The sequence below is a fragment of the Sciurus carolinensis genome, chromosome 5 (assembly GCF_902686445.1).
Source record: "Sciurus carolinensis chromosome 5, mSciCar1.2, whole genome shotgun sequence".
NCBI lineage: Eukaryota > Metazoa > Chordata > Mammalia > Rodentia > Sciuridae > Sciurus > Sciurus carolinensis.
Window position 1 is genome coordinate 21,499,819 of NC_062217.1, and position 72,089 is coordinate 21,571,907.

The 72,089-nt window shown below is 34.3% G+C and overlaps 1 long non-coding RNA gene across 1 annotated transcript; it reads right to left on the reverse strand.

Annotated features, from left to right (window-relative positions):
• Window positions 1-23,046: 23,046 nt before the first annotated feature.
• On the reverse strand, window positions 23,047-55,731 carry LOC124984485 (uncharacterized). Its single transcript, XR_007108689.1, has 2 exons — window positions 55,622-55,731; window positions 23,047-23,139 (listed from the first exon to the last, which is right to left on the reverse strand). It is a non-coding gene; the product is annotated as an uncharacterized LOC124984485 (long non-coding RNA).
• Window positions 55,732-72,089: the final 16,358 nt, after the last annotated feature.

A 72,089-nucleotide genomic window follows, 5' to 3' on the forward strand; every position in this document is an offset into this window, starting at 1 on the left:
AAGAACATGCACACAGGAGTGAACCAATGCACTATACAAAACTCTGCCTGACTTATTCTAGTAGATGACCAAAGATGTAATGAATAATCTACAAATTCTTAATGTTAGCACTTAAATGTATCAATGGAAGAGAGGATTTATCTCTCATTCTAAGTAGCAATGTATCTATCTATAACTTGGCAGCTTGTTAAGTAGCATGCATCAAGATTTTCTTCCTCAATCAATTATTAATGCAGTATTCATTTTTAGTAGGAAATTCAAATGCAGAATGATGATTAATTGTAAATGTTAACTTGACTGAGCCAGGTAGTGTCCAGATATTGAGTCAGAGATTATTCTGGGCATGTCTGAAGGGTGACTGAGAATAAGATTAACACTCAATTAGTCAAATAAGGAAAGTAGATCCCATCCCTAATGAGAGTGCACCTCTTCCAATCAACTCAAGGCTTGAAGCGTTCAAAAAGGCTGATCCTGCTCCAAGTAAAAGAGACTGCTCCTGCCGATTGCCTTCAAACTAAGATAGTAGCTTTTTTCTGCATTCAGATTCAAATAGAAGCAATGGTACTTCCTGGTCTCCAGTCTGCCAGCCTTTGAATAGAAACTTCACCACTGCAGCATCTGGCTTTAGAGCCTCCAGACTTTTGACTGAAAATACACCATAGCTTTCTCCAATTCACCCTGCAGAATTTAGGACTTTTCAACCTCCAATAATTGTGAACTAATTTCATGTACACATACACACACAGACACACAGACACACAGACACACACACACACACACACACCCTCACTCACTCAGTATTAGTTCCTCTTTGCTGGAGAACATTGACTAATCTATATAATGTACTTTTTAACTTCCTGAATATTTTCGCAAATTATAGGGTTTAGTGTTCAGCTGTGAATCAGTCCACATCAATGTATAGAACTATTCACAATACAGTCATTCCTAGTTACTGGCTAATTCAAATGATTAAGTATTATTTTTAAATTGTTATTTTTTTTTTCCAAAAATGACCCTGATAAAATACACGAAAGAGACAAAAGCAAACATACAATGTGGTTTGTGTATGGAGTCAATTTTGAAGAAAATGAGTTTCATTGCCAAGAGCTAGTTGATCAAAAACCCAATAATTATATAAAATACAAGGTACCAACAGAAATATTATATGTAAATTGAATGCTACAACATTTATATAAAAATAATAATTATTGTCATCCTTATTATTTTAAGTCACAAATAACATAGACACCTAAAATGACAAAAAATTACACAAGGTCTTTCAATGTAATGCTCTGCCCTAAAGTAGACACAGCTGTCCGCCACCAACTAGCATGGAAAAGGAATGTGGAAATAGTCAAACCAATGCAAACTGGAAAAATCAACTGTGAAACACTCACCAGTTCTGTTCTTGGAGGTTTCTGTTCTTCATCTTTGATTTAAAAGAACTGTCTTAAATGTTTTTGATTTTGAAATGAAGAAAGGCAATTATCAGAGTTGAGTAGAGAACTTTTCTGCATAGAGTATGATGTAAATGTTGGGAATAGAGATGATCCTTCTCAAAATATAGTAGGGATCATTTTTTAATTGGTCAATTATTGAATCTTGGTTCAATATATGAGGATTTGATGGAGATTTTTTTCATTCCCAGGTTGGGTAATGACCTCTGATAGCTCACTCTTTACTATGCAATTGATGCTCATGTTTTTTATTCACAATTCTTCTTTCACTCATTCTCCCCATCCTTTTCATCCTATCCTATCTGGAAAGTTCTGTTTCTTTCTCTCATGTCAGTACATTATAATTGGTATTATGTGAAAGTCTTCCCTAATATGGAATGATATTGAAAACCTACCCTTTTCCTTGCCTATCACACCCCTGTTAGTGATTCACTCTTGAGGAACCAACTTTAATTTCATCACCTCCTAGAACATTTCTTAAAGACTATCTTTTATTATATTATCTCATTCTTCTAAATTACGATCACATTAAATAATAATCAAAGTAGCCTTTTTAAAAATAGAACTGTGGTGGGAGAGATAATGGAGGGAAAATAATAGGTACAGCTTTGTGTATGTTTAAGAACAACAAAGACACTAAGCTAAAATACAATACAGTTTTGAAAGGTCTTGAGATCTGTTGTTAGAAGGAGAAGATGAAATGGGTATCAGAAAGTTTAATGACTAAATCAGTGCACTGCTAGGATTTGGTACTGGGTCATGATAAAGAGAGCTAAGATTATATATCTATGCACAAAGTAAAGAGGGTCAAGGTCTTATTACTATACATTTGCCAGCATAATGCTGCTCCATTTAGCTTTTTCACACTCTTTGTATTTACTGAAGGCACTTTCTGCCTAAGGAAACCATTTCTTTTGTTGGACTATTTTATTAAAGATTATTCCATTTTCTGGGGTTAGCAAAACCATCCTGATTTGGAACCTAATTAATTCCAATTCTTTATTTAACTTGAGCATACAACAGGAGTAAAAGCTCACAAACAAAAATTCCACCAAATACCCTAAAATCGACTACTATGAATGGATGGACACATTTTATGTATGTAAACACACACACACACACACACACACACACACACACACACACACACAGAGTGAAATAACTTCCATCAATAAAAAGGAGTGAACTCTTAACCCATAAAGAAATGTGATGAATCGAGCAAATGAACCTGATAAAGCAAGACTAAACGTGTACTTTCATTCCTTGCCAATTCTAACACATTATTTAGTAAAGAAATAGGATGTAGTGAAATAAAAATCTGAGAGCAGAAAAAAAAAGCAATTCTCATACCCTAAGTAATAAAACACATGTGAATGTCCAAGAATACTATGATCTTCATACAACTGTTGAAAAAAATAGCACATTACTGATGATATTCAGAATGGACAAATGGTGAGGATAAATGTATTTAATTACTTATTAAGTATAATGAAGGACATAGAATAAGCAATAAAATGCTGTAGGCATTAGAACAGTGTATCACTTACTTTTGCTCACATATGCTGTATAATCCTGTAGGTCAGGTAAGAAAATATCTTGTTTTTATTGCAACCATTATAAAAACAACTTTCCTTTTTTATCTGATCATACCAAAATCCCTAATTAAATTAATAAATCCCTCATATAATCCACTGATATTGAAATCCGTCTCTTTTGCAAAAACAATTAAATATCTTTGTAAAGATGGAAATGGGTCATGGCACACATAAAAGAAATAATGGTGGTTAAGTTTCCCACAGCATGAAAGAAAAACAGGTGCTGATTTTAATTCAATGGAAAGTCTCAGTTATAAGTACATCAACATTAAGAGAGCTGAGAAGTGAGGAGCAAAGGAGATAAAAGCAGTAGGCAGCAGCAGGATAAAACCAAGGAAGTTCAGGATGCTGAAATTCTGAGGAAGAAAGTTTCAAGAAGTGAATGGGTACTCTGTCAAATACCACCAAATGATCAAGTTGGATGAAAACTGAGAATTGACAACTGTTTTCGTCCACAAGCATTTCTGACTGAAGTAAGAACAATGAAGAATGGATCATCAGAAACATGACTATAGTAGATGCAAAAGAGAAGTGGGTGTATGATTTGAAGTTGCGCTAATGTTTATAAATTTATAAATGTTTTAGTGGCATGGATGAATACTTGGGAAGGAATTGATTTAGAGTATATATATATATATATATATATATATATACACACACACACACACACACATTTATACATATATAGAGACATATTCATAAGCATATACGTATATATATATTTTTGGGGGGTGAGTATTGGGAATTAAACCCAGTGGTGCTTAAACATTGAGTCACATCCCCATTCCCTTTTATTTTTTATTTTGAGACAGAGTTGTCTCACTAGGTTGCTCAGAGCTTTTCTAAGTTGCTGAGGCTGGCTTCGAACCTATGGTCCTCCTGCCTCAGTCTCTGTAGCCGCTGGGATCATAGGCATGCTCCACTGTGCCTGGTCATTTGAAGTATTTTCAATGATCAAAGAAGAGTATAAATTATTAAATTAGGATAACAACCTGAATAACAGAATGGAAGGACAAAACAAGAGACTGTGGCACTAAAACACACAAAACTATTTGAACAGAGAGGCCAAGTGTAGAAATGGGGTCCAGATGACAAGAACTATGTGCCTGAAGGACTGTGGTCATGGCAGAAAAGAAACAGAAAAGTACAACACAAAAGAGAAACTCGGGTTTAGTCAAACAGAATAAAAGTAGCGACAACAAGAGGAGACAAGTAGGAGAAAATTGAAAATGTACATTTCACACTGAAAATTATATAAAGTTGATGCCAATCAACTAAGGCCACCATAGGCACTTTGGACTGATGCTTGTTTTCATAAGAGTTTTTTGGGGACCTGGTCATACACACATTTATATGTTGTCTGTGACTGCTTTCACAGCACAGTAGCAGAGGTGAGTATTTGTGACAGAGAGCATACAACTCAAAAAGTTCAAAATGTTTACTATCTAAGCCTTTGCAGGAAAAATGAGCCAACCCTGGTGTTGACTAGTTCTGTTATGAATGTAACAAGTGACTGCTACCATCATTAGTAACTTGATAATAACTAAAAACTATAATATGTATGTATGAGCAAAATTCTTCATTTGTTTGTTTGCAAGTAGTCAAATGGCTAATTTCAAATGTACTTGTCCTGGAACCTTTTAAATCTAGAGGAGAATTCCAAAGTCACTTGAAAACCAACTTCTAAATATAAAGCTACCTCTGATACTGAAAGTTGGAGTAGATGAATTAAATAACTCCTAAGTTATTAAATACAAAGAACTGAACATTTAAGGCTTTGACTTAAAAAAAATGAGGATTGCAAAACTAGCACATACAACTATTATTTTTAAAAAAACTTTACAATCAGAATAATACAGAATATTACAGAAAATATATGATATTTTACATTTTATATGGCTGGGAGAGGAACTGATTGCTTCAATCACAACACATGGAATTCATAATTAGGTTAAGGTTTTATGACAGCAATGATCATAATGCATCAAGCACTGTTAAATTTAAAATTTAAGACCACAGTAAATACCTGTAATGAGAAACAGTATTTACACATGAAATGGGAAATAAATTTAGACATTAGTTGGAATCTTCTTAACATTACTATAAAAGTTTGTAACCATTTACAAATATATAGGTCATATATTTTTTCTTATTTTCCTGAATCAAGTTAAGTATGTTAATATCTTATAAGTGAATATGCAGATTTATCATAGGATAAATTCCCACCAGTAATTCTCAAAGGTCATTCATGTAAACAGTTATCCAAATATTTAATATAATAATATCCCCATTTATTTACTTTTTTACACACTTGTATTTCTTATATTTATTGAACAAAGAGTATCTGTTGTATTTAGGCTAGCACCCTAATTAGAATGACATCTCTCACTCTGAAAAGTGTAAGTACAATTTATACAAAAAATAAGAATGATACTAAGACAAAAGATTAATGTTGAAGCAGAAATTTATCACAGTTAAGGTTAGTGCGATAAGACACATTTAATTAGACTCTTCACAGCAGAGGTTGAACGAATAAAAACTCCCAAGGCCTTTGCCAAATTAACACTTAACTGCGTTAGCATTTTACAAAATCTTTGCCTGCAAAATACTTGACATTAGAGGTAATGTCTATCAACTTCCAAGACTTAACTTTCTGTGATAAGCGTGTAGGGAATGTAGGCAAAGTATTTCAAAATTATGCTTGTAGAGTAGAAAGGATGGTCCCTTTAAATTTCCTAAAAGTCCTTCAGAGAAAAAGATGAGAACCTTCAATCCAGACGTAGATTGCCTTGGTCCACAATCCTTAAAACTGACACACCATAAGAGTTACCAAATCTTTTAGACACACCCTATCAGCTAGAGAAATCACTGATGCTTCCTAGAAATTTATCCCTGAGTCATAAAAAAATTCCTCAAAATACTATAAAAATCTATTCTAGAAGGAATTTTCCTCTCACTCATGGTCTTCCACCCAAAGGCTATTCCTTGATCTAAAATTGTCTGGAACTGTGTATTATATATTCTCAGTGTAACCTTGTCTACACGTTTAATTTGGAAAAAAAAAAAAAAATTTGGTTATAACTGCAACGTGTATCTTTGAAGGCACTTGGCAAGGAAAGTCTTAAATTTATCAAGCAAATCACACTGTAGATCAACATGATAATAAAATAACTTGACATTCAATGATGCCAGATACTTTAAACATTATTTTTTATGTTTATTTTTGAATATTCGACTGTGGTATATATTTTAAACCTTTCTATTTTGTTCTATATTTGCTTTAAATGTCTCATTAAAATCAGTTATATTTCATGCTCAGTTTATAAGTTCTTGACATTTTGACTCCTGGTGCAAATTCCTTCTACATACCTAATTCACACAGGCATGCAATGAATATGGTGCCTCCTAAAACAATATTTCTCTCAGGTTTTACCAAAGAGCCCTGTTCCTGAGTAGGTTTGTTTCACTGGATGCTTAATATCTTCACTTTTTTTTTAGTTTTTTTAATTAGTATTTTTGTTCTAATCAGTGATACATGACACTAGAATGCATTTATGTATTTTGATAAATCATACATAAATGGAGCATAAGTCCTCATTTTTCTTATTGTACATGTTGTAGAATCACATCAGTCATGCAGTCACATAAGTACATGAGGTAGAGTGAAACAGACAATATCTTCATTTTTTACCCCAACCTTGGAAAATTTCTTGCTGGAAAACATCTAGCTCTACATTTTATCAGTCAATACACTCATTAGACATTTTCCTTTGCAATACTGTAACTGTCAAACCCATCAACATATAATTCCTTATTACCTTTCTCTTCTAGTGCTAGCTAATAGAATTCTAGTGCTGAGTTTCAAAGATAACACATTCTATCTCCTAACAGGTGAAGGGCCTACATGATAGAGTAACATGATTCTTTTAACCTAGAGTTATACAAAGGTTCCCATTATTCTGAATCAAATAGTACCTGCATATGTTATTTCTTAAAAAGAAGTACCGTAAAACAGACAGACTTAATTATTACAGTGTACGGGTTTCTTCCAGTGCTGTAGTCCCTTGGTGGTGCCCTGGCCCTGTGGATCCAAGGAAGACAGGAGACAGACCCCGACTCACTTTGAGATCATTCTTTCCTTTTCTTGAAGGACACACATCCATAGATGAATAGCTCTACTGATCCATTTTGGTTATAGAATCCCAGAGTCCAGCAACTTCTGCACCTCATCCTGTCTGTCCCCTTCAGATCAAGCTACAATGGTGTATGTTGAGATGCAGCAAATTGTCTAGCCTCAATCTTGGAACTCTCTCCAAAGCACAATTTTTTTTTTTTATTTTATATTCAATATGGATAAGCTGATAATTTTTGAGAATTCTGGTTCCTTTTTGCTTAACAGTTTCTTTTATATTTTCTTTCCTCTCTCATTTTACTATAAACAGAAAGGAGAACACCATTCATAACCCATAAGCTCCACTTTCTGCAAAACAGAGAACACTTCAGTCAGTTTCTCTTCTACTTTACAGCAAGGATTACCTTTCCACTGGTTTCCGAGAACATGCTCAACATTTCTAAGACCTCGCAAGATACGCTTTTAATAGCCTCAATTCTAGAATCTCTTCAAGCCAATCTAGTTTTCCTCTATCATGTACCTTGAAGTCTTCCAGCATCTACCCTGGCTGAGTCACAACCACCTACACTTTCAGGTATTTATTAAAGAAGCACCACATTCTCTGGCACCAAAGTCTGCTAGGCTTGAGGTAACAAAGACCCACAAACTGGGTGGCTTAAACAACAGAAATGCACCAATATGCAGTTCTGAAGGCCAGAAGTCCCAAACCAAAGTGTGAGTGGGACCACTCCCCACCCTGGCTCTCTAGGGAATGAATAATTAGTCCTGATCTTCTCTCCTAGCTCCTAGGGGTTCCTTAACTTGAGGCAATGTTCTCCTGCTGCTCTCCTCTGTTTTAAATTTCCCTTTTCATAAGAAAAGCAGTCATATTGGATCAAAAGCCAATTCACGCCATTGACATCATCTTCATTATATCCACAATGAGTCAATGTCCAGATAGAATGTGTTGTAACATTCTTGGTACTAGGAGTTGGGTCTTCCAACCTATGAACCTGGGGTTGAAGGGGAAGAGCATAATTCAACTAATGACATGTTATCTGAATTAGTAACATTTACCTTAGAAAAGATATCACTATACATGGAATTACTAAACAATTATAGTTTTTATTTTCTGTGTATGTATATTCTTTCTCTCCTGGAGACTGTTTATTTTTTTAATGAAATAGACATAATAAAATTAGAACTGGAATGGAGGGAAAAAAAAAAAAAAAAAACACTTAAGGCTATCTTTAGTCTACCTGACTGAAATTACAAACAAAAAGTTAAAGTGGTTTGTGTGCCTAAAGATTTTAATTCAGCATTATTGATTTGGAAGTCACACATTATTTTCACAAAATGTGTCAAAGCTAAGAGGTACATACTAAGTTCAAATGTCCTTCATGTTATTGGCAGTATTTCTTCAAATTTTACTTTCAATGGGTAATTATATTCATAAAAACTAACATTTAAATATATTTCAAGATGGGGAAAATTAAAAAGTACAGTACTCCATAATAGTGTTTCAGTTACCTTAATGTGGGCAGAAAATATATTTGAATTTATTAAATAACTGATGAAATTTCTTGTGGTAAAAATCACTTGTAATTTTCTATTGTCAACTTTGTTATATATCCTTGGGTAAATATAATTTGCTTACTAAGAACTCAGAGATTAATTGCCTTCCTTTAATACTATATTATCCATTGTAGATAATACATTCATCTCTTATCCATATGAGAGGATTTACACTGGTTTGAACTCAATTCTTATATGGACACAAGGAGTATGAAAAATTAGCTTTTATAATGATTTCCATTTTCCACATTATTTTAACTAATTTTATCCATGGCTTTACAGTAAATTGGGTCCAAGATAAGTGACTCTGCACATTTAAAATATATTAAGTACTTCCTTTTAACCTAATCTAAGGTTTTCTTATCCCTGAGAAGAACTGCATATTTCAGAAAACACAATAAGGACTTCAGATAAAATTTCATGTGCTTATTCATCTAAGATACATTTACTCAGATTCAGCTACATGAGAAATCTTAAAAGATATAATTTTAACTTAATGCAATTAAAGAAATATCAATTGTAGGATTACTTCAAAATTATTTAGGTTGTATAATTTCTAACAAAAAAAAAAACAAAGAAAGTCTTTCTAAATAACTAGAAAATATCTGAGTAGAGAAATTGTCTTAAATGAAGTTTCATGTTAAAGATGATGGTCTAAAGTAGTAGAATAGATGTAACTCATAGTTTTTCTCCATCCTATATTTCTATAATGAGCAATATTATTCCACAATCTAATAAAAGCCATAAAAGTAAAACTACATTTACATGGTTTAAAGAAATCAATGAATAATATAAAAGCAGCTAAGAAGATTGATGTAGAACGATTTGCATCTTAGGGAAATACAATAATGATTAAATTTGTCCTGGAAAATATATTATTTCCTTAGAGGAGAAAATAACAAAAATGTATCAGAAATTAAAGGGAAATTTGTTTAATCCTCTATTAATCTAAAAATATACTTAAATACAAGGAACATTTTACCATAATCTTGTGCCCATGAATTTATTTTGCTCTTTGGTCAGTCCTCAATGAATTTATAAATTAAGTAGTGTGGTGTTTAAATTCAGTTATTTATTTTAGAATCAACAAATAATTTATAAAATCTACATTATGAGATAGGGTCAAGGAATAGCCGTGTAAATTTTTAAATAGAAGGCAAAGAGTGATGATGTGAACCAACAATTTATTGCAACAGTCTAAGACCACTGCTTTGAAAACAGTTCAGTCTTGGCTTAGAGATAAACAATTTCCTGGAACCAAATAGAGAGCTCAAGGAAAAATATATGATAGGAACTAATGAAAATTACTAAGATTACAAATGTATATAATAGTTTTGGGAATAGTAGTTCACTTCATGACCAAAAATAAAGCAAGATCCTGCTTTGTACCACGTTATGAAAGTGAGCCTGAGATTAATTAAATCCTCAAACACAAAAGTACATATTGTAAACCTAACAAGCAAGAATGAAAAATATCTTTGCATTAGAGTGAACTTCTTTTCAAAACTACAAAAGATTAAGTTTTTTTCTGCTAGATTTGACTATACTAAATTAAAGATTTCTATGAAGCAAAAGATGATGTAAAATGGATAATAAGGTATTTGCCATATATTAAAACAATAAAAATTGATATTTAGAGTATATAAAAGAAATTCTCAAAGCAAGAAAAAATATGAAAAAACTTGCACAAAAAACATATTGACTAATATACATATATGAAGAGATACTTAAAATCACTAGTAATCCTACAAGTACAAATTAACATTTACTACTCTAAATGTATTGTAATCATCAAAAAAGTTATATTTGATATCATGAATTCAAGGGTATTTCATAAGAAGGAAGTACCATTTGCTTGTGGTGAGACTGAAGATTATTTTAACTATTCTGAAAATTAATTATATTCATTTAATAAACTTAAATAAAATAGATTTGCCTAATTCAACATTTTTATATGATCTTTGATTTTATACACCAGAGATGTTTTCACCAATATCAGCATAAAGTTTCTTATAAATATATTTACTTAGCAACTTTCATGCTCTATTTAGGGGAATAGTTAAATGAAGTATAGTGGATTCAAGATTAAGAACAAAATGTAGCATTTAGAAGCTATGCATTAAACAGATATGACAAAAAGCTAATGGATCATTAAAACAGTTCTGAAAAAAATGAAATCTAACTCGCATATGTTTTAAGTAAATTTAACTAAGGGCAACACAAACCTATATCAAGTCATACTAATGTGGTTGCATTTAGGGAAGCTCTGTATGGGAATAAATGAATTAAAGAAATCTAAGAAAAAGCCTGGTCTATGTTGATGATGATTACAACTAGTTGGGCATTGCTATAGGAATTGCTATAGTTGTGTGTTATGCAGTAATAATGAGTTGTATCTGGTATTCGCCTGGACTTGTAAAACTAAAATAAACGCGCATGGTGACAAACATGCTCTGTGGCAGGGTGACACTCCTGAACAATGCCGATATGAACCTTTATCTATGATTTGAGTGGTGGCTCCTAGTATAGTCGTGTTCTGGTCTTTATCAATGAAGACCAGAGCATGACTGGGTTGAAAATCACTATTTAAACCCCTGGACTTTTGGAGCAAACTGTCAGCAGCACCCCGACCAGAGGACTTGACGTTGCTCTGTCTCTTGACTGCCCCAGCTGCTGTCCCTCAGTCTTACTGACTGACTTCTTGGCTAAGAGAAGTTGCATTGAGTAAGTCCATGGGGATTGGACTCAAGGTGAACAAGGGAGTGAATCTTCAATATATTTGTGACTTGCTATTACTAGGAATGTTAAGTTGAGTGTGCATCGCATGAATAAAATCCACTTGTTGGAACCAAACTTGATTCCTCTCTTACTGCTCTCGACAAAGGAAGGGTTTTGTTTGTTTGTTTGTTTGTTTGTTTGTTTGTTTTAATCTCCAATGTTTTACAGGAGTCCAGGGCTCATGGAAGAGTAAACACTGTCACTAAATATCTACACCATCCTAGTTTTCAAAAATTGTGTTTTCTGCCTGGCTGTAATTTCTCTCCTTCTACTAGGAACCCCTAACATCACCTATCTCATTGTTTATTCTTTTTTAAAAGAAAGGCAAGGAAGTTAACATTAGTCTGCTTCTGCCTTTTATCTTTAGAAATTCCCTGAATTAAATAATTGAAAAATCTTGCTATAATTTAGAAAATAGAGGAAGAAATATACTCACAGATAACTCAATTTCATATTTGTCTTGCCTCACAAACATGCATGCTGATCACAAATTTCTAACCAACTTACTCCCAGAAAAGCAGTTCTGAGGCCAAATTGTACCTAAACTGATCATTTTTAATGGTTTCACTGTGCCATTGTTTCACCTCTTAGTTGGTCAACAATTCAGAGATTGTGCTTAGATTTAAATTGTCCAGTACTTTCAACCTGGTACAAGTCCACAGTTGCATAAAACTCTCTTGAATTATTTCCATATCTACACCCAAACAGCTAGAGAATGGTGTAGACATTCAGATGAATTCATTAAATGTGTGAATCCAATTAAATCCTGCCCAGTCAGTGGACACTGATAGATTACTTTTCTTTTCTTTCCTTAGAAGGATTATTCAAAATCTCCTGCTCTCCAGAATTCCTGCTTTTCCTTGCAAACCCATTTCTAAGATAACTTATAACCTCATATTTCATTGAGAAGATAGGTTTAATCAGAATAGAATGCATTTACCTCCCCCCCAATTAATCTGCAAATAAAATTTTATGGGGTCATTTTTATCTACTATCTGTGTTTTACAATGAGGAAATGTCCCTCCACAATCAAAGCAAAATCTCTCTCTTTTTGCAAAAATGTGAACACCTCCTATTTTCTCACAATTCCTCAAGCATACAGCCATGACCTACGGTTTCTTTTAAGAGATTCTTTTTCCCATATATTATTCAGAATTTTCACATCCCCTTTGATCTTGTTGACATTAAAATCATACCAAATAATTATATATAAAATGTTTCATTTCCTTATGCTTAGTTTTTCCAACCTACATGAATTTGGTTTCAGTTGCCCCTGTTCCAGTGAAATTATTTTGACCAGGCCACCAAAACTAAGTGTTCTGTAATTTAATATGCCTATCTCTATCTACATCAGTCTCAATTTCTCAACATGATTTAACACATGAAAAAATTCTCTTTCTGAAAACACTTGACACTATCCACTCCTGAATTCCTCCCTATCACATTGGCCATTGAATTTCAATCCACTTTACTGACTCCTGTCCTCAATTTCAGATGGTAAGTTTGACCAGACCCTGGTCATGAACCCTTGTCTCCTTTTTAGTTACCCTTTCTCCCTGAATTTCATGGGATTACTTGTGATCGATCCACAGATAACTCCTAAACTTTTCTTTCCAATATCTTTCAATTAAGCATGAAAAATCTGAAATCCTGTTACTTGTTTTTCTTTAGTAGTTAATTTGGAATTTTTCTCCTGCAAACCTTTAAGATTTTCTCTTTCTGTGAAGTGGCACCACATTCTACCTGGTTTTATATCTTTTTCATTTATTCTCTTCAAGGTTCTCCTGGGAACTGCCATTCGAAGATTTATGATTTTCTTCAGCTCAGTTTTTCCCTTTTATTATTTTATTACTTTCTGTACCTCATTCCCTCTGCCTCCCGAATCTCTCCTAAAAGATAGGAGCACTACCAAACAATATCCTCTCTCTGCTTCAAATTCATCCAGTTCAGCACATCTTTTTCTGATTCTTTTGTCATGACACCTAGGAAAATATTCTAGCTTCATCAATTTGATTTTGAGAAAAAAATATTAAGCTAACCAGTCCAACTATTACTTTTAGAGAATACATTTTACATTTCAAATATCACTAATTGCCTTTTTTCGTTTACGATCTGTCTTTGGTTTATGGTTTTCAATTCATTCCTATGAATTTATGATTAGTATTTGATATGCTATACTTATTTTAATTTTTATGTGCACCACCTTAATTCCACTTCTTGAAATAATAATCCTTCCTTTTATAAAGCTTATTGGCCTTTTGCCACAACAATCTTTAGTTGATTCTCAGTTCTCTGCTTGTTTTGTGTATTTTATGCTGAATTCACCTCTTGGTAAATACTAGTTCTGATATAATAGTTTTGTTGTGAGTTAAATGATTAATCAAATAGCAGTCTGTGGTGGAATAAGAGGTGGCTTTTTGCCTTTGTCACCCCTACTTTTTTTTTACTGGTGTCTACTTGTTTTTTATAGCATCAGCTGAAAATGCTAACATGGGCTCCCATACTGGTTCTCACTGGTTTTCAAAGTAAATGTAGCCAGCAATTCTGTCAATCTAACTGCCTAACATTCAGATTCCTCATTATGCCTTTTGGAATCAGTTACCCCTGAGCTTAATACCAACTCTTGGATATTTTTATTAGATGATGGAGACATGAATTCTACCCTCTTTGAAAAAAATTCTAATCTACAGGTTTTGTGTTGTTCCTGCTAATCTTCTTGTTTTTTTTCAATCTAAATACATCTGTTCTCTAATCTTAAGAAAATTTTGCATACACATTATTTGTACTTGTTTATATTATACAGCTGTATTGGAAATTTTGGGGTACTTTCTGTGGGAAGTTGGCTCAACAACAAATATGAGCCAGGATATCTTTTTCATTGGACAGTTTGCTAGTAATTGAAGACAAGGGAAAATGTAAATATGCATGATCAGACAATCACCTTAAACCAAATTACAACCTGATTCCTGAGACCACTGAGAAACATTACTGATTACTTTGTACAGTTAAAACCCATTCCCTTCTCCTTTCTCTCCCTAACACTTCCTCCCTCCCCATGAGGCCAGGTAGGATTATTCTAGTAGCTAAGACAGACGTAAAATTTCCATCAGTTTAAGTATATTTTAAAAAGACTTCTTACTACCTCTAGGTCTCTTGTCCTTGGATTCTTCTCACTTTTGCAGAATTCAGATGGCCTAACCATAAAAATCTCTCTTCTACAATTTTTTACAGCATTTTCTAGAAAACTTCTAACCGTGAATTCTTTTTAGGCCCCTCTGAGATGTAAATCTCTACAAAAGTTTCCCATTAATTGTATAACCTAGAACTTTCTCAAGGACCTGGAAGGCATCCCTCTGAAAAGTAATCAAGGAATATAGCACTCCTTGTTCCCCTGTCTCTGTGGGAGGGTAGCAGCTAACTGTGGCAGGCACCTTCACTTCACCAAGTTTTAAAATTACCTCCAGTCTTAAAGATAGAAGAAAGTCTATTTTTTCCTGGGTAAGGCCAATTAGCACAGATGGCTTAAGATTCCCCCACCTCCGCCCTACCCCTTAAAATTTCCCCTGCCTTTTATTTCAGGGGAGTTGAGTTCACAGTGCTTCTTCCTTATGTCTTTATTTTAACCAGTCCAGTTTTCATTCTGACACCAAATCAACTCAAATCATTCTTTCATCAATACTTGGATAGAAAAATGCTTACAAAGAGATTAAAATGCTACAAGATACTCATCAGAAATCTATTTTTTCCTTTTAACATTGGCTATTCTTTGTGAGAAACCATTTGATTATTTGGGGATTGATGTAATTTCCAGGATAACTTTTCTTATCACGGTTTGTTTTTCTGTACAGGAGGTTTGTTTTGCAAAAAAGTAATTTCTTGTTATATTTATTTCAGAACAATTGTTATTTTGCTTATCATTAACCCAGTAATAATGGTTGGTCCAAATATGGGATAAAGAAATAAGAGAGATGAATTCAATTTATGAGACTACGCCTTCATTTTCATGACTAAAAACTAATAATTATGCATAATCTATGTTCCAGGTAATTTTAGTTGAACTTCCAGTACATGTACATATAAAGATATTACAAATAACTTATTTTCTACAATACAGGTTGGTCATGAACACATCCAGCTCTAAATTAACATGTATAATATGCATGATAGCAAGTGAAATGCTGGTGATAAAAGAACTAATAGGATTTTAGGGATATATAACACTCTACACAAGTTCTGGTACAAAGGCTGAAGTTTCCACTCAAAGACATGATGAATTTAATTAGTTTAAGGTAAGTCTTTGCGTGAGGGGAAGATTTAGTTTATACATATGAAGCACTGTTGTCTATAAGAACATTTTGCAGGAGCTAGAGATGTAGCTCCTTGGTAGAACATTTTTCTCCCATGTATGAGGCCTTGGTTTGATCCTCAGCACCAAAAAAAGAAAAAGAAAAAAATTGAGGCAATGTTGGGCTGAATAGGAAAGACACAACACACAGAACCATTGAGGGTCAAAACACATCTCTGACCCTCACTAAGATGAATTTAAGTATTATGAGTTTGTGATTATCACTTTATTAATTTGCAAACTAGTTCAGGACAACACTCATTTTTCTGAATTTTTTCAAGGACAAAATAATATTTTATATTTTGAAATTTTGTATAATTAACATGCAGTTTAAATAAGGAGAAACTCAATGCATATCAGTTTATTTTCTACCAACCAAATTAAGGACTTATGTAAATTTCTTTACAATAGTACTGGTCTGTAATGCAATATACCTGAAAGATAGGATATATAAAGTGAGAATAATGGAAAAATAGGCTAGTTTTAAGGACTTCTATCACCAGGAAAATATATTTGGAAGTTACCATTACACAGGTAATAGACAACACAATATTTTTTGTTGTTTATATTTCTTAACTTGTTTTATATTTCTATTACAGAATAATATTAATCTACCAGAAATAAATATTTCTAAATATTATATATTGTACATATCTCTATGATTGATATAGTATTTATTAAGAGTATGTTCCGCCATACCAAAACAAGTATTTTTACTGCAATTTATACCATGAATCAACTGAAATAACTTTGAAATTAAATTTAGAACTGTAAAACAAACCTTGCCAAACACAATTATTACTGGTAGTATTATAAGGATGGCACAAACGCACAGAAGTTTTTCTTTTGACTATATTAAAATTTCCTCTTCTCCCAAACTGGGCAACTATGGTATTTTTGATGCTTTTCACATTCTTAAATTACTTGAAATCACCACTTTATAATAATTCTGAGTAAGATGACAACATCTTACTTAGAAATACTAGTACACATATTTAGCCTGATTGGTATGGGAATGTTAGTAAACCTAACATATTAACAGGTACTGTTTCACCAGATTGCACAGATGGACCTTTAACCTTTTTTGGATCAACTGTGTTTTGCAAGATTATTTTCCATCAAGCCCTGTCATAAGCTCTTCACAAGCACTTATAGCTCAGGATTCACAACAATCCTGAGAATACAAATGTATCATAATTTCTATATTGAAGATCAGAAGATCAAGCTTGTCGATATTCAGTAAGGTTATCTAAGTTCACACAAATAATTAGTTTCTCTGGAGTTCATAATTACAAGCCCAATGGCATACTAGAGCTTAGTATGTCTAAGGGGCTTACAGAAAGTTGAATAATAGATACGGTGAAAAAGCAAGTTGAAATAACCAAGAGGAGTTACTTTTCAATAATCAGTTGAAATGGATTCTGTATGGTGACCAAAATAAAAAAAAGTTTTAATCAAAGAGGCAGTGCAGAGCTCACTAAAACCACAAAAGAAAATTGTATCAATTTTTATCAAATATTTATTAATTCCTTTTTTATCAATTCCTTTGTTTTGTTTGTATTTTTCCAGCATATACTAGGATTATTGGTAGCACTGCAGAGCTGTGCTAGTTTAGAGGAAATGAAGCACAGCTTCTACAAATCAACACAAAGATGCTGTAAAATAGCATTCAATGTCCTATTTGCAGAATGCTCTTTACCTCTTGACTCCTTTCTTGCCAAACAGAAGCATGTAAATATATTTCTCTCCACCTCACATAAACTTGCACTATTTCTAAGAATTAAGATTGAGGACCTATTGTCTTTTTTCCCGTGAGAAAGGAATAACATGATAGGATAATACATATTCTTGAAACCTTCCATTCTAGGATAAGAAGTTTGGTTGTTATATCCAAATCTCCGAAACCCATCACAATTATCCTTCTCTGTCACTAAATCTATTTAACTTTATCATACTCTTTAAAATGTATTGTGTAAATTTGAAACACAGACCTCATTGATAGTTACATATATATTGAAAGATTATTAGCTTTGGTTCCCTTCCATCAGAAAAATCACAGTCCTGGTTATTATTGCTATCATTGGGCTTTAAATTCCAGCTGTCCCTCAGTAGAAAGAAAATGTGAACTAGCTTAAAGAAAAACATCGATTCAATTCAAATATAAAAATACTAGTTGAAGTAAATATTTTATAAGGAATAATTCTGTTTTAGGCTTTTTATTAAAGGTAATTTGACCATTAAATGATTTAAGATATTTTAAAGAAACAAGTATATTTCTTAATGATTTTAAATCACAAATACTTGTAATCAATTATTTTAATTAAAGGCCAAGATTCTCCCAGTTAAGGAAGGATCCATCTAAATATGCAACTCTGCCTTCAAGCTGAATTAACATTTCAATGATTTTATATCATAAGAACTAGATTAAATGAAGCTAGTCAAAGAGGTTAATTAGCTGGAACAAGAGTCCCCAAAATTTCATGTTTTATTATTTCTACTTGGAGGTTGGGCACAACTTAAGTCTTCAAGAACAATATTGATGATAATGATAATATGTGAAATGGCATTGCTTTAGTGAGCTTTTTAATCACTGTGACCAATTCATCAGACAAGAACAACTTAGGGGAGGAAAAGTTTATTTGGGTCTTGTGGTTTCAGAGATTTCAGTCCATAGATGGCCAACTCAATTGCTCTGGGTCCATGATGAGAAAGAACATCATGGAGGAAGGGCCCTGTTGGAAGACCTGTTCAAATCATGATCAGAGAGCAGATAAGGGACTGCAAAAAAGATGGTTCCTTCCAGGGATGCCTGCCCCAGTGACTTACCTCCTCTAGTCATGCCTCCCTTGCCTACAGTTACCTCCCAGTTCATTAGGATGAACTAATTAGGTTACAGCTCTCACAATTCAATCACTTTACCTCTGAACATGCCCTCGTTAACACAGGAGCTTTTGGTGGATACCTCACAGCCAAACCATAACACTGTAGTTAGTGATAGGAGTATGAAGAATGGGAAATAATTCTACCCCTGAAAATTAATTCTCAAGACAATGAAAAGAAATAGATTGATATGCTGGCAAAATGAAAGGTAGGAACAGGCTGGAAAAGAGAAAGGACAAAGGAAAAAAGGAAAGGTGGGATGGAGGAAAGGAAGGGGAGCTGGTCTAATACATATACAGAGGTATATTACCTGTGCATAACTTTTTTTTTTTCCGGCATAGGAGTGAGTCAATGGTTCTGACCCCTATACAATGAATCCGGATGACTTATTTTATAATGTGAAGAGAGAGATTATTCGTACTAAAATCTGACTTTAAATTCAATGCTACATTAAGGCAATAATAATAAAACATTTTATAAAATGAAACCTGATTTACTATGATCCTGGCTACTACAGAAAGATCATTTGCCTTATAAAATGGAGCATACATTTCAGCTTCCTACATCATCATGCCTACTCAATCAGATTAAAAATTTAATAACCTGACTTTACTATACTATCATCTCCAAGATCCTGCATAAGCTTCTTCCTCTTCCTGGAGTTATAGTTGCTCCAATCTACTCCTGATTGTTTGAATGATGTCACGCCTTCAGAGGATGGAGCAGGTGCCTGCCTCTTATCTACTCCCACACCATCTTATAAACTCTCTATCTTATCAGTTATCATACTGAATTAAAATTGACTAAGAGAACTGACCATTATCCCTGCTCAATCAGATTGAATACTTAACAACATAAATACTTTTCACCTCCAAGATCCTACATAAGTTACTTCCTCTTCCTGGAAGCTAGAGACTGTGTACCAGCCAGCTTCCATCCTTAGAGTGGGGGGTAACACCTCCCCAATCCCAGCACAATCAAAGAAATGCTATTATTTCAAATGAGTATGAACTAAATTGAACACATTCTCTTCTTCCCACAGATTGCTGCTACACTCATAAATGCAAGTTTGCACTCAACCAGAGCTTAGAAGTATGTGTGCATTTGTGCATCTAATATGTATCTGATTCAATTTACATACCACTTTTGCAAGATCATATAAATTTTCTTCCTCAACATTATAAAACCAATATTAACTAATTTTTTTACCATCTGCTAGGCACCGTGCTTTGTATTAGAAACACAAAGGCATTTAAGACATATCCCAAGTCTTTTTCAGTGGCTTTCAGTTTTGTGGTGAAAAAGGAAACAAAACAAATCAGTAACTACAAATACTTTGTAAATATGTGCTAGGTAAAAATTTTACTTAGTATGCCACAGGAACACAAAAACATTTATAACTAAATTCAACTGGGTTGAGGAGAAGATGAACAAAATTCTATTATGCAAGAAGTTATTTTGAGTTATTAATGAACAATCCAGCAAGATGTGTGTACACAATCTGGGAAAAAATATGAAGTCTAAAAGTTGTGCTTTTAAAAAATTATTTTAAATCTAACTTATTCTCCTCTTCTCCTAATTAACTTTCTTGAATACATCCTTGAGTTATTTTTCACAGTTGGTATTTTCTGTTTGACTCTTTGCGTACTCCCTGAATGTCTCTGAAACAAACTGAAAAGTTTCAAACTGGAAGTTTCTTCACTCAAAGAATAATGTGTCTATACACATACAGATATACATATTTCAAGGGGTCTTCACAAAATTTTTTTAAATACACATATTTTCAGAAATATGTATATTATATAACCTTGTTTATTTTTGCAAAAATCATTGGTGCTGTTTTGAGTACAGAACTATCCTTTGTAGCCTATCCATTAGAACATGGTCAAAATCTTTGTACTTAAGCCAATTTCTACTTTCTGAGAGAACTTTCTAGTTTTCTCGAATTTATATATATTGTCAGGATTTAAAATTCTGTGAATTCTGTGAACTTATTTACTTATTTTACCTTGTTCTATCGATTTTTTAAAGAGCTGTGGGAAAAAGCTGTCACTTAGATTGCATTTTTATATTAGTGAAGCTTTAGTAAGTTCATTTCCAATTGTTTAAATGAAAACTGAAAGAATATAGACGGGGGGGGAGGGGGGAGAGAGAGAGAGAGAGATTACCCATATTTGGTTCATCATTCTAGAGTGGGTTTTATAAAAAAGTTCAATTAATAAGTAAGCACTCTTTATGACAATTACAACATTTATATAAAAGATAGCAAACTACCCACATCATTCCATGAAGCTAGTATAACCTGAATATAAATCTTGAATTAGGATAGCAATTTTCTTAAAAGGCAGAAGTTTATGTAAACTGATTCATTCTGAAATCAAATTAATAATTTTATTTCATCGTTATATAAATAAAAGTCACATCTTCACAATTTAGTTGTATAAACTTGGATAAATTACTTAGACTCCTAAAGAGTCTCTTTCCTAGCAATATATTACATAAAAATTTGCCTTTCAAATATCTAGCCTTCATTACCCATCTCCTAGACCCTGTATAAGGCCTTAAGACTCATTTTTATATTCTGTGACTACAGGTAAGGAACTTAAGACAACATGCTGACTAAGCATAAACACCCAACAGGGAATGGACCATAAAAGTCTTATGAAATTATGATATAAAATCAAACATAAAGATCTAAGGGCACCGGATCTGGGTAATCACGTACATCCAGATCTGGGGGAGGGGTAAGTTACAGTAAAGGCCATGGCAATACAGAGAATGTTAAAGCAGAAATCCATGCAATCCATAAATAAAAAAACGTGATAAATCTTTATGCTTTGTCATTTCCTTATTTACTCCTATATGAGTTCATACTCTATTTCCTATTTTTATATTCCATGTGATGCATTCAAATATTTTCAATATAAATTATCATCTTTAGTCAAATGTTAATTTGACAGTTTTACTTTGCCTTGAAATAAAACTATGACCAATCTAATAATGAACCTGAACATACAGGGTCATTGACATAATAAGTATGGGATATACCAAAAATTCAGTGAATATTATTGAAGTATATGTGCTTTGAATAATGTAAACACACTAATTCAAAGAATATATGTTGCACTCAAGAAATCAGAGTGGTTGCACAGTATCAGGAGGTAGTAATAGCAGCAGAGAGAAGCAATTGGCTCCTGCATGTATTTTGAAGACAATACCATGGTTACTTCCAAATGCACTGCAGAGTGGTTATTAAAGATGCAAAAGGATAAAGAAAATGAGTTGGAAGGATATCGCTGTTATTAAGTTAGCTGAAACTTTGGGAAGGGGTTCCTTTGGGGTTGAAAGAAAAGTTGTGTTACCCTTGCAGAAACTTTGATATTTAGAGAAATTTCAGTAGAAATATTTAGCAAAGATTTGTATGAAGTTGGAGTGCAAATAAAATGTGTAGCTGGAGATACCAATGATCTAATTGCTGGTTCATAAATAGTAAGCATGAAACTAGATGAGATCAACAAATGATGAAGCGCAGGTACAGAAGATTAGAGGAACAAATACAGGCCTCAGAGTTCTCCAAGATCAACACTTAACGAAATCAGAGTAGACAATATGAATAGAAAGCAAGAGACAGTGGTATTCTGAAAGAAAAGTGAAGAATGTGCTTCAGTGAGTAATTAACCTAGTGTGGAATTCTGCTGATCACCCTAATGAGACGGTAATTGGGTAACAGGATATAACAGGTGATCTTATAAGTTCATTCATTTCATGAGTGCATTTTATGTGTATATATATTTCATGTGTGAGAAAATTGTGTGGAATTGTGCTTTAATAGAAGGTAGAAGAAACATTTCATTTATTATACTTAATTATTTTAAATTGATAATATGTTTGTATTATGTATACATTTTTCAAAAAAAAATATGTATGTATAATGGCATGGTTAAATTTAGCTAAAAAACAAAATACATTACCCTCATACAGATATCAATGTTGTGGTGAGAAAACTGAACATAGAGTCATTTCATTTTTCAAGAATAAAATATAACATTAACTATACTCATCTTGCTGTACAGTAGATCAGTTGCACTTATTTTTCCTGTGTCCTTTAACATTTTTCCTATCTCCTCCTCCCCTTAATCATTAGAGAGAAAAATAATAAAACCTACTCTAATAAAACATAGAGAACCATATTTACTTCATAAAAAAAGATCCAGAAGTTAAGATGTCAGGTATTTGTTTAAAAGCTAAAAAAAATTCCAGTTTATATAAAGTTTGTAAAACGTCTCAAATAATCTTACCTGCATCAGGAATTATAATCTCATCACAAATATATGGAATGCTGGAGGAAGTTTTTTTTTTTTTAGATTCTGGACAACATGCCTTGCAGGACTGTGATACCTGGGGGGGTGAGAAGAGACAGAGAGAGATCAACCTTAATATTACTGTAGGTTACTGCAGGAGTCACTTTTAAAGTGCCAACAAAGATGGTGTGAAATTAGAGTCTAGTAGTCTTGCTGAGATAAGGAGACAGATACTGGAGTTTGGAAAAGCCAAGGTGGCTATTATTTATTTGTGTAGCAGCATACTAGAGCTGAAGGGGTTGCACATAGATAACAAAAAAAGGCCTAGTGAACCCTCCCCTTAAGAATTTGGCAGACAATCTTTGCATGAATGAACTAAAATGCCAAAGCCAAAAAACCCACTGGAAAACAGTTGATCGAACAATTCTACAATTCACACAGAGCTGGGAACTGTTTGCATTTCCACTAAGGAGAATTCAGAGACCTCATAATACACAGGACATTAGGTAGAATATACAGAACAACTGTGTTTTAGTAGTGGGACTATATTAGCATCAGGGAATGGTCAGCCTTCACACAAACCTGGATGCAAATTGATCCCAAGTAACTTAACTTGTAACTTACCCTATGTTGTTATATTATTATTCATATATAATAAATACATAATTGTTATATGATAAATGAACAATAAAATATCTAAAATATTATTAAGCTGGATAAGATTATCGTAGATCATATATTGCAGAAGAAAATAAATATCAATGTACTTAAAGATAGTAATAAAAAGTAAAGTAAAACAGAGAAAGAGCCAGACACTGAAAATCAGCAGAGCATCAGTAATCTGAGGAACAAAAGTTAGCAGTCAACAGATATGTAATAAGAATACTGGGAAATGTGTAGGGTGATGCGGGAAATGATACTTGAAGAACTACTGGAAGAATATTATATGAAGTTGATGAAATCTAGAAATCAACAGATACAATAATGGATGGTAAGCATAGTAAACATAAAAAAATCAAAGCACATCATAATAAAATTATTGAATGCAAGTAATGGAGAATAATCTTAATAGCAGTGAGAGAAAATAGACTCTATAGAGAGGAACAATGGTATATCCTGACACTCAAATTTTATCAATAACTCTTCAAGACAGAAAAACAATAACATGAAAGAGAAGAAACTATTGTCAATTCAGAATTCTAAACAGAGTAAAGGTACATATATGTGTTTTTTTTAATTTTAATTTTTTATTTTTACAGACTGCATTTTGATTCATTATACACAAATGAGGTACATCATTTCCTTTCTATGGTTGTGCACGATGTAGATTCATACCATTTGTGTAAGATAAAAGCAAAATAAAATCTTACTCAGAATGAGAATGTATTGTCAAAAGAAATGCATGTAAGAAGAGTCAAAGGAATTTTTCCAGGGTGAAGTGAAAAGATACTCTCAGGGGACTGAGATATACACAGTGGAACAGAGGGTCAGAGAAAGTGATATGGATAAATAGAACATATTGTTTCTCATTTATAATCATTTTTAAGCAATCAACTGAAACAAAATTACCAGTGATGCTCTGTGAGGATTTTAATACAAGCAGAAGAAAGTAGAGAATTAGTACACATGACAGGAGGAAGTAGAAGTTCACTGATTTAAGATGATTATGCTTGAACAGAACTGCTTTCATATCACCGGGTGGTATATTAAACATCTTAGATAAGAACTTCATTTTGGGTTAGATAATTCATTGTTAGAGGAAACTACTGTTTGCCTTGCAAGATGATGAACAGAATCACCTGCCTCCACCTAAGTATGCCAATTACATACATACTGCCCATCCAACATAACAACCTGAAACTGCTACAGATATTGACAATCATACCTCAGCTGCAATATCAGCAAGGTATAAATGAAGAAGGCATAGCTAATGAACAAACAGAAAAGGTAATATACCACACAAGAAAATAATGCTATTCCAAAGGAAAGCAAGAAGTTTTTTTTTTTTTTTCTTGTTTCTGTTAAAGAAATAAGAGAACAAATAGAAAACAAACAACAAGGCAATGGCTTCAAATCCAATCTGAAAGTACCTTAAATGTAAATGAGTTAAACACTCCAAATAAAGAAAAAAAACTGTCAACTGGATAACATAACGAGATTCACACATATAATTTTTATCATAATCCACTTTCAAAATAAATATGCAGACAGATGCAGATAAGTTAAAGCACAAGGATGGATAACTGCATATCACATAAGCATTATCACAAGTCACTGGTTATATTAAAAGAAATAAGTAGATTTCTAAGTTAGGAATATCACTAAGAATAGAGAGATATCTATAAGGCATTAGAATGATCATAAAGGAATCCTCTGAAGCACTCTATTAATCTGTTCAATCACATACATCAGAGATAAAATGGAAAAATTCTTAAAAAGACACAACTTACTAAAGTTTATTCAAGAAGAATTAGATTAGATGTAAACAGTCAAGTAACCTCTTCATAATATAAAATTCAGAACTAGTTGACATCACTGATAAGAGTTAACAAAGATGTAAGAAAGAAATATTAATTCTTCAAAGAATTAGGAGGATGTGCTATGTGAAATTTTAAGTCCATCACATGCTAATTAAAAAACTACACATAAATTCATATTCATTATAAATGTGATGCAACAATACTTAAAATCTTAGAGAAAACAAAGTCCATCAATGTATAAAAAAAATTAAAAATCAAGTTGGATTTATTCCAGCCTGAATCAACATCTGAAAATTAATAAATGCAATTAACAATATCAGTTGACTAGATAAGTTTTAGAAAATGCCTGTCTAAATATAGTTGGAGGAAAAGAAACTGACAAATTTGTGCCAATTCACAATTTAAAATAATCCATATATTGCCCAGCAAGAAACTTTCACATCTGATAAAGGACTTCCACACAAAACTTATATTTAACCTTATTTGATACTTATTGTTGTTGGACTATTTCTTCCTGTCATCAACTTAAGAAAAAGAATAAAGCAAATATCCTCTCCAGGTCTATTAGAAGAATGAGAAATAAAAGTCATAATGATTATCTGCTTATGAATTAGATGAATGGATATTGTTACAATTGCATTCTTTACCTAAATTAATTTACTGATTCAACACAAACTTAATCAAAACAGGTATTTATTTTTAAGAAAGTGACAGGCTAATTGTAAACTTTATTTAGAAAATCAAGTAACCTAATATATTTAAAACAATTTTGAAAAAAATTATAGTTTGAAGCTTTTACTGTAATTTTAAATTTTACCCTGAATCTACAGTTATCAAAACACTGTGGTATTGGAATAAAGATAAACGTATTGATCATTATATGGATCAGAGATCAAAAAATAGACTCACATATATATGGTCAATAAACTGTTTTTTATCAAGGAACTAATGTAAAGTTGAAAAGACAATCATTCTAAGAAATTGTGTGCAGCAGGCTTTAGATCCACTATGAAATTAAAAAAAAAATCAACATTTAGCCTATAGTTCATACATATATTAATGTGAATTTGGTCATACACACTTTCATTATTTATCAATTTGCAAAATTTTCATATGTCTTATGAATATCACACCTCTTCTATACTTCAAATATTTTCTTTTCTGGCAACTAGGTAGACTTTTATGAATTTGACATCCAAAAAATTAAATGTATGCATAATAAAATTACTTGTATTTCTTTTTTAGAAAAGCTAAAATTTCTGTTTTAACCCATTTTCTTTCATTTTCCCAGAGGCAGAACACCCACAAAAATTTAAAAACAGTCCATTATATGTAATTATTTGATAATAATAATATGCATATAATTGTGTTATAATATTAATATAATATATACATAAGCATTATATTATATTTCCAACTTATAAATGCAACCATTAAGTTTCATTTTAATACTTGTGAATTTGCAAACTTGAGAGTTAATGATAAACAAAGTAGTCACTCCCAAACTTACTGTTATTTAGGAATATTGCTAGATATTTTTTAAACTTTTTTCTTTCTGCTCTTCACTTTTAAAATTTGAGTGTCCAATCCATCTGAATTATATGTTCTGTTATATAAGCTTCCAACTTTGTTTATTTCCAAATTGGTGTTCAGGAGTTCCTCTGTGTATGTATAAACAATTACATCTTTACCAATGAACTATTTTTACAAATTATATTCCCATATATATTTGGATCACTTTCTGTGATTGACTTATTTTCCCATTTGTTACTGTTGAATGTCTTTGGAGTCATTATTTTTCATTATTTGATATATGAAGATCAGGTCTAGGTTTATAGTATCTTAAACAAGAGCAAACTTTTCATTTTATATCATTGAGTATTGTGGTTCAATTCAGTATTTTATGCAAAATTCAATTATTTGAACACAACTTATATACTCTATTGAAATAAAAAAAAGAATTAAGACTCTATCTGAAAAAAATGAGCAAATATCTAGTTAGCATCAATGTATGACATTTATCAAAATTACCATTTATATAACTGGGTATTATATGCATTTATCTGCCTATGCTGTTGAAGTAAGTACTTGCAAAATGATTTGAAAAGTCAATGAAAGCCTTTCTATTACAATGAAGTATAAATATGGGATAGAAATAAAAAATAAGATAGATAGCACCCATAACACTATGGTAAAGAAAAAATAAGCGGTTGGTAATGTGGCTTGAAGGATAAGTTATTCAAAAGCTAATGTAAGACATATACAATATATATTTGATTTTAAGGACAGCGTTTCCCTGCTCATTTTGGTGGTACAGAGTTTATGATCGTGTATATACCTGACTGAAATTTGAGCCAAAGAATGGTTCATAAACTAGATAATGTATCCTTGAATAAGATAGGCAATTGATATTAATCTTATTCTCTCGTATTAAGAAACTTTAGTGTTCATTTCCTTTTGTTTCAGCACATTTACTTTATTCTTGCTGAGTGATAAACTGCCAAAGAATAGAACATAGTAACTTAATAATAATTTTTAAGTCTTTTGAGAAGCTACAGTCCACTATTTTTGAAAAGAGACAAATGGACGATAAGGGAAAATCTACTGAGTGAGGATGGGAATCAGGAATATCAGAAGCCACAAAGTAGAATCAAAACAGATCATACTACTAAAAAATAATTTTCTTTGCCAGTTTTTTCAATCACAAAAATGCTTTAGGTACATTATTTGCAGTGGTTATTTTTTTTTTTCAGTAATCTTTCCAGTATTTCAAATTCTATCTTATGTTCTCTTTTCGATATTTTTGTATAATTCTGGCATTTCAGAAACCATAGCAGATGATGGACAAATCTAATGTTCCCCTGTCTTCATAAACCAGTATGATTTAGAGTAATGAAGATGCCCACGTTTTAAATAAGATTTAAATTAGTTTGTTTTTACACAGAGAAATGACAACTGAACAAATGTACCTATATTTAAGTCATAGTAAAGCTATTCCAGCAAAACTTTTTTGTAGTTCTTTATTTAATTTTCAAGAATTTTAGAACTTTAAGTGATATGACACAGAGTATGTTTCATTAAATAAAGAGGTTTCAGTATGTGAGGTCTCTCAACTATAAGGAAGTCATGACACTCATGGAAATTTCAAGTAAATTTTGGGTTTGGGGTGGGCATTTTATGAAATTTCATATTTTTTTCTTATGTTTTCCACAGTTGCCATATCTCAGATTCATGTTTCAGACAACAGTCACATCTGGATTGTATTAAGTCATCATGTCTTTTTAGGACCTTCAGGGTTATAATAGCTTAGTAGGTTTTCCTTATTTTTGATGATCTTGACACTTTGAGGAGTACTGATCAGATGTTTCTAGAAAGTAATACAATATGGATTTTTTTCCTCATGGTAATACAGCAGTTATGGATTTTGGACAAAATAATCACAAATGAAAAGCTAATATTGTCACATCATATCAAAGAAACATGCTAGTAACTGACTTGAATGTTAACACTGATCACTTAGCTGAGGGAGTGTTGGCCAGGTTTCTACCCCATAAACACCTTATTTTTAAACTTCAATTTTTGGAAGTCAGGTGCTTCCATAACCCATTCTTAAGGGATGGAGAATTATATTTCACACCTCATTGAGGAAGTGGGTAGCTACATAAACTATAGCCATTCCTCTGGTTCCTGGAAATCAAGATGTTCAAAATCCAAGATGTTCAAGCCCCTTTCTCTAAATGACATAGCATTTACATGTAACCTACACACATCCCCTTGCATACTTTTAAACCATCTCTAGATTACTCATAATAACTAATATAATGCAAATACTATGTAAGTAGTTGTTCATTTATGAGGCTTTTTTTTTTTAGGGAATAAAACAAAAATAATCCGTACATGTTCAGTAATGGTACATTTGTTTTTCTTGAATATTTTCAATCCACGTTGGTCGAGCAGATGTGGAATCCACAGATATATGAAATACATGAAATTTGATATAGAAAATTAGCTATTCTCCAATTAATCTGTACAATCATTTATTTATTTCAATCTAGAAATACTAGGTAGTCAAGTTTGGGTTATAATCTAATACTATACTATTACTCAAACCTATCCAGCTTTGGTCAGTGAGAGCTCTTTCAGTTATTTTCTCTTACCCTTTGACATACCTCCATCAGTGGATTTCAACATTGTTACTTGCTAATATAAGATGCTTGAGACTCATCTTTGATACTCTATAGTCCTGCCTTAAACTCAGAGATCTCTCAAGTATAGCACTGGTCTTTTTTATTGGAGAGTGGTATTAAACTCTCCAAGATCAGAGCGTTGGGTGTATTCATTGTTACTGGGGCATTGTTGCTTTTAGGTTCTCTCTGTGAACACAAGGAAATATCCCAATGTACACTAACCCACGTATACAGAAATTCATAATTATTTATCTGCCTATTTTCATCTATTTTATGCTAAACATGAATTCATATTGATGACTCCCAATCTACTCCAGTAACAAATGGTTCATTCTAGTCTCTCCCATTGCTATCTTTAGTTTTTGCTTCTTATAATAAGAAACATGGAACCCACCCTTGCTATCATCTCATTTGTTCAATATGAGTATACACACACAGAGGTTGCAGTGTTACTAACCCATATAGAGTATACTTTTAAGTGAAAGTTTGTACATAGGGCAGTATCAATTTCTATAAAAGGATAGTCCTCATTTCACTCAACTTGGAAAAGTTTTCATTTTTATGTTTTGTTCGAGAAAGTCGATCTATCTCAATGTTTATGCTATCATTTGTCCTATCTATAATTAAAGGCAGATTTGATGGACAATATATAAAATCACCTTTGTAGAACACAGATATTTTTAAGTATATCATACTATTATTGAAGGATTTATTCAATAGAGTACTATTATTTATTTCATGCTGCAATAGCATCATCAGTTAGTAGATGATCAACTAAGAAAATATGAGAAATTCAGTATGGGAAACTCAAATTAATGAACACATGATAACATACTTTGCTACTATTATCTCCCAAGCTCTCAAATTCTCTTAAATAAAAGCAATTTGAAATTCATATTTAATACTATCATCAATAATACGACTATGTGTGTACATGAATAGAAAGCTACAGCCAGAATTGACTCTCTTCTACTCTTAAACATAATTGTGATATTTAGTTTTATGCTTCAATTTATTGGACTAAGAAATGTGCAAATAATTGGTAAGACACAACTGTACTTCTGGGTGTGTCTTTAAGGGTGTTTCTGGAAAAGATGAGTATTTGAATCAATAAATCAAGTACTGAATATCACCCTCTACCATGTGAAATCCATTCCATTCAGGGCCTGATTAGAAGAAAGAAGCAAAGGAAGGTCAAACTCACTATGAAATGGGACACCCATCTTTTCTTGCTCTTGGATAGTGACACTCCTGGTTCTCAGGCATTCAACTAAATTACATCCCAAGCTTTCCTGATCCCCCTTCTAAAAGACGACAGGTCATAGAACTTCACAGCCTCTGGAATAACAATCACATGAGCCAGTTCCTGTAATTAATAAGTGAATGAATATGTACATGTACACACACATATCTATTCTTTCCCTCTGGAGATGGTAATACAATAACTAACTCAAACTCTGGAGAATATATTTGCTGACTTATAGGTCATGAGGTCTGTTTTTATATTCAGTAAGTTTATGAATGGAACCTTCTTATCAAGTGATCTATATAATTACTATCCTCAGGCCAGAATCTGTTAAATGATTGGAGCCTCTTCAAGGACTAAATATATAATATATGGATTTACAACTTTATTTCAGTAATTTAACAGCAAGAGTAAATATTTAATAAAATTTGAAATACTAAAAAAAGAAAAAAAAGAGTCTGCCTTGGAAGTAGAAATGCAAAGAAATGAAGTCCAAAAATTTGGGGCCATTAAAAAGGCAGATGATTCTTTACACCAAAGAGCAAATTATAACGCTATGTATGTTATAAAATTAAAATCCCTAACTAGTTGCCCTTGAAACAAGGACCCAATTAACTTTATAGCCTTCAGTCCATTGCTAAAACCTCAAAATGATTAAATTGATCAAAATGAAGGTGTGGTATCCAGCCTCACCTTTTAATTATGTCATATGGTCCAGGAACTGGACTTTAGATTCCCACCCAAACCTGAATAGAAATTAAGACAATGAAACTGAAATTCAAGCTGTCTGGGAACCCTGGAGGATACTGACACTCAAGAGTACTCTGAAGCCAAAACTATGTTTTTTATAATGCTGAGATGGTATTTGTCTCTTCCACTGTGCTTATATTTTCACACCTGGCATAAAACCAATGGTGAATAAAGCTTCCAATGTTTTAGCATGAACCAAGGTACTGTCTGGAAGCTGTGAATTCTTCACTGCCAAGGACTTTCAGAAGAACAGACAAACAGAAAAGCAATATTAATTAACAGAGTTCTTGGTAAAACATTAAAATGATTGATGTAATTAAACCTTGAACCTGGTTCTCACATGTTTTTAAAATCTTCAGTGACAAAACAGGAAGTACACATAAAACATGTTGACATGGATTGGGAAAACAAGAACTTTCCCTAACAGAAAACTTCTCCATGAAGGCTGTAGAGTGGGAAAACTGCCTCCTTACTGAATATACATTAAACCAGAACGAGATGCACATCACAGGCAATTGCTAGGATATTGCAAAGACAGAAAAAAAAAAAAAATCACTCTTTTATAAAGTCAAGTGGTGCAACTGTTATATCCTTGTTCTTAAAATAACCAGAGCCCAAGAGAAAGGACTTGACTAAACTATTTATTAAACACATTTTGTCTTAAACTCACCTAGTAATTGGGGTGATCATCTATGTTAGTAAAATTGATTTTATTCAATGGGGAAATAAATGTCTATTTTTATGGCAGTTAAGTTTTGTAGTTGGTAGCAAGGCAACCAGCAGCATTAAATTTCTACCTTTCTCACAGACCCTCTCTCAGAAACTGAGAGGGAGGGGTGTAATTGTCCTTGGACATTTACATTTGGAAGAGATGATTGTCAGGTCCTTGAGAAAGATTTTCCTATCGCATAAAACTGACTATGGATTGTTGAGAGATTTCATACTTTTCAAAAACACAGAAAAGAAACTCAAGAGGTTTTTCAAATAAATGCTCTGAGTGAGAGAAGTCTATAACAGGAAGAGTTAAGCTTCATTATTTAAAATTTTTGTTGAGTCCCAAGTCAAACTAGAAGTTTTTCATGGGATATCATTTTCATTCCAATGACCAACTAACTGGCCAACGAAAGTCATGCACATTGTGGCATTTGTCGAACATTTTCTCAAAGATGAGTTAGTTACTTGAGCTGGTCACACCGAGACAGGAAACTGATAGTATCTGTTGCCAATGATTCAACTCAAGCTTTCCATCAATATTAAGATTTAGAGAAACGTGTATCTTCTTTCATGCTTGACACTTTTTTTAAATGTTCTTCTGACCATATCATCTATAATAACAAATGTAATTTTCTATTCTTTGTAATAAATGTGCCAACATTGAAAATAATTGCTGGACAAAGTGAAACTATACTTTCCAAATGTCCATATTATGTTATAAAATCACGGGTGAGTAGAGGATCCATTTGCAGTATAAAACAGACCAACAGATTTTAGAACAACAGAATTCAGTTTCTGTAATTTAAAATTCCCCATTGCAACAAAACTTAAAAAAAAAAAAAAAAAAAACTACCACTTGTTCAGTATTTGTATAGTAGCAACAAACACCAAACACTATCCACAAGTATCTGAAAATAACCATTAAAATACTCCTCTCTTTTTTAATTATCTGTGTGAGGCTGATTTTTCTTCCTATACTTCAACAAAGACAACATATCACAGAAGAAAAAGGCATATCAAAAACAACAATCCCCTGTGTTCTCTTAAGCTGGGTTTTAGAGAGATTTGCATTCTATGAACTAAACTATCATTTTTGTTTTCAAAAATATCGTTACATTTTATGAAAACATTATGTCCATTAACACAAGGCATTTATTATTTTTAAGTGAATTAAACACATAATATTTATGTTTGACAAGTATAGGCAGAGATAGCTCAGATAAACAAAGCTCTTCAAACTTTTTTTAGGGAACATGGTTCTTAAGGGCAAAAAGCGTGAAAATACTGCTGTAGAGAAACAAGAGAGGCACAGTCATAAGAAAGCATATATGTAACTATCCTGGAAACCATGTCTTCAGAAAACAGGGGAGTGGTTACCAGTATATACAACTGACTGCTCTTAAAGAAAGAAGAACACCAGATTCTCAGAAGTATCTGCTTCTAAAACAAGAAAAATAAACAAAACTGACTTACAGGGCGTTGTGATGGTTAAAATCGTTAAAATGCCTCCTGGGCCACCAATCACACTTGAAAATGAAAGAGCTGATAAGCCATGCAGTCTGCAAAGTTCAGGCAATAAACCAGCTTTCAAAGTTGTCAGGATAGGGTGGAGAGGAGATCATTTCTAAGGGACTTGACTTTGAGCCTAGAGAGAAAACTGAACCAACACTCATTTCACATCTATTGGCTGTCAACAAACAATTTCAACCTCTTTATGTAAATAATCTAAAATAAAAGAAGTAACTTACTTAATATCACAAGGGCTGGAAATTGTGGAGGAAGCTATGTCATCCAGTAAAGACTTTTCCAATTAAAATATGCTGCTTCATTCATTCAGGTAGTACTTATTTTGTGTATTTCCACTGGCTACTGTGACACTATGTTTGAAACTATAATTACAAAAAAGTAATGATAGTCTGACTTACATTTCCCCCTCCTAAGTGTATAGTCTCATAAGGAGGTAAGACAGTACCTGAATTTTTATTATACAAAAAAGTTAAGTAATTGAGGACTCTGTGCAAGCACAACCTTGCAAAGAAAGATTAGCCAAACAGAATTGAAAAGGTCATCTTGGCAAAATGCTTTGCGTTTATTAATAGTACACTTCATTTCAGTTTTTTCTCCAATGTCTATTTAGGGTGTTGATGTGCTAACCACGTAAAAAATCATATTTGCTAGATAAACAAGAACCATCTGATATAGAGAAGTGTTTAAAGGATACTCCAAGGAGAAGCGACGCTTCAAAGTTGTTTATTTAAAGAATGTGTGAATATCAGTGTGTCCAAGGAACTTGTTCATTTGTTTTAGATATTACTGTGAGCTGAGGAGTGAGAGAAATACAATCAGAAATCCCAGACCGACAGAGACTTACAGGAGGCCTAGAGAACGCAGCAAGAGGCCGGGGGAGAGGTGGTTTTCAGTTTAGAAGGAGAATGGTGCCTGCCCTTACAATTTGCATTTTATCAAACACACAGAAACAAGTAATCTACAATTTTTCGGGTAATGATAATAAAATACAGCAGAGTAAGGGAAACAAGGGTGGTGCTTCTTTGAGAAGGTGTCATTTCCGAAGCAAAGACCTGTTTGGAAACCAGGAAAAACCATTCCAGGAAAGGAGTCACAAATCCGAAGTCCCTACAGAGAAAATGATCTCCTTGACAGCAAGCAGCTCTGAGGCGGCCTGTTCTCTCAGGATATCTTGCCTCATAAACCTATTCAGTTGATCTCGTTCTTTTACAAATTACTGCTAGAGGCTTCTACCGGTGGCTCCCCAAAACTCTGTTTATTAAACACCTATTGTGTGCCAGGAGTTCACATCTAAACTAATATCAAGACACACAAAGGCTTCTATGGTGATCATCATGGTAAATAAGGTGTTTCAAAGAAATATTTTCCCAAGGAAAATCATCTTGTGAAATTTCTGATTTGCCCCCAAATTCTGGATCCTATCCTCTTCCTTGTATGAGGTATCCAATAAAGTTGATTATTTTTCTCAAATGTCCAGGCCTCACAATGATTGTAGGACAAGACTGAGGCCAATTTTATAGAAACTGGGAGAATACTGAAAAATTTAATATTACACGGAAAAATTGTTCTAACTTGTTCTTTTTCTTGGATTCATGAGCACTTTGGAAAAGAACGATAAAGAACTATGTGATTAGGTATGTCAGAAGAGTCTTCACACTCAATCCAAAATTTGAGTATCCAAAATTGTAAGAAATCTATCATGTACTTCCTGAAGTATGCAAAGAATATTTTAGTCAGAGAACATAAATCATAGTTGGTGGGAGGATGAAATAATTACAAACTCATAATTTTTGTTTTCCATAAAATCAAAAAATCCTTGGCTTCACTGAAACTTCTGTACTTTCCATAGAGTTGCCTAAATGTGAGAACATCGCATCTCTGAAGTAGAAGTTCAGCGGTTCCAGGAGAAGTCTGTCCACCTTATTGGAATGTTTTGTGTCATGCATACCAAAAAACACAGTCCTTAGAGCACAGTGAGACCTCATCAGCTCATTCTGAAAGCACGTTTATGACCTAACTCAAAGTGAAATAGATTCTTTTTTTACATTTTTCATGTCTATCTTCAAGATCCAGGTCTAGGGAATTCACTGATTTGTATTTTCCGATTATTTAGTGATTGATGCAGACTGGAATTGCAGTTTACTCCAACTTGCAATGTCTTTATCCCGGCTTTCCTAGTGCTTTAAAAAGGTGGAAATCAGTCTAAGAGTCTTCATGACTCAGATCATGCTGTCTTCCAAAGTTATCAGTTTATATTTGTATTTGATTTTTTTCTAATGCAAACTGTAGTCAAATTTCTCAGGCAGAATATATAAACTGAGAAGAGCTAGTAGATGGAAACTATAAACATGAGAAATGATGAAATTTGTCATATAGAACCTATGTAGGAGAGGAAGAAATTGCCAGATGATTAGAATGAAAGCCAAGTACAACAGTATTATTATATGATGTGTTTTCATAGTTTCGCTCACGCAATGTATGGATACAACCCAGCCACTGAGAACGTTTTTTTTGTTGCTATTCCCCCACCACCACCCATAGCTACACAGGGCTGAGTAGTATTGTTGGACACTTGAGTGAGTAATGTAATGATACATCAGTGGCCTAGAGTATTGTACGTATTTGGAGTAACTATTAAATTTAAAGTCTCAATTATTCAGATGTTCATAAGATTTCCAGAAGGTAAACATAATTCTGACTTTCTAAAATTTAACCTTTGTGTAACTATGTAGAAATTATTGCTTTCTTACTAACATTTGTATTATGTTACCATTTCTTTTTCCATCTCATATTAAGGCTTCAATAAGTTGGTGTAACAAAATTGCCATATATTTAATTAGAAATAATTCAGTGTTTCAACTCTGAATGACATAATAACTCAGGCTTCACAGAGTTTAAGACTAGTTCCTTCCTTACTTAGAGGAATGTGCTTTTGTGGGTTGGAGGACATTGATATTGTACAGTGCATTATTTGGATGTTTATTAAATTTGATCAATTAACCACATATGTAAGTATAAGAGCCTCCAACAACTGAAACCCACAGGAATCATTAGATCTAATTACTCTCTGAAATAATTTACAAGTGCACATTTAAGCAAAATATCTATAAAGATTAAATATATTTAATATATAAATGGCTCACTTAAATAAACTAGACATTAGAATTTAAAAATAAGCCTAATCTCCCTTCAAAGAATAAACATGTAAAATACAAAAATAATTGAAGTTTTCTTCTAATCAATAGGAAAAAAATCCATAAAAAATAGTGGCAAGAAAACACTTGGACTTTAATAAGATAGAGTAATCCTAGGATTTTCTGTATAATAAGCAGAAAAGATTAGAAAAGTATAGGATTAGTTTTCACAAGTGTAGTTAATATAAAGAAAGTCAATTAGTGAAGCAGTGATACATAATAAGATATCATACAACAGATAATAGAAATCATATAGATACATATTTACTGTCTTAAAAAGGTTTGGCATGAAATAGTTGAGTGAAAAAAGTAAAACAGACTTCGAAACATAAAGTCTATTTTTTTCAGACAGAGGAATATTTATACAAATGTCTAGGCTTAATAATGTATACAATATTAACAAAATGTCAAAAATATTTCAGTTTTGATAGCCTCAGGTGATTTTTTTTTTTTTTTTTTTTTGGTACCCAGGATTGAACTCAGGGGCACTCAACAACTGAGCCACATCCCCAGCCCTATTTTGTATTTTATTCAGAGACAGTCTCAACTGAGTGGCTCAGCACCTCGCTTTAGCTGAGGCTGGCTTTGAACCCACGATCTTCCTGCCTCAACCTCCTGAACCACTGGGATTACAGGCCTGTGCCATGGTGGGTTAGTGATTTTTAAACTGCACTCACACTTTCTTCTTTTCCATGCAGTTACACTTTGCATGTTTCAGGCAGTCTTAAGATCATACTGGCTCTTGGATCAGAGGCCTACTCCATATTCTGAGGAGGACAAAGAAACCGAATGACTCATTCCTCAGAAGATGTCTCTGTTATGCAGTGCATAACCATATGTTATCGTCCTTGAAACAAGCATATTACACTTGACACATAAATAAAATAGTTAAAAATTCACATAATATTTTTAACTATTGTTATGTTAACTTTTCACAGTACATGTCAAAGGGAAACTTAACAAAGTTGATAAATGATTGAGGTAAGTGATTTTCCTTCACACTAAGCTACTTTTTCAGAGTATATAACAAACTATTCTGATTATTTAGTTAACTCCAGCAATTTTATGTTTTTCATTTATCTTCTGCTTGCATATTTCTCTTCTTATCCTCCCCCAGAAAATAATACTCTACACATACAATATTTTGTTAATTGTTATTTTAGCCAAATTACTAAAACTCTGAGTCTTTTGTGAATCTAGTACACCTATAAACAAACAATGTTATTTGACAAATTTGGGCAAAAGCACCTCAGTTTGCTAGAGAGAAGTGGACTAACATCTCCACTGTGGCATAAAATTTTGAAAGATTCACATTTTTACCTAAACTTAACTATGCATAGGCAATTAAGGAAAAATTTGTGCAGATGTGCTATTTCCTCAGATATTTTCTTTCTCATAGCTTTTCAAATCAGTCAGAAAACTGTCTCCTTAATTCTGGCAGTAAGTGCTATATGTCACCCACTAAAAAAATTGCTCACTGAAGATTTTGGTTCTTTTTATTTTTTATTTTTCAAAGCCCAGAATCAAAGTTCAATGGCATGAAAACCTGTTATGAACAAAAAAGGGCAATCTATTAGGGAATGGGTTAAGAGTCCACGAAATGAAGGTTGATTGATGCAAAGTCTCTAGAAGAGCAACTGACAATATCTTGGCATTGTTTTTTAATATATGGTCTTCACTGCTTCAAATTCACCAAATTGGAATGTGTTTTGCAATCATTATTTTCTCAAAATTAATAAAAAATGCTTAAGGGACTTTGTTAGGAAAAGAGACAATATATAACATGTACTGAGTGGTTAATCTGATATTATTAAAATATTAAAGATTATGGGCAATTACTTTTGCCTTCCTTTAATTGGAGACTTTAGTGAAAACGGAACATAAAGATTTCAATATTAGGGTTGGGGGCTGTAGCTCAGTGGTAGAGCACTTGCCTAGCACAAGCAAGACCCTGGGTTCAATCCTCAGCACCTCAAAACAAAACAGAACAAAAAAAAGGTTTCAATGTTACTTGAAGGTGTTTTCCCCATAGAGGTGGTTGTGGTAGATTGATCACAAAATATTCTCTCCATTTATCAATGTTCTCCTCTCTAAAATGTGACCTTGTAGCTCTTCACATGAGGAGTAGAACCTCCTCCCCCATTCCTTGAATCTAGCTGGCTTTATGACTACTTTTGGCTAAGAGAACACAGTGGTATGGTCAAAACTGTCCATCTGAATGAGAATAAGCAAAAAATGTGGGAAAGCTTTATCAGGGAAAAAGGGAAGGCTTCAGGTACCTCCTGTTGGAGACTGCTGGGATCAGAGAACTGCATCGAGCCCACTTAGAAACGGGACAACCTCCATGATGGGTTAGGAGGACACATTTGACTGTCTCTCATTGGTTCAAAACTGAAAGCGAGAACGATAATTAGAGTAGCTCTTGATTGTTACGGAAGTCCTGGCTACTGTGGACTAGGCATTAAGGCATTATTGTTTGGCTTCCTGGGCTGGCTCACTGGAGACAGTAGCTGAACTTCTCGGGATGGTTACTGCAGATTACAGGTCACAGTTTAATTTTCATTGTAGTCTGATTCTTGTCTGTTGCCTATCCAGTCTCTCAGGGAAAGCCCCACATCCCTAGCCAAGTCTACCTAACATCAGCACAAAGATAGGACAGACCTAGACAAAATTAGAGATTTGTATGCCTGACACATACATAGCACAGGACAGACACATTAGTAAATTTATTTGAGAATTCAATTAACATTAATCTTACAAAGGTGAACGGTAATAAAATGCATAAGACTATGAAGTCACTGAGTTTTAGGGTATTTGCTATCACCACTATAAATGTAGTAGGCACTCATTTCATCATTTAAAAATTCACCAACAACCCAATTAAACCTCAGATTTTTTTGACTTTTAACTTGTGTGTAGAGAAAATAATGAGATTAGAGGATTCAGAGATGAAACTGAGATTGCAGACTTACATTTCTGAATTTAAAAATATGTTGCATTTATTTACACCCTAATAACATTGTTTGCAAAAACAGGACATGTCTATTAAAATGCACTGTAAATGACACTCCTTGAGCACTGCAGGGTAAGAGTTTGTTGTTGTTGTTATTTAATAACTCACACCCTCCTGAATCAGCTATGAGGAGGAAGATCAACAACTCCATTGGATATTTATCTGCTTGAAAGAGAAATGTTCTCAGACAAGAGAATATTAATTGCACCTTGCTGGGCATTAAGACATAAATGTCATAGTTATGGATTAATGAACTATACAATTTGCTTTTACTTTAATACTTTCTTTTAAGTGATCAGTAACTTCTCTTAGTTTCCAATATTCAGGTCTACGTAGATGAGAACCAATGTCGATGAATTTGGGTTCAGTTTCTTCATTACATCAGTGTGAAAAAATTCATTATTTTGTTTATTTTAATTATATGTATACACTCATTTATGTATTCACTGGGTATATCATGTTATGGACAGGAAGGAAGGAACTCAAGAAATTATTCAGAAGTAGGCTGCAGAGCTATGTAGTTTACTGAAACCACACTTTCTTCCCACCTACTGAGGAAGAATGCAGACAGACTTTCAAGGATGCCAAGATATATACTCAACCCTGAAGCGTCTCAAAACTATTAATTAAGGATGCTTGGGTTTTGCGCAGTTCCTTCTTCATTTTCTTGATGGTTTTTCTTTGTTGAACTACTTGTTTACTATGATTAAAAAAAGTCCTACTACAATGCAAATGTCATTTAAAAAGGGAGCTTTTAGCTAATCTCAGGCAATGCTTTAGTTGGACTCTGTCGACATCCTTCAGTTCTTGCCATGAAGATTGATGTAGAGTTACCAGACCCAGACAGATGGTAGAAGAGGAAAGATGATGCAAATCACTTCTCCCTGAAATATTGTCAGGCGAGGGGGAAGCCAAAGAAAAGCTGCTTGAGACAATGCTGGTGAAAAACACAGGCCAAAGGATTTATCAAGTACTAGATGATAATGTTGATTACACCTTCTTAGACATTTAGCTACTGAGATGCTCTAGAGACGGAAAGGCAATTTAAAAATCCAGAGCTATCCTTGATCATCTTTCAGGAGGAGCCATGCTGAAATACCAGTGCTCTCATGGAACAACAGCTCAAGGGACCTCTTCTCCCTCATCTCTTCTTAGGTTCCCATTCTTACGAGGGTTGCAACTTCCTAACACCCCAACAATCCCTCACATTCTCTTGTCCACTCACTGCTGGTAGTTATTTCTGCTAGGATCCCAGAGAACTTTTGCTGTTTTTGAAGAGAAAGATATGGGAACTGGAGTAGAGTGAGACTTGGGCAGATGAGTAAACACCAATCCAATCCAAATTTTAAAAGATAGTGGCTTAATCCTACAGCAAAATATTCTAGGCATCAGTAAGCATTTCAAAAGTCATTTATGAGGAAAAAGAGAAAAGTACCAATGATTCAAATTTCTACAATGTCATTTGAAATATCTGACAATATTTACCAGAGGCCTCTTGAAGAGGGTAGCAAATGAATTTTAATGATATTTCAGTTCAGTAATTAAAGTAAGCTAAACATTCTCTACATAAAAATATATATATATATATATATATATATCTATATATATATATATATATACTTGGTTGGAACTGTAGCTCAGTGGCAGAACACTTGCCTAGCACATGTGAGGCACTGGGTTCAATCCTCAGCTCCTCATAAAAATAAACAAGTAAAATGAAGGTATGCTGTCCATCTACAACTATAAAAAAATTTTTAATTAAAAAAATAAAATATATACTTAATATTTCATTACAAAAATCAGCTACAAACATCTTTCCAATATTGTAAATTCATGTTATTAAGGTCAGTTATACCTGCATGTGGATGCACTCTTATCTTGTAGTCTACTGGTGTGTTTTGTGTCCAGAAAGAAATATCCTACCCAAATCAATGATGTTCAAAAGATGTTCCATGTTTTCATTAATCATGAATTAAGGGAGTTCCACTTATTCATATATGTAGAGGGGGGTCTTTACTAATTTTTAAAAAATTAAGAGTTTAAATTAACAAACACTGTATAGCAGTAACATATATTTTTCTCTCTCATATACAAACACTTTTCCTACCTATATGAAATCCTGTACAAGATCAGTCTTGGTCCTTGGGAGAACCTACCTTTAGGGTTTCCAGACACTCCCCTAGCTACCAGGGAGCATGTGTAGGAATTAGTTTCACCAGTTAGATGCCAGCAGCACCCAGGATACTGAACCTGAAGTGAAGTAAACTTGGGGTTGAGGTAATGTCTATGGTGTCCACCTCAGATCCATTTTTCTGTGGTGGGAAGGGCTTGCGGCAGGAGTGAGGGGCAGGTGACCTGACCTACACTTTTAAGCCCTGTAAAGTGCGAGTCTTTTGTCTTTTCCTATACATACAAAGACCACTTGATTGCTACATCATATGGCCAAGTTACAGATAAGGCTTTGTTCTTATTTTTATTTTTTGCTCCACAGTTACAGCTTGAAACTTTATTAATATCTTTTTTTAATGCACCTGGAAATACTTCACAATTGACTCATTCTCACCCCACCCCCACATTTTTGTAGTTGTATTTTAGTTAGAAAAGTAACTTCCTTTCTAGAACCTGAGTCCACACAAATCGCAGTTCTTAAGTGTCATTATTAAACATCTCTTTATTTTAATTCTCCAATACTATAGGTTATAATGGAAACCTCAAAGGATAGGAAGTTTCCAGTTTAACAAGAAAATACCCCCCAAAATATGGACACAAATATGCCTGAGTATGCCCGTGTGTTCTGGGTGTGACAGGCAGCGTGTTCCATCATCGGTATTTATTAGTACAGATTCTCAGCAAGGTTTTGTAAGTTTTAAATCCAATAAATGTCTTTGGAATTGTGGCCCAGAGATCTGCCTCAAATCTTAGCTGCAGACCTTGGGAAAGTCATTTGATTTCTGCCAACTTTATTTCTTCCATCAGTGATTTTAGTGATTGGAGCAAAAAGTATAAGAGTACTTTCAACACTGTAAAATCATGATTATAAAAAAATATAATTATTGAATGGAAAGAATTTGTATTTTAGTTAGATAGGTAACTTTCAAAGATTTGGCTTTTTAATAGAGTTAAAGCACAGTGTTGTACTTCATATTAAATTAAAGGGATTATCACATTGAAGACAATATAACATGAAATATAATTAATTGAAGTGGTCTTTGCATACATTGTCTAAAAACAAAAGAAAAGAAAAATCTTAATATTTTATTTAAGTTTTAGTTTTTGATAAAGAGGATTTAGAAGGCAAAAATAAAAACAATTTTTTTAAGAAATGTCTTCCACATATATTAGATGATTATTATATTTATGAATTAAGATAGTGACAGGGCAGTGTTTTCATTTAAAAAGAGCATGATCAGAAATGATTTAGCAAACCATTTTCCAAATCTGATTGACACAGTCAAGGGAATTCTAGATATACTCAAAGTGCTTCTCAAGTGCCTCATTAGCATAAAGAGAACCTGTAAAGTACTACTGAAGTATTTCAATTTACAAAAGATTGCTTAACAAGTCCACTGACTGAAAACTCAGGTAAGTGGTATTAGTCTGTTAGATGGTGTGAAAAACAGATATCCTTGTCTAAGTGAGAATAATGAAATGACCTGAAATTAACTGCATTCTAATTTACATTAATGTAAAAATGTTCTATTTTCCCTAAACGTTAAGGAAATTCAGAAAAATGAGTTTCCACTAAGGGATATTTACTTTATGTATTCAAATATGATTTTTCTTTTTGCTAGCCTGTGAGCTTCTCTAAAAGTGTAATGTCTTAATTCCACCACTTAAATTTTATACCCTGAGAAGAATCGCATAATCTTAAAAACATGATAATATCAGAGTTCTGAGTATTTTGAAATCACCAATTAATTCCTTAAATTTGACTGGTTGACTTCAAAGGGTCTTTCCTTCTTAGAACAAATGGCAATGTATTGAACATATAATTTGTTCTGTGTTAATAATTATAGTGACGCACCAAAAAAGGAATTTTAAGATTTAAGTAGACATACACATATGCATAGAATCATGAACAAAATTTCATCATAGAATTTGACAATATTCTTTTAAATTAAAACTATCATAAATCATAGCAACTTAGAAACAAAAGAAAAAGTAAACAAATGAGAAACAAAAATATAATATCATGCTAGGACTATAAATATATAGCAGTTTTGAGCTTACTGCAATTTTAGTTCAAATTGCTGCCTTTGCAATGAGGTGATTCCATTATAAAAGGGTTACTTTATTTTAATATTTAAATTTCTGAATTAACGCCAGAATACTTATAATGTGTAGTATGTTCAGGATTACCATAAATCCTGATGTTTCAAACATCAGTATTTCATAATATATTTTGCATTACCTTTATTTTGTTAATAAAACTCCATTTTGACATATTTGATTTTCCTGGGAACACAGTAAGTTAAAATGCTAAGGAGGATTTTGTATTCTTTCCATGTCACTCTTCAATCACTTGACATGATATTCATATAATTTTACTATGTTTTTCAAAAGTGTTAAGAACCACTTTTGCTAGTTTCATCTCTTCTCTACATTTCTTCCTCTCATGGAATACAAAGAACAAATCCTCTCATGGGATTAGCATTTGAAACATACGCTAATCGGAATGAGAAATATGCAATTCTTCATATTAAAGATATTTAAGAAAAAGCAAGCTTAAATTGGAATTCACTGGCCCTCTAGTGTACTGGAAGCAATGTATCAAGATAGGGACGAAAGGAACTACTTGAATTTAGAAACCATGATATACATGCTGTTTTAAAAATTACCTGATTAAAAAAACTTCTCAGAAACTTCTCTTATATACAACGATTCTCAAGAAGTATGTATAGACAACTAATTATATACGTATTACTATATAATGCATCTAAATAGTTAAGATAAACACTTGAGCAGTAGATATCTGTCTGTACATTTTGGAGCATATCACAAAGTAAAAGGGAATAAATGTCAACAATACAACCAGAGCACTGAAGAGCTTATGTGGGTGTTCACAAAATGACTATAGTCTCTATGGTAATTTGCAGACAATATGTCAAGGTGCCATGAATCCTGATACATGTAGACCAGCATAAGTGGAAAACATGGCAAGGCCAAGGTATCAAGACTGAACGTTTAAAGAACCATCAGCGGACAAGATTTTTCTCCATAAATTAAAAAGTGAAGTAAACAAGTGACTTTCATTGTGGTCCCTAGAATGCAATATTCCATCTCAAACTCAGAAAAAGCTTACATCCATATAAGAAAGAAGTGATTAATAATTGTTATTATCTCAATAACAAAATTCACATGACAAAAATTAAATTATGAAGTACTGGAAGAAAGGAATTCTGTTTAATTGATCTGCATTACTACAATGTACCAAATTACGACAAAATGTCTGCTGATTTGAATTATAAATTAGAAAATTCATATTTTATGGTATAGTGTTCCAGCAGATGTAAATAAAGTCACAGACTTTTATAACTGTAGTTTAGTCTCAGTCTACAGGTGAACTGCCCTTGCATCAGGCATTCAGTCCTGGCTTACTGAGTTGGAGCACTGGCAAGACTCACAGTAACTCTGTAGGAGTAGGGAATATTCCACAAAAAGATATTATACATGAATGATGCAAAGTGATTGACATTTCTAATAAACACAAGAAGGATGGTTGCCCAAAATACTCAGGGTAATACTGAATGTCTACTTTAAAGTTTTAGCAAAATTTTCAATAAATATGATCAAATTTTCTTAAAAGCTCATAAAACAATGGTTTTAGTAGAATATTTTTCATGAAATTTTGTCTTCAAGAATGTGGAATCTTTTAGGAACAGGAATACAAATAAGCAGTTAGTTCTATCTTTGCCTGAAGGAAAGATGCTAAGTTTTGTCTGCCAAATAATCATGCTGTTTAATTATTTCAAAACAATGATTGTTGCATGATAGTACACATATATGAGCCATTTATATCACCAACATTCCATTTATCTTGTTTCTGAAAAATGTCCTCAAAAATAAATCATGAAGAGTCTAATTTCTTTTATTTCATGGCTGACCTATTAAGTCCCAAGTTTTAAATTCTGGGAATATGTCAATGAAATTGATGCAGATGCATTCAAAATAGGTTGGAATCATAATTGAGATATTATATCTTGTTACTGTTGGGATATGAGGTGTCCTCCAAGAGCTCTTGTGCTAATATAGGAAGGGTCCAAAGCAAAATAATTAGAAACGATCAAGATTGCATTAATAAGTAGCCTAAATTTAAATGAATTATCAGGGAGGTTACTTCAGGCAGGTGGGGCCAGCTGGAGAAAATAAGTTCCTGGAGGTAGGCCTTTCAAGTTTATATTTTGGTGCCTTGCTCTCTGTTTTCTCAGCTGCCATGATCTGAGTAGCTCTCCTCTGCCATATTCTTTTGCCATGATGTCCAGAGACCACAGAGACCAGAAAGACCTTGGGATCAGAGAGATGGAATCAGCCAACCATGGACTGAAAATCTAAACTGGAGAGCCCAAAATAAACCTTTCCTTTTCCAGTTGCTCTCATCAGGTATTTTGGTCACAAAAATAAAAAATTAACACATATTTATTATTACATTAATCAAAATTATAATTTTTATACTATAGTGTAATTACATTATTACATAATTATGGCATAGACTACTTAACTATATATTATATACTATATTTAAATTTTTATCAATGTTCCACATCTGGAATGATGAGACAAAATGGGTCCTATACTATGCAAACTGCAGTTCTGTAATTTTATCTCATCTTTATAACATATTTCCAGCTTCATTAGGAGAATAGCTTAGCGAGGTACAGAGGTGCACATCTGTAATCCCAGTGACTTGGGAGACTTGGGCAGGAGGACTTTACAAGTTCAATACAAGCCTGGGCAATTGAATGAGACCCTGTCTCAAAATAAAAAGACCAAAAGGGCTGGTGATGTAGTGATGGATGCCTCTTGGTTCAACTCCTAGAAGGAAGGAAGGAAGAAAAGAAGGAAGGAAGGAGTAAGAAAATTATTGCATTCATTTATTTTATAAATAAAATTTGATTAACTGTATAATTGTCTATTATACAATTGCAAATTATCTTGAGTGCAACAGTTCTAAAATAATCATTAACTTGGTTAAAAAGTTGTTACAGTCTATAGCTACAATGATCAACTTAAAAAAATAATAATAAGACAGAGGAATATATGATAAAAAGGCTTTCACTGGGCAAAATCCAGGTCATGTGAAACTCAAGAACAAGGAAAACCAACAAAGTTTATGTAATAATCACAAAATAAAAAGATTTTAAAGAAAAAAATCTAACACTACAGATTAAAAGAAATTTAAGACTGGGAATGTGGCAGTGTGCTTGCCCAGCAAACACAAGGCCCTGGATTTGATCCTTAGAACTGGAAAAAAAAAAAAGAAACTTAAGATGCACATTTACTAATGGTGAGTTATGGACCTTATTTGTATTCTTATTTTTTTAAAACCTGCAGAAAATCACTTAAGATAATTAGAAAATCAGAACACTGCATATTTACTGATAAAATAGATTGATTTTCATCCACATCCAGCTTTAATACTTTACTTGATGTTTAAATCAATTAATTATTTTCTGTTTTCCCCAAAAGAAATCTGTGGTCTTCAGTAAGTTCTTGTCTAAGAGTTCTGCACTTGCATTATGAATTTCAGATATGTAGATGTTATGGTTTGACTGTGAGGTGTCCCCCAAAAGCTCACATGTGAGACAATGCAAGAAGGTTCAGAGGAGAAATGACTGGGTTATAAGAGTCTTAACCCAATCATTGAATGAATCCCCTAATAGGGATTAACTGAGTGGTAACTGAAGTGGTAGGGTGTGGCTGGACAAGGTGGGCATTAGGGCGTGGCTTGGGGATATACATTTGTATCTGGCTAGTGGAGTCTCTCTGCTTTCTGATCATCAATCATATGAGCTGGTTCCCTCTGCCAGTCTTCTGCCATGAGGTCCTGCCTCACTTCAAGCCCTGAGGAATGGAGCCAGCCTTCTATGGACTAAGACCTCTGAAACCATGAGCTCCTAAATAAACCTTTCCTCCTTTAGAGTTGTTCTGGTCAGTCCTTTAGTCACAGCAGTGAAAAAGCTAACTAAAGCAGTATATTAACAGATGTCCCTAACGTAATATCTATTATGACCAAGTCCTATCTAGTTGCTTGAGAAAGTTTTTTTTTTTTTATGCCCAACATCATCTGTCTGGAATGTACAGACATTCAATTTTTGTGGAGAGACACTCATATTTCCTAAGGGGAAATACATTATTTTAAAAGGAAAGGAAAAACAAATATACCCACAGTGCCTAATTTACTAGCTATTTGTAACCAATCAGTATAAATTTCTATACATATATACATGAGTATTTTAAATAAAGGGCTAGATAATGTACCACAGAAAAAAAGGTTAGCTTAATATGTGTTTTAATTTTTATAGCCATAGCATAAGCTATCCACTACTACACAAAGTTGAAAAGACATAAAATTTCAAACTCCACTGTTTAAATTTAGCATGGAGACCCAGAGACTCCAATTTATTTGCTCACAGTCCCAGGCAGAACTAGATTCTGGATCTGAATCCTAGACTTTTATGTTTCCAACACCATGTTGCTAATTTCAAAGCTCTATACATGATCTATCATCTCTGACTATGGCTAGGTGAGAATAGAAGAAAATAAAGTTCCAAAACAATTGTGTAAAGTATCAGGGAACTTAACAAATATGCTTGTTTCAATAAATAAAATGACTTATTAAATCCATCAACTTATAGTTGAATAAAAATGAATCACATAGTCCACTAATGTAAAGACAAGTAGCTATCTTTATCCAGTTCTGTTCTCTGGAGCAGGTCAGGTTACCGCTGAGCTTCAACTTCATCAAGCATATAAGCATATAGTATAGAAGTAAAGAGAAAAATTTTATAAAGGCTTAATTTGGGGGGAACTTTCTGTTTACAGTATATTTATCACCTTGCCTTCCTTCCTCTTCTCAAAAAAAAAAAAACTACACATAGTTTGGAATTCACTGAAACAGCAACAGATTTTTATGATAAGGCAATAAAGATGGTTAAATAAAATTAATGCAGAATTTCTCAGTGAATAAAGTTGTGGTTGTCACATATTAAATAGGCAAATTTACATGCTGGTATTTAGAAAATGGCTAAAATACTAAACACATGTTGCATTAATCTGTTTTAAGTATACCATGTTCAGAGTTCTATGTCGGGTGGGTTTTATTTTTTTTCTTAGGGATAGTTTGTAACAGGAAGAACTGTCCCTTACGTTAGTGAGTTACATATATACAAATTGAAACTGTAAATTGTGAACACTGGAAAACACCATTGTGACATAGAATAAACATCTTAGTAATATATTAAAACGAATGTAAATGGAAGTTAAAATTGCATTACTATGGCGAGATGCCTTTTAAGGTAATTTCTATCTTGAAATCTGATTCCAAATTACAAAATTGAGGATAATTATAAAATTTCTTCGCATGTTACTTCGGGTGGTAGAACTATAAATTCTTGAAGAATAGAAAGCTTTCTTATACATGCAGAGGTCACTAATCAGTATGTTGTGATTAATTATTCAGCCTTCATCTTTCCTATAGTGCAATTTTGTAGTCTCGTCCTAACTAGCTCTTCCAGTAGGCTGTCCATACTATTGTCAGAAGGACAGTTTCATCATGCTTAAAAAATCCTCTTGTGGCCTCCCCGACTCCTGCAGGCTCAAGTCTGAACCCGATCCCACCTTATTCCCAAGCTTGTCCTTGCCTGCCCTCAACTTAGGTCAATTCTCATACCAGTTCAAAATAGCTGGCAAATTAAACAGGCAATCAGATTTTGTTGATTGTTTCTGTTAAAATACAAAACATGAACAAGAATTCTAGAAGAGAATCAGGAAGAAAAAAATTCACTGTACTTCATTAAATTCAGTTAGTCTCAGATTTTAGTCCTATTAGTTGTTTAGAAAATAACATATTGTTAGTTAACAACTGGATAAACAAGATAAATTCCTGCAAATATGCCCAAGATAACTTACTACCTACTAACCTGCAAGGTGAACATGTGTCCTCTTTGTCTAATTGGTTGTCTTGGTAAGGTAAGGGCTCCACAAAGGTTACAACTACTCTCTTCAAATGTTGGGTTTGGTCTTTTCTGAAAATGTTAATTATAATTCATTAAAACATTCTGTGCCTACTATATGCCAAATGATGTTCCATGGGATAGAATATAACAGAGAAGAAAATTAAAAATCTCAGTTTTCTGGACATTTGTTGTCTTTAATAATCCATAAATTACATCAGTACATATGTGTTAAACTGTAAGAAAATAATGTTGTATAAGAAGAAGAATGCTTTCAATGGGATGTTAAGACTTCTCTGACACAGTGACAACAGAAGTCTGAATAAACAGAGGAAGCCAGCGAGGACATCTGGGGAATAAACAGAGAAAAACCAAGCCAGGCCAGGAGGTGAGCGTGTGCTGTGATAGACCAGGAGGCTATCAGGGCCTCAGAAGGGAACCAAGAGTGGGTGGGAAGTGAAATCAGAGAGGAAGGGGAGACGGGGACTGGAATGAGGAGGTGGGCAGAGCACATGAGACCTTGCAGCAGTGATAAGTAATGTACCAGACAGTGTATCAACATCACTGATCTGAGCTTCAGAGCAACCCCAGTAGATATCATCTGTATTTGAGATGGAAAAAGAGCTACAGAAGATAAGCAAAACTTCCAAACACATCGTAAGAGGTAATACTGGGATTCAGTTTCATGGCCTACATGACTTTAAGACATTTTATCATATGTCATATATATATATATAACCAGTTTATATATATATAACCAGTTTGTGTCTGTGGGTTTTGATGCTTCAGTGAGAATATCCAAGGATGGTACTGTTCGTAGTTAAAGGTTAGTGAGAACAGGGTTAAATACTTTGTGTACAGAGCAATTATTTGGTTCCTGTTTAATCAGAAGTGATAACCTACTGCAAAGATTGGGAACGCATAGAAATGAAGAAAAATTTTAACCACACAGAAAGAAAACAAGTTTTCCAAATCTCGCTACCACCATATTATTCTTCATTGTAGTGAAGTGTTATTTGGGAAAACTTCAAAGAAGAAAAATAGAAATAATAAAAATAAAATGAGTTAGAGTTTTCAAACAATCCTCTGGAAATTCAGTGGTTCATTTAAGACATTTTTGTTGAATATATCATTGCTTTATTTTTAGTTTACTTTGGCACAGATATGGAAAGTCATTATTGTCCTTAAGATGAACTTAAAAGGGGGGAAAATACACACCAGTCCAAAAATAAGGAATTAAGGGGAATTATGTTTAAGGAAACTGCTTCTTCAAATTGCCTTCCTACCTTTTTAGATAAATGTAAGTGTAAGCTTTACTTAAATTTATGACTACTGCATTAAGTCGTTTTAATATTCTTTGGGATCTAAGGCTTTCATCTTACACTTAAATAACCTCTCATTGAAGACCTGGATTAAGTAAAGAGTTTTAAGAAAGCTAAAGAAATCAGAAAAAAATAAAACACGGCTAAGTAAGACCTTAACCAAGCCATTTTGAAACAGTTGGTGGTGAGTGCTCCTAAAATAAGCTCTGAATTGCTATTATAAAAACCTACCATAGTACACAAATATAAGAGGCAAGACAGGAAAGGACATGCAGGATACAAACTCATAGAGATCAGAATGTGTATCAATCCCCAGCAACACAGATTTCTGGGCTAATGATCTTATTACTATATGCCATTTTAAAGTTCATACCTGAGTACAATTAGGTTAGCATACAAACCAGTAAAAGATAAAGCTGAGTCACTTATTAGTCTAAGATCAATAAGATAACTGAAAGGTGTAAAGCTGGGAGGGAATATAAAGCTGACATGAAAAAAGCACATAGTGGTAATAAACAAGTTTACATTACCCTGCTACACAAATATGGTAAACAGAAAGTTTTATAGGTTGAATAAGGCCATATAAACAACTTAAGAACATGATAGAGCAGACAGCATTGTACCTATGAACCACACTGTTTCCAGAGTACTCCAAGCATGGCAGAATTTAGCCTTCAAGAACCCCGTTCTCACTGCAAACAATACCATCCTGGGATATTTTCACTGAAGCAACAAAACCCACAGACACAAACTTGGTTATATTAAAAGGGATACTTTCATAAATAATGGGCCTTGGAAATGACAAGTAAACATGTCCAAACTGACACCAGATTAGTTCTTTCTTTCTTTCTTTCTTTTTTTTTTTTTTAATATGCTGACTTTACTGGACAAACATAAATTCTTCACCTGCTACTTGTGAACTATTTATTTATCAAACCCAGTAAAGTTGAAACAAATATTGGTATAACAGACCATGACCTCTAAAGATGGTTGGTATTCTGTTATTCCTAAAAATGATTTTTATGAGAGCAAAGCACTTATTATCTGCTTCAGATAAGTCTAGCTGAATTTAAACTTCAACTTGTCTTCAAATCTCACTTGCGGAAGATCTGGACTACTCTTTAAAATGCATAACACTCGACTTCCTATGAATGCTCTCTTATTTCCAACTAGTAAAGAAGGAAAGTGTTTTCTAGAAGCATCATGACCAAGGAATCAGTCTAGTGACCAGCTGTGATTACCCTGGATGAGAGATTTAATTTTTGTAGGTCAGTTTCTTCATCTATTAAACAACACCATGTTTAAGGTTTGAGGAATAAGTTAATGATTCTAGGATTGTAGGGACTGAAAGGGTACCTCCTTCATTTAGAGATAAGCAGTGAACATCAAATAAAATAGGCCAAGACTATATAAGTAAGAAATAAAGTATGGGGACAAGCTTGGCATATTCAGATACAAAGTATTTGGAAGGTGGCCCAACAAGAGGCTCAGAAATTGTTTCAGCCTGATCTATAGCACACTGCACGTGCTCTTTTATAGCTTTATATAAATGTACACCAGTAACATTTACTTTTCATGCAGGCTTTCTTTTTCTTCTTTTTCTTTGTTTCTTCTTTTTTTTTTTTTTGCTTGAAAATAGATCTTTTTACAAAAGTCAAGAACCTATCCATAGTCATTTGAAATCAACCAAAACAGTTCAGCAATAAGAGTTCAATGTCCAAAACAATAGTAAACACTGACCACTTATAATACTCTCAAGAATTATCTTTGCTTTCTAAGAATGTACATTAAATAATCAAGTTATTATAATAATTCCCTAAAAATCAAGTTATTAAGCAGATACATTTACTCAAAAGTTACAAGGAGATAATTAGCATCAACCACAATCCACACAGTCAGCCTCAATTATGATCCTGCTGTGAAAACTACTTATGGGCAATTTTTCCTATAATCACTTCAAATAGTAATAATATATAAAAATCCATAAAAGTAGGCCAATAATACCATTATAAAATTGGACTGATATAAGATATACATAAGCCCAGAGTCCCTGAGAAATGAACATCTAAATGAATATTTAAAAATTATATTTTCATTCACAGACTTTAGACTGAGCTAAAAAATAAAATTCACATAGCCTGTTTTTTCATGAATCTTTAAGAAAATTTTAAGAAACTAAAAAAAAAAAAAAAAAAATTGCTATGTTTAAGAAACAGTAATGCATTTCTTTAATGTGTCAGTGTTTAGAAGTTCAAACCAATTAATTTCCTCAAAGATTGTCTTGATTAAGTACAGTAAGATATTAAATGACTGGTCCCTGCCATGCACTAGAAATATGTCTTTTAAAGAAGTGTTAACCCATTGGCTCTCAGGGCAATTTCACCCCCATGGGTATCTGGCAACTGTCAAAGTCTGAAGACACTTTGAGTCGTCACAACTCTGGCTGTCTGAGGGTCAGGAAGGCAGAGAGCCCCTAGCACCCAGTGAGTGGGAACAAGGAGGCAACTAAATGGATCAGGGGAGGGGGGCAGGATTAACAAATACCAGTGGGCAGGGAACCAACTGTAGCAAGAAAAGCAAGTGAGAAAGCACGATGGCACCCTTCCTGCCTACCTCACCTGGAGTACTGAAGACAGTGGCCTTTTGGAAGCTAACCAACACATAACTCTTCCCACCAAGAGTCACCTCATTGATTTCTGCAAACATCTTTGCAGCATTTAAAAACCTGTTTCCAACTGGCAGAAGCCATCAGTATTTCATTTGTCTGAAAAGACAGATATCATTTTCAACCCCGTTTTCCATCTAGTAAAATTTGGTAATTCCCTTCGCTCAGAGAAGTGAGTCTAAGATTTATCAAGATTGTTTCCAAATATCATTTGAAAAGTTTTAAAATTCTTTCATGTTGAAACATCTCCCTTCACTCCATAAGGCACAGCAAGCCCAAATTCTACAATTTAACATCATGTGTTTAGCTGAACCTTTCAAAGAGCGGCAGAGCAAATTCAAGGTGAGCTTGGGTCGATGGTGCACACCTGTAATCTCATGAGGCTGAGGCAGGAGGATGGAAAGTTGGAGGCCAACCTGGGTAACTTAGGGAGACCCTGTTTCAAAATAAAGAGTGATGGTTGGAATATGTAGCACAGTGATAGAATGTCCCTGGCTTCAAATTCCAGACCCCCTCCCACAACACGCAAAGATAAAAACGGGTTCCAGGTCAAAATGTATTACCATTTTTAAGATTAAAAGTACCACAAATCGGTCAGCATTTTGGAATTGATCATCTGATTCTACTCAGTCGTTTGACCTTTCGAAGAAACCAAAATGCTAGACAAACTGTACAGAAAGATAACAGGAAGCTGGTGGCAGAATCTACTAACCTCTTTTCAAACGTCATGTAACATTTTTTTAATAAGAAACTTTTATTCACTCAAATACAGCTCATTCAGAGAAAATGCAACTAATAAATGTTTTATTGCACAGTCCTACCACATATGTAACACATACCTCTTCTCTCTCAGAAAGTGTGGGGAAGAGCACCACGAACTCCTAACCCCATAGGCACCCGCCTCCGACCCTGATCATGGAATGAGGGCAAGGCTGGAGGCCCAGACGGGGGCAGAGAGCTATAAATTACAGATACCATTATACCTGTCACTAGGAAGGAGTGGAGACCGACTGCCTTGCAGGGAGAACACTCAGAGACAAAAGGCCAGAAGTTCAAGTTTGCAGAACTTAGCAAAACCCGGCTTGTGGGCGGAAACCTAAGCCGCGGCTTGCCGGCGGCCGCTGGGAGTAACTGGGTCCCCCACGCTGCCGAGCGCCGCGGAGGCCGCCGCAGTGCTCAGCCCCAGCTGGCTGCCGGCGGCCGCGGCGGCCGCTCCCAGCGCACGGCCACCACCCGCCGCCCACCTGCACGAGCTCCAACGGGCCACGCACCACCCGCCCCGCCCCGGACGGATGCTCTGAGCACCTACTGTGGGGCCTCTGCACCGAGCCTTGGAAACCAGAGAAGTTCACAGCCGTAACCTCCTCCGACCGCGGGGACACCCAGTCGGCGCCCCACCGCTACCGCGGCCACTCCACCGGCAGGGGCGGGGCTCCCACCGGGCCCCGCCCCGACCCTCCAGGCCCCGCCCCGACCCGAGCTAGCGCGGCAGGTCGGGTGCGTGCGCTGCAGGGTGCAGGCCCAGCCAGGTGGGATAGCAGCGAGGGCAGGGAGGGGCCCTGTACTCAAAGGCACCTGGGACCCGTCCTGAGGCCAGCGGTGGCCAAGTAGAAAGTCCTTAATGGTGCTCAGCCTCCCGAGGCTGCGCGAAGGACAGCTGCACAGAGCACCACCTCCCAAGCACAGGGGAAGCAAGCACAGGACCAGTGCCCAATCCCTGGATTAAAAGCAGGACTTAGTCACTAAAGGGCAGGTTAACTTCTCTGTGCCAGAGTTTCTTCACCTTTAATTTGGAGGTGACATTAGCGTCCACTTGATGGAAGTGTTTTGGTAAGCATCTCACAAACCGATCAGCTTTGAGTAGTAACTTGATCTGGAACATCAGGGGTTACATGATATCATGGTAGTGAACTCTTTTTCCCATGTAAAAAAACTAATTCATACCTGGCTCAGAATAGTGAGGAGTATGAACCACCACGGGGCTGATGGCCAAGGAAATGCATAAGTTCGCGGGAAGTATCCGTGTGTAGCCACCATTAGGTAGAAGCAATTGGTGTTGTTCTTTGTTTTGGTACTTGGGCAGTCCTTTTCATATTTATTTGCTGTTTGTTTAGCGAAAAGATCTCTCTAAGTTGCTGAGGCTGGCCTTGAACTTGGGATCTTCCTGCCTCCCCTTCCCAAGTTGCTGGAATTGCAGGGGCCGCCCCTTCGCCAGGCTAGGAGCAAATTGTTACGAAAAGGGAAGGTTTAGAGTGAAAGCCAAAAAGAAGATGGAGGATCGTCAGAAAAGGGATCTTAATAGGAAACATCTTAGTTGAAGAGGGAACTGAAGCCAAGGGAATTCAGGGAGAATTGAGTGGGTGGGGACAAACGACTAAGAAGTTGTACTTGCCTAGGAAGGAATAATTGCCAGCTACTTGTCCATTTTTCAAGTTTTAGAGTTTGTAATCACGCTAAACATTTCACATATTATATTAATTCTTTTCTTAATAAGGAGGGAGGGTAGTAGGTGGTGTAGTGGGAGCTTATTATTCAGTCCGTTGAAGGAAGTTCCTACATGTGGAACTACATTTGGGACTACGTATTAATAAACTGTCACCCTCCCAGCAGTGGCTAAGCCATGGAGAGAGCATTGAGTGGCGGGAATAGCAACATCTTTTAATTCTTCAAAACTTTGCCAATTAGTAGGTCTTTGTTTTATGTATCCAGTCCTTTTTCTGGTAGTAAAACCTAGGCTCCTTCTATTCAGGAAATTTATTTGGTAATTATTCAAATGCCTACCTATTGTTTACAGAGTTGAGGTACAATGCAGTTCCAGTTTCAGTCACTGGGTAGATTGATGGGTTAACTTCAGTCTTGTCTCATGCTGCATAGTTGAGGGAACAATCCATGCTCACTATGTGGGAGGACAAAGGGATCATCTTGTTTCTAAAAGCAAATCTCAACCAAGAGAAAGATTCAGTTGTTTTTGAAAATGCAGGCAGTAATGCATTTCAAATCATTTTTTACTACCTTGTGCTCCGTCTCATGTAGAATGCTGTATCATCTCTTTACCTATCCACATGCTGAGCAGCCTGAATGCTTAACCCAAACCCCATTTTTATCACTGAACAGATATTTTCACATTACCCTAATAGACTCCTTCTCTGACCTCCCTTTACACCTATCAAGCACATTATTATTTAGCCATGTCATGTTTTCTAATTAATGAATTTAAAAAACAATTTTAGTTTTACCAAAAACCTAAGCAGAAAGGACAAAGAATTCCCATATGCTACCTCCTCCTCTCCCCTAGCATGCCTTACTAATATTTTGCATTTGTACAGTGTGCTTGTTACAAATTAACTGATGTGAATTCATTATTAATACCTAATGTTCACACAGGACAATAGTAGTCACATTTAGTGTTACATAAATCTGTAGATTTTGAGAAATGGATAATGTCATATCCATCAATAGACTATCTTACTAAATAGTTTAACTGTTCTCAAAGTGTCATTTGCTCCATTTGTTCATACCTCCCTCTCTCAGGCCAAACCCCTGTCAACCACTGAACTTTTTACTGTCTTTGTAATTTTGCCATTTTCAAAATGTCACATAACTGGAGTCATGCAACATGGAGCTATTGTAGTAACACACATTTAACTTTCCCTGATGTCTTTCCATGCTCCATAATTCATTTCTTATTATTGCTGCCTAATAGTCCATTGCATGAATGCATTCATTGATCTTACTTTAGAGGTATCTTTGTTCCTTCCAAATTTTGGCAGTTTTGAAGGTAACTGCTATAAATGTATACAAGTTTTTGTGTAGATGTAATTTTTCTACTTCTTTAGGTAAATGCTAAGGAACCTAACTGCTGGGTCATTTGATAAGAATAGGATTAGCTACCTAAGAAACTGCAGATATCTTCTTACATGGCTGTACCATTCTGTATTCCAACCACTGATGACTGAGAGTTCCCATTGCCTCACATTCTTCCCAGCATTTTGTGTTGTCAGTGTTTTGTATTTTAGCCTTTCTAATGGATATAAGCAGAGTTGTTGGTTGTTTCCTCAGCTATTTTTCTTGTTGTGAGAATGGGAATGGAGATTCCGTAGCTCCCTGTTGGATCAAAACCAGAATTCCTCCAGTTATATATATATTTTTATTCCCTAATTATTTCAGCATCTACGGCTTGATTACTTGAAAAAAGTGGAAGTTCGTTGGCGTCAGGGAGCAAGTCTCATGGTACGTTAGCATCTATACAGTGTCAGGCATATGGTAAAGGCCTTGGTTATCCACATCGAGATTGAGAGATTTAAAAAAATTCGTTTTCATTATTTTGTTAAATTTAGTGTTTAGGAACCTCTAGATAAAAAACAAACAAACAAAAGAACTCTCACATCAAGTATCATGAAAGGAGGTTTCTTCCATCATTTTCTGCTGAACACCTAAGTGCCAAGAACTGGATTCTGCAGAAAGCTGAAGTAGGAGGAAAAATTAAATATACAGCTCCCCAGTTGAGCACAGTGATAGCTGGTGTAGTTGCTACATCCACACCCAATGAACTTCATAGAGGAGCTGAGGAGACATGGGTAATTACTGTGCCTCCCAAAACCTGGTGGAATCCAAATCTGGAAGACCCAGTAAGACATCTATCTCCAATAGCTCAACAAGGAATTATTTAAGGTTATTTGTTAGTTTTTTACTTAACTGGAGATATCTTCTCTGTTGACTTGATAGATTCCCCCGCATTATTTGATATAGCATGCTTTAATCCAATATTATGTGTTGTGGTTTTTTGTTTGTTTTTTTTTTTCTCCAGTACTACGGATTAAACTACTACCGAGCTATATCCTTTTTGTATTGTTTTGTTTTGTTTTGTATTTAATTTTGAGACAGGGTCTTGCTAAGTTGTCCAGTCTGGAATCCAACTTGTGATCCTCCTACCTCAGACTCCCAAGTATCTAGGATTACAGGCATACACCACCATGCCTCACCCAGTACATTGTAGTGTATTAATTGGTTTTATTCTTTCTGTCTTTTTTCTTCCTAATGATTTTTATACTCTCTTTCTCTTCTTGAATTATCTGCTTATCTCCACACACCACCTACACACCTTTCCTGCCTTCTTTCTTCCTTTTATTTTCATGCCCTATATAGTTTAATAGGAATTTTATTTCTTGAAAATGCAGTTTTTCAGCCTACTGTAGACTATTACTCCCCCTTTTCCACTTTTGAACTAGAGAACATTTTCAATACATTTTTATGGTTTATTAGTATATGGTTTGTTCTGACATGGCCAGTTTTTGTAGATTCTTATCTCCTTGCAAAGCAGGCTAGGAATTGATCATAGCTCTTTGATCACATTGAATGGGTGATTTGACACTGAGATATACCCAGTCCAGGCACATAGTAAAGAGAAAGCAGCTCACTAAACAGACCCTCATGTTATAATAGGAGAGATATCAACCCTAGCATATGTGCAAATATCAGCATAGAAATATGCATAATGTAAGAAAACGGAAGTAATGAGATGCCTCCAAAAGTGCTTAGCACTCCAATAACTGATCCTATTGAAATGGAGGAAATGCCAGATGAAGAATTGAAAAAAATGATCACTAAAATAAAAGTGAGATCCAGGAAATAAAGTAAGGGAGAAAATGCAGGATATAAAACAGAGACAGATTCTGAAAAAAAAACCAAACAGAAATCTTAGAAATAAAAACTCAATTAATCAAATAAAAAAATTCAGTGGAGAGTCTCACTAAGAGACCAGATCATGCAAAAAAGAGAATATCCCATGTTTGAAAACAAGGTATTATAATCTAACATTCATACAATAATAAATGAAAATAATTAGAAACTATGAACAGAATATGCAAGAGTTTGGGGAAAATTTTCAGAGAACAAACTTAATAAAACTTATAGGTCTTGAGGAAGGAGAGGAGATACAGACTAATGGTATAGAAAGTTTATTCAGTGAAGCAATAGAAAACATTTTGAAATTTTAAAATAAGATGCACCTGCATGTACTAGAGACATTGAGAACTCCAAATGGACAGGAACAGAAAAGAAACACTCATGATATATTATGGCTAAAAATGACAAAAATTCAGAAAAAAGAAAGAATTTTAAAAGCTGCAAAAGAGATGCTCCTACTTACTTATAAATATAATCCAATCATAAAACAGCAGACTTCTCAGCAGAGACTTCAAAAGCCAGAAGGGCAGGGAGCCCTGAAATTCAACTCTGAAGGAAACAATAATACACCTCGATCACTATACCCAGGAAAGCTATCCTTCAGAATCAAGGTAGAAATAAAACCCACCAAGATAAGCATAAAATAAAGAAATTCATGACCACTAAGCTGGCATTGCCTAGCATACTAAAAGGAACAGAATTTGTTCAGAAAAGGAAGCTAAAAATGATGAAGAGTATGGGGCAGGAGGGGAGAATAAATCATATTAGAAAACTAAATGAGTGGATGTGAATTAGGAGTGATTCAAGCATTAGAAATAAAATGACAGAAATCAACCCATGCCTTTCTACAACAACACTGATATAAATGGCCTAAATTCTCCAATTAAAAGACATATATTAGCAGACTGGATTTAAAAAAATTTCCCAGTTATGTGTTGTCTCTAATAAACACAACTCATAGGCAAAGGCATTCACAGACTGCAACTGAAAGGAGAAAAAATAAAATTCCATGCAAATGGTATATGAACAAAGCAGCAATAGCTCTTCTTTTATCAAACAAAGCCAAAATTTGTCAGAAGAGAAAAAGAAAGTCATTATATATTTGGAAAGGGAGCAATTCAACAAGCAGATATAACAATTGTAAACAGTCATGCTCTGAATATTGGTCTTCCCAGACACATAAAACATATTTTACTCATTATAAAAATATTGGTTGACCCCACTAAATGATAGTAAGGTACTTCAGTATACCACTTTCACTCTCAGACAGGTCATCTAGACAGATAATCAACAAAGACATATCAGATTTAAACTTCACTGTAAATCAACTGAACAGATATCTACAGAATATTTTACTTGGCAACTGAGTATACCATTTTTCAACTGCTTTTGGAATTTTCTCTAAAATTTTCACATGATCATTAGGACATAAAACAAGTGGTAGTAAACACAGCAACAATGACAATAACAAAACCTGAAATAATATCTTGCATCTTTTCAGACAATGTGGTGATTGATTAGTATTTTTAAATGATGAGGGATCATTAAAGAAATTAAAAAGGAATATAAAAAATTCTAATGAACAAATGAAGATGGAAACATAGGGACACAGTGAAGGCATTTCTAGGAGGGAAGTCTAGAGCTGTGTGTTCCTACATTGACAAACCAGAGATGTCACAACCAACCAAATGATGCATCTTAGGTTCTTAGAAAAACAAGAACAAACCAATCCTAAAACTAGTGTAAGGAAATAAGTAATAAATAATAAAGGTGGAGGTGAAGATAATGAAATAGAAAGTAAAGGAACAAATCAAAGGATCAACAAAACAAAGACTTGATTCTTTGAAAGAAATTTAAAAATATGATGACTCTCTAGCCAAACTAACCAAAAGAAAGAGAGAAAAGACACACATTAATAAAATCAGTGACAAAAAATTGGGGTATTAAAACAAACATGACTGAAATCCAGAATGTTATTATGGACACTTCTGAGAATTTATATTCCCATAAATAGAAAAATTTAGATGAAATTCTAACATATATGACCCATCAAAACTGAATGAAGAGGATATAGAAAACCTAAACAAGCCAATAACAAGCAATGAATGGAAAACTACAATAAAATGCCTCCCAATAAAGAAAACACCCAGGAGCAGTCAGATTTACAGATCTTCAAAGAACAAATACCAATACTCCTCAAATTATTCAATAAATTTGAAAGAGAACGGATACTTCCAAACTCACTCTTCAAAGCCTTTATCTCCCTGATACCAAAGCAGCATGAAGAAATTTCAAGTAAAGAACTAATACCACAGACTAATATCATTGATGAACATAGATGTAAACATCCTCAATGGAATATTAACAAATTCAATTTAACAACACATTATATTATATACCATGATTATACACCATGATTTATTTGGTTTAATTCCAAAGATATAAGACTGGTTCAACATATGCAAATCACTAAATTCAATATGCCACATAAATAGAACCAAGGATGAAAATCACATAATCAAGTCAATAGATGAAAGAAAAACAAAAAACGTAAAACAAACAAAAAAAAGTGTCAACACCCTTTCATGACAAAACCCTGAAGAAACTAGGGACAGAGGAACTTACCTCAACAACATAAGGGCTATATATGACAAACCCAAAGTCAACCTCCTATTGAATATGGGAAAATTGAAAGCATTTGCTCTAAAATTAGGAATAAAATAGAATGTCCACTCTCAGCACTCTGATCCAATATAGTAATTAAAATTGTAGCCAGAGCAATTAGGCTGGAGAAGGAAATAAAAATGATATTATCAGAAATGAAGACATTAAATTATCCCTATTTGCAGGTGATATGATCCCACAATCAAAAGACCCTAAATGTTTAACCAGAAGACTTCCAGAGCTGATAAACAAATTTAATGAAGAAGTAGCAAGACACATAATGGGGGGTGTGAGGGGTTAGTATTAGGGTTAGAGTTAGGGTTAGTGAGGGGGGCAAGAATGGAGGAAGGAAGGACTGTATAGAGGAAAAAGAGGGGTGGGAGGGGTGGGGGGGAAGGGGAAAAAATAACAGAATGAACCAAACAACATTACCCTATGTAAATTTATGATTACACAAATGGTATGCCTTGACTCCATGTACAAACAGAGAAACAACATGTATCCCATTTGTTTACAATAATAAAAAAAATAATATTCTTGGTTAAAAAAAAAAAAAAGAAGTAGCAAGATACAAAATTAGCACACACAAAGATCGGTAACTTTTCTATACACCAACAATCTGCTGAAAAAAAATCAGGGAAACAATTTTATTCATAATAGCCTCAAAAATAAAGAAAGAATGGGAAAAATAAAGAATTTGGAATAAGCCAAGGAGGGGAAAGACCTCTTTAAGGAAAATTACAGAAAACCGTATAGTAAAAATGGAGAAGACACTAGAAGATGTAAGACCTCTCCCATGTTTATGAGTAAGCAAAAGTAATATTGTTAAAATGGTCTTATTATGAAAAGAAATCTGCAGATTCAGTGTAATCCCCCATCAATATACCAATGACCATCTTCATAGAACTAGAAATAACAGTTCTAAATTTCATATGGAAGGATAAAAGACCCAGAATAGGCAAGACGATCCTGAGCAAAAAGAGCAATGCTGGAGGCATCCCCATATTTCATTTTAGATTATATTACAGAACCATGGAAAAAAGGGCCAAAAGTGCACAGTGCAGAAAAAAACAGGCTCTTTAACGAGTGGTGCCGGGAAAACGGGTTATTCATAGGTAAAGAATAGAACTAGATCCTTATCTCTCACCCTGCATAAAAGTCAACGTATAATGTGTGAAAGAACTAATTATAAGACCAGAAACATTGTAACTGTCAGAATTTAAAATTAGGGGAACTCTTCAGTATATAGGCACAGGCAAGACTACCCAAAGAAGACTTCCTAGCTCAGAAAATAAGAGAAAGAATAAGTGGGATGGCATCAAATGAAGAAGGCTCTGCATGATGGAGGAAAAAGGAAACAACTGAGTCATGAGACGGCCAACAGAATGGGAGAAAACCTTTGCTGGCTACTCTTCTAACAGAGGACTTATGTCCAGAAGATAGAAAAAAAATTTAAAACTCAATATTGAGAAGACAAGTAGCCCAGTCAATAAATGGTCTTATAACCTGAGCAGACTCTTTTCAAAGGAAAAAGTTCAAATGGCCAACAACTGTATGAAAAAATGTTCCACATCTTTAATCATCAGGGAAATGCAAACTACACTGAGATTCCGTCTCATTCTAGTCAGAACCGCAGTCATCAAGAATAGGAATAATTTACTTGCTGGTGAAGATGTAGGGAAAAAATTAACTCAGTTGAGAAATATCAATCAGTGCAGCCACTATGGAAATCAATCGGTATGGTACTTACTCAAAAGGCTAACAATGGAAATATCATATGACATAATTATAACACTCCTTGGTCTTAAAAGAATTAAAGATAACATATTCTAGAGATACATGCATACCTACGTTTATCATATCACAATACAGTAGTCAAGTTGTGGAAGCAGCATAGGTGTTTTGTCAGCAGATAAATGGTAAGGAAAATGTGGTACATATACACAGTGGAGTTTTATTCAGCCTTCAAGAAGAATGAAGTTAAGTTATTTGCAGGAAAATGAATTGAACTGGAGACCAAATATTTCAGCAAAAGGAGTTAGACCCAGAAAGAAGAGTATTATGTGGCTCCTCTTATATGTAGCAGCTACAGGGAAGAAAAAAATCATGGAAAATAAAGGGACTCCCTATCTATGAAGGTTCCCAACTGTATCATAACTTGGTGGAAAAGAGGAAAGGGAATTGGCCACCTGCAGAAGGGACACATGTTCAGGAAGAAGCTAGAAAGATGGGCGAGGAGCAAGCCTCCTTCCTTTATGGTAGCCTGATGCCAGCAATTAATCCAGCCCCAAGATACCCCACCCACTCTCATGAGACTGCATTCTCATGAACTTGGTACCCTCACGACCTCATCATCTCCCACTAGACCTAACCTCTTAAGGTTTCTGCAACCTCAATGCCATCACACTGCAAACAGAATTTGAAGACATGAACCTCCGAGAGAGAGATCATGTCTAAATCAAACGATAGCAGCTACAGAGGTGGATGAACTTAGCCAAATCCCTGATCTCTTGGATCTGATATTCCAGTTGGGGAATTAAATTGAGGAAAAAAAAAATACCATGTAAACAAAGTGGGGAAATAATTTCAATAACTTTTTAAGTTCTATGGAAAATTAAATGAATGGGGCAAAGTGATAAGAGTCCTAGGGAAGAGGAAAGAGGTGGGTGTATGCTTCTCTGAGATGATGAGGCTTTAGTGGAAACGTGATTGGCAAGACAGAGACAGCTATAAAAAAAGCATCCCGTAGGATATAGCAAGTACCAGCTTGGAAACTTGATAGACTCAAGAAACAACAAGAAGGCTAGTGATCTGGAGTCTTGTTAGTTAAGATAGTTAATAGATTCTGTGAGGTTGGCAGAGACCAGATAAAGCACAGCTCTGTAGCCTATGAGAAAGAGTTGAGATTTTATTTTAAATGTGAAGAAATGCCATTGGAGAGATTTTAAGTGTGAACAGGCATAATATAATTTATTTATGCTAATGTATTTATGTTTATATTTTCTTTTGTGTCATCCTGACTACTGTTGGGAGAATGGAGAGAGATGTCCAAGAATAGAATCAGAACTGTTGGAAGACTTTGAAGCAAATAACTCCTTGAATTGTCAGATGTCAGATTAGGTAGACATAAATATCTTAAAAAGTTCTTCCTGATTCAATAAGCATGGAGCCTGAACTGAAATAGAAGCTGTGTAAAAAAAGATCTGTTCATAAATCCAGGAAGCCAAAGGTAAAATCTGACAGGCTGTGATAGTATAATATTAAGAGGAGATGCCAGGTTTAGATGATATCTAACAGTCTTTAGCTTAACTGACCATGCGCTCTCTTTCTGATACATTTTATAAGGTGCTTAAGCTTAAAGAAAAGATTGGAGGTTAGTTAGGAAGATGATCACCAATAAAATGCCACTTTATTCAGGTGCAAACTAAAACATATTTAATGCTCTTTGAATTAAGTGTCTAATTAGTTTCTTATTTAAGTGTTGAGCAAGCTCAATATCAATTGATATCTACCTCATAAAAAGTTTCCAACCTGATTTCCTACATTAAAAGCTCAGTTGTCCCCCATTATTAGGCCAGGTTCTTTATCACTTCCTGCCCACTCCTTATCGTTCCTCTAGAGCACTTTAACCTACATAATTTTAGAATGGTTAAATTAATACATCAATGCGTGGACACTGCATGAGATTGGAAAAGAATGTGAGATTAATATTAGCCAAAAGAACAATAGGCAGTACCTCGATTCTGAAGAATGCCCGTGTGGAAACTATGCCACTTGTGTTTGAACATGGATGCCACCACTGGCTGGTAACTTGGGCAATTCCTTAATTTTTTGCATCCTTCAGTTTTCTCAAGTGTAAAGTGGAACTACAAATAATAGTTTCATCCTAATGTTATTTTGAGAAATGACACCTGTCCAGAAAGTTCTATCTTCTATATGTCCTAGGAAAGACCAGAAACTGGAAGTGGGTAAGCACTAAAAGTCTGTTTTACCAGTGATATAGATGTACCTTTGAAGAGATGGGATGGATTTAGCAACCATACTTAAAGCAATAAGGACCAATGTTCTCCAAGATTATTCTGTAAGCAAAGATGGTTATAGCACTTGGTACACAGAATACAACCTACACCCTACTAAATAATTACTTGGGCCAGGCCCAGTGGCGCATGCTTGTAATCTCAGGCTCAGGAGACTGAGGCAGGAGAATCGCAAGTTCAAAGCCATCCTCAGCAACTTAGCAAAAGCCTAAGCAATTTAGTGAGATCCTGTCTCAAAATAAAATATAAGAAGGACTGGAAATGTCTCAGTTGGTTAATCACTTGGGTTAAATCCCAAGTCAAAAAAAAAAAAAAAAAAAAAAAAAAAGACTTGCTACAATTTGATGCCATGCAGATGTTCTAAAATAGTTCAGGGAAAGAATGATTGAATACAAGTCATGGAAACTCTGCTGATTATAAGTCCAACCTGACTGGCTACTATTTCTTCCATTCCCAAATGACTTCTTCCAGAAATCCAGGATCCTTCAAACACAGTTTAACAGTAAATAGACATAAGGGCAAGTTCAAAGAGAAAAAGACCAATCTGCATGGAATTAAAAAGACTTTCATTGTTGAGGCTTACTGTGAATCAAAGTGGGCACATTGGTTCCTGAAAGACTTGATGGCATTGTACTTCAAGGTCTGTGGACAAATAACTACTCATCCTGTGGGGTGAACCTACACTTACTGTAAAGATTTGTAATTGAGAAAAGTAGTAGTAAGTGTCTTTTGGTCTTCTAAGCACTTCAAGTCTGTAAAGAGTGGTAAAAATCCAGGTCCTCAAATATTATTAACCTAGTACTGATCAGGTTAGAGACACTATTTGGCCTTTAATCCAATTCCAAGTTTCATGATTCTTACAGAGAAGTTTAAAGAGAGAAGAACAAGTCCTTAGCTTTCACATGCCTAAAACCTCTCTCCAGATGTGGAGGTGAATGTTGAGAGATGAGAGTAGGTATCTTTTCTAAAATTATTTTTTCTTATACATATTAGTAGGGTTCATTTGGCAAAATATTACACACAGTGAATTTGGTTTCCATCCCCATTCCCCTCCTCCCCTTTTTCTTCCCTCCTCCCACCCCCTGTTCTCTATCTTCCTCTCTATTGAGCTTCCTTTCATTCTTTTATTTACTTTTGATTGGTATTTTCTACATATGTAAACAGGTGAAATTCTTTTTGGTACATTTATACATGTGTGTAAACTGCTACTGTTTAATTCATTACATATTTTTACCCATTTCCCTTCTTTCCTTCCTCCTTTTCATTCTTCTCCTTCTGTTCTACTGATCTATGTTTATCCTTTTGATATCCAGCATCCTTCCATACCACCGTCTTTTTCTTATTTTGCTCTAACTTCCACATATGAGAGAAATCATTTGACCCTTGATTTTCTGACATTGGTTTATTTCTTTTAGCATGATGCTCTCCATTTCCATTCATTTACCAGCAAATGCCAAAATTTTATTCTCCTTTATGACTGAGTAGAACTCCATTGTATGTGTGTGCTTATGTGTACATGTATATTATATATATATCACATTGTATATGTATATGTGTGTGTGTGTGTGTATCATATATTCATTTTCTTAATCCATTCATCTATTGATGGACATCTGGACTGATTCCACAACTTAACTTTTGTGAATTGTGCTGCTATAAATGCTGAAGTAGCTGTATGAGTATAGCATGCTGATTTTAGTTCTTTTGGATAAGTACCAAGGAATGATATAGATGGGTCATACAGTGGTTCCATTCCTGGAACCACTTTTCCGAGGAGTCTCCACACTGTTTTCCATAGTGGTTGTACTAATTTGCAGTCCCACCAACAATGTATGAGCATACCTTTTTCTGCAAATTCTGCAACATTTATTTTATTTGTGTCCTTGAAAGTTGTCATTCTGACTAGGGTGAGATGAAATCTTAGTGTAGTTTTAATTTGCATTTCTCTGGTTGCTAAAGATGCTGAGCATTTTTTCATATATTTGTTGGTCATTTGTATTTCTTCTTTTGAGAAGTTTCTATTTACTTCTTTGACCCATTTATTAATGTGGGTTAATTGTTTCCTTGGCATTAAGTGTTTTGAGTTCTTTATGTATTCTGGATATTACTCCCGTCAGAGAAGTAGTGGGCAAAGATATTTTCCCATTCTGCAGTCTCTTTCTTCACATCTCTCTCTTCACACTCTTAATTGTTTTCTTTGATGTGTGGATGCTTTTTAGTTTGGTGGTATCCCACTAATTGATTCTTGGTTTTCAACTTTAGGGTTTTTGTTGAGGAAGTCAGTGCCTGTATCTATATGATGAAGAATTGACCCTATGTTTTCTTCTACCATGTGCATGGTTTCTGGTCTAATTACTAAGTCTTGGTTACATCTTGATTTGACTTTTGTGCAGGGTGAAAGACAGAGATATAATTTCATTCTTCTACAAATGGATGAGAGTAGGTATCTTTATCTGTACTTTTTCCTATAGACTGAGGATGGAAAGGAGTTATGAAAGTATAATCCATAGGGTCTTCTTCATCCATGAATTAGAGAAATGTTACATATAACATAAAGGACCCCTGGTTTTTGTGACAGGATTCAATGTTTATTTTCTCATTCAGGTATGACTGGGAAGTCACATCAATTCTACAGGAACTTTTGGAAGATGCTGTTACATCCAGATCTTGTAGCCCTTTCCATCTGTGTTTAATACCAGTATTGATATGATTGCCCACAACAAAATGCCATAGTCTGTGTGACTTGAACCACATACATTTATTTTCATTAATATTTTGGAGACTGGAAGTCCAAGATCAAGCTGTCAGCAGGTTAGGCCTCTGACACTTCTCTTCCTAGCTTGCAGAATGCCCTCTTTTTGCTGTGTCCTTAGGTGATCTTTTCTTTGTGGCATGCACTCCCCTGGTTTCTAATTCTTTTCGTATGGGGACATTTATCATGGTATATTAGGGCTACACCCTTATGACCTCATTAAATCTAAATTACTATTTAAAATTCTTATCTCCAAATATAGTTCCATTGTGAAGTACTAGGAGTTAAGGCCTCCACATGTAAATTTCAAAGGGAACAATTCAGTTCATTATAAGACCTAAATCATACATAATTTTTATGTGATACACCTATCTTTGCATTGACCAAAGGAATGAAATTATACCAATATCAGTGCTACCCATGTAACCATGAACACAGCTAGGATTAAAAACCTAAGAAAGAGTTTTGCCTTTTTTTTTTTTAATGGTGGAAGGGCAGCAAACTACATCTGTGATGCCTGCTACCTTCTATCTTCCCCTAAGAGTCAAGGTAGCCTAGAATTTAGCATACTTGAAACACAGAAGAGGAATGTTCTCAAGGAGCTTCTCCTAGACTGGTTAATTAGGGGAAGTAAAATATACTCTGCAAATCTTGCTTGTACTTCTTAATTTCTTTCTTGGCTCCCATTTTTCTATTTGAATCTCAGTATTGGTATCTCTAACTTTATTCCAAAAATATTAAAACTACTGTCTGACCAGCAATTCATAGGTACTATATATTCATGGTATAAACACAAAATGAAATATCAAAACTAAACAAAAATAGGAGTGATTATCACATTTTGCTGCTTGCTGAGTGTGCTAGGTAACAAACATACTTACAAAGACATAATCATAATAACATTTATTGGGTACTTTGTGTAAGTCATATTATAAGATCTTTATAGGTACTGTCTTTCCAACAGCATGTCCTTGTTTTATGATGAGAAAATTATGTAGGAGAGATATTTAAAAACTTGCACAAAATTCAGGCAGGGTGGTTAAGAGTTACCAAGCACTATTTGTGTCTTCTCCCTATTTATCAAGGAAGACATATTTATATTAGTCCAATAATTCTTTTAGTCAAAATGTTAATTACATGAAATAGATTAACAAAAAGAAATAATGAAAGAAACTTGCCCTGAACACCTGAGAATGTTTAGTGCTCAGTTTTCATGGGATTGAAATTCTTAAAATACATACACATACTCCTGAATACCCAGGATGAACTACACTTTTGAAAGCAGCAAAAAAAATGTTGAAGATCTTAAGCCAAAAGAAACACCAAGAAAATATACCTATAAAGTGTGAAGAACATCAGTGTGTTTGTAGTTCCCCTCAGACCTCTCTTGTTCTGTGGTTATTACTTTAATCTAAACCACCGTCCCCAGCACACTTGTAATGTCATTCAATATGACTTCTCCTGCTACCAAAATCTCAGCAAAACTCATTTCAGGATTCCAGGTTTTTTTTTACCCCCTTCTAGAAATAGCAATAGTAACTTTTGCTATTGGAACAGCAATAGTAACATAGACTGATTTCTACTAAATAAATGATCAGTGGTCATGTAGAATTACAGTTTTCCGTTTCTGGTGAAAAGAATGAAAACAAACTGAATGAACTGACACACATGTCAACATAATAAGTGCATATGTGCATACTCATGCATATTTGCTCAAGACCTCATCTGCAGAACAAAACACCCTGAGCTACCTGCTCATCTCTTCTTTTTTTTTTTTTTTAAAAAAAAGGTTTTTTTTTTTTATTGTAAACAAATGGGATACATGTTGTTTCTCTGTTTGTACATGCAGTAAAGGCATACCATTTGTGTAATCATAAATTTACATAGGGTGATGTTGGTTGATTCATTCTGTTATTTTTCCCCTTCCCCCCACCCCTTCCATCCCTCTTTTCCCTCTATATAGTCCTTCCTTCCCCCATTCTTGCCCCCCTCCCTAACCCTCACTCTAACCCTAAAACTAACTCCTCCCATGCCCCATTATGTATCATCATCCACTTATTAGCGAGATCATTCTTCCTTTGGTTTTTTGAGACTGGCTTATCTCACTTAGCATGATATTCTCCAATTTCGTCCATTTGCCTGCAAATGCCATAATTTTATCATTCTTTATGGCTATGTAATATTCTATTGCATATATATGCCACAGTTTCTTTATCCATTCATCAACTGAAGGGCATCTAGGTTGGTTCCACAATCTGGCTATGGTGAATTGAGCAGCAATGAACATTGATGTGGCTGTATCTCTGTAGTATGCTGATTGTAAGTCCTTTGGGTATACGCCAAGGAGTGGGATAGCTGGGTCAAATGGTAGTTCCATTCCAAGTTTTCTAAGGAGTCTCCACACTGCTTTCCAGAGTGGCTGCACTAATTTGCAACCCCACCAGCAATGTATGAGTGTACCTTTCTCCCCACATCCTCGCCAACACCTGTTGTTGCTTGTATTCTTGATAATCGCCATTCAGATTGGGGTGAGATGGAATCTTAGGGTGGTTTTGATTTGCATTTCTCTTATTACTAGAGATGTTGAACATTTTTCCATATGTTTGTTGATTGCTTGTAGGTCTTCTTCTGTGAAGTGT